General features: G+C 38.6%; 1 protein-coding gene across 1 annotated transcript; it reads left to right on the forward strand.

The window, feature by feature from the left end:
* The first annotated feature begins 20,919 nt into the window (after window positions 1-20,919).
* ABCB5 (ATP binding cassette subfamily B member 5) lies at window positions 20,920-55,174 on the forward strand. The gene is made up of 29 exons (XM_066566181.1): window positions 20,920-20,984; window positions 21,691-21,781; window positions 22,800-22,887; window positions 23,025-23,073; window positions 23,908-24,052; window positions 24,488-24,554; window positions 24,772-24,963; window positions 26,119-26,290; window positions 27,249-27,373; window positions 29,706-29,880; window positions 30,174-30,287; window positions 31,156-31,266; window positions 33,622-33,747; window positions 34,987-35,190; window positions 36,389-36,559; window positions 38,961-39,122; window positions 39,592-39,825; window positions 41,821-41,967; window positions 42,497-42,601; window positions 43,437-43,514; window positions 44,030-44,113; window positions 45,996-46,199; window positions 46,897-46,997; window positions 48,288-48,428; window positions 48,919-49,075; window positions 51,341-51,538; window positions 52,455-52,661; window positions 53,604-53,750; window positions 54,279-55,174. Exons 2-29 carry the CDS (start codon window positions 21,733-21,735, stop codon window positions 54,474-54,476), a joined length of 3,951 nt encoding a protein of 1,316 aa, XP_066422278.1. The 5' UTR covers window positions 20,920-20,984; window positions 21,691-21,732; the 3' UTR covers window positions 54,477-55,174.
* The last annotated feature ends 16,915 nt before the right edge of the window (window positions 55,175-72,089 follow it).

Genomic DNA, 72,089 nt, shown 5'->3' on the forward strand with positions numbered 1-72,089 from the left:
TTTACTTTAAAACTTTTCAGTAATATGTTGATCAGAACCCAAACAGCAGTTACTACCTGCTTTCAGTACTGATACAGTGTCTTGGAGATGCTACAGTTCTCCAACCTCTTTCTAGTATTCCTGTTCTTCTAGAAATATTTCTGTTGCTGTGATTGCTGATTAATGTTATTATAATATAATATAATATAATATAATATAATATAATATAATATAATATAATATAATATAATATAATATAATATAATATAATATAAATATGAAGAGACTAGCTTCAGGATAGTCCTAGGTTGTAACAGGTTCTCTACCCTTAATCATGGGAAATTATGCCCATGCTTAAATATACATATATATACATGGGAGATGTAGGATCTGGGCAAGATGTAAATGCTATAGAATAGGGGATGGTAATGTGAGTGAGCAGAATGTGGTTTGGAGAGGCTTGTCAGGAAGACTAAATTTGGGAATACCATTCCTAAACCAGAACTATTCCATACAGCTTTTATGGGAAGGGTTTATGGAAATACCACTGTTCTGTTTGGGCATGACTCACCACAAGATCCCCACACTCAAATGAGTAATATGGGGGCAGAGCTGCTATGGTCATCCAGGAAGAGGATCTGCCCCAGGTGTGGGGCAGATGTGTGCCAGCACATGCAGCTGTGTGAGCCAGCGGAGAGGAGAGACCCTGCATCCTACAAACTGTGTCACACCACATACAGAATGCCAAGGCTCTGTCAAGGCAGTGGCAGAGCAGTTTGAAAACTAGGCCTTTTTGTGTAGGTATGCTTAAAGACACCAGAGTGCTTTACCTTGGATTGGCACAAAACACTGAGTGTCATACAATTATGCAATGAGAAGATGAAGATTTTCTGATGAGATCTTTGGAATAGAAACGGAAACAGGGCACAAAGGAGCAAAGTTAACACAAATTTTATCACATCTGTTTTAGCACACCTCACTGTAGGAATTCCTGAGTGAATTCCTTAATTTTCACCAAGAATCAAGTGAATTTAAAATAAATGTTTTGAATAAAGGTATACATGCATTTTTGGACAAATGTTTTGAAAAAGATAAAGTATGGAATGAAAGACAGACATTGCCATCACACAGCTATGCAGTCCCCTCTCTTGCAATTCGCTTACAAATCGTAGGGAGCTTCCCTGCCCAGATTGATATTTCACCCTGATGCTGTAAATTCTAACTGGCTTCAGTAAATTTTCTAGACCTGACCATCATAATGTCAGTGCAGAGCAAAGCTTGATGTTAGAGCAGTATTATGGGCTCAGTTTGTCTGTGGTCTCTGGGACCTGCAGCCATGTCACTAGCAAATAATGCATGTGCAGAAACAGGGTGAACAAAACCTTGCTCCCTGTAAATTTTGACTGTGCAAGTTCTGAGGAATTTTAAACTCAAAATTCCTTTTGTAAAATAAAATAGGCATAGAACCCTTCCTGGATTTTTCTGAGGTAAAACCAAAGACTTGGGAACTTGTGGTGACTTAATTGGTTATTCATTTACTTTTCTATTATCTTTTAATGTGTGGTGTTAATTTCTTTTTAAAAACTAGAGCAAAGGTTTTTGCTGAGTGTTTGTTGACAGGATCTGGGAACCAGCAGCATCAGACTGAATGCTGCTCCTTCCAATTTTCTTTTGCTGGGAACAATGGAGTTGTGTTACTAAATTTTCTTTACTTCTATTAAAGAGGCACAAAGATGCTCTGACCAAAATGCAGACTTTTCATGTTAGATGCAATTTGTGAAGCCATATAAAATAAATCTGTTAACATAGGGTAGGAAAAGGAAATGATTAATTTTAGGGAGAGAAAATAAGGGAATTAGGGCAAGACAGCAATGGAGTTGTGAGAGGCAAGGCCCAGGAACAAGCACTTGGCTGAGGGCAGCTGTGGGGATGTGGCTTTGCTGGCAGTGAGCAGATATGTGCCTGCTTCAGGATGGATTAAATGCTGAGAGCAAGCAGATGTGCAACTTATCCTCATACCATTTATACTTCTTGCAGATATTTCCACAGCTGAAGGTAGGTTGTTCTGTAGCAGGACTGGAAGTAATGCTCTGCAAGCTCTCCTTCCCTGCTGTCACTGAATTTATGAGCACTAAAGGAAAATCCAGGCATTCATACCAGTCAGTACATTTTGCTGTGTCTCAGAATGCACTTGAGGTACCAGAGACAATGTTTAAAATGTGTCTGCTCCCAAGTGCAAGGTGACATTTTAAAATGTTCACCACCCAGATGCCATCAGTTAATAGGCACTTGGGAAAAAACCCAAAACACAACAATCTGTTTTCAATAAGAGTCCTTCTTACACACCAGGTGCCTTATTCAGCAATTAATTGACTCTCAGCCTTGCTCTCCAGAATGAGGGAATAGGTTTTTGATAAGCTATTATAGACTGAATGCCAGTGATGGAACTCCATTCCATTTGAACATCTTTGATCAGAAGCAGGTGTAAGATTTGCTTAAAGCCTACAAATCAGTTTGGTCAGCAGGAAGTTGCATTTTTCCATGCAAGAAAGGATTGTTTTTAGTTTGGAAACCCTCTCCCAGTTCTGGGAGTTGCTCTAGCCATCTCTGCAAATAAGGGGAGTGTGTGAACTGCACCTCACTGCTCCTGCCCAGCACCAGCATCTGCAGCTGTGCCCTGCCAGTAGAGGAAGGCACAGTCCTACAGGCTATCCTATGCTTCCAATGTTTGCATTTGTATTTTAAGTTCAATCAGCAGAGTCCAGAGCAATAATCAGGCTCCAAGATCTCAGTGATCCACAGTAAGGGTCCAAACCTCAGAGAGACAGCACAAGGCTTGCTCCTCTGGCTGTTCAGCTGCACAATTGGCTCTCTAACCAGCTTCATCAAAGAGAACAAGTCCTGTCATGGTTTGGAGGAGCTGGAATACTTTGGGAAAATTCCAGGCTTCAAACACAGGCCACAGATATTTATTCAAGACAGAAGTATAAGTCATCAGGATGAGTGATAAATTTAATTAGGTTTTGTAATCCCATTCATATTTTCAGTTCACTGTTTCTATTTATTGCAATGGGCTGAATGGATATACAACACTAGAAATTCTGATTGAAAATGTATTTGTTTCCTCTACTTTCCCCAATATTTGGACAAGTTTCCCCTCTTAGAACTTTCACCTTTTTTTCCATTTAACTTATCTATTACTTAACAAAAGCTACACTATTTCTGCATACCCTCTGTACTCTTTTTCAGTTAATTACTTTATCAGCTTTTACAGGCCAGAATTCAATCAATATGAAAATCTAGTTACCTCTGGGCTTTACTTAATACTTCATCTGCCCATCTGGAGTTCTTAACTCAACATGGAAAGATAAGGCTTCTATTATGGAAAACCTTCTTTCTCCCCTTGTACTTCTGGGGATCCCCTGCAGACCTGTGAGTTGGTATTAGGCAAACTACTTTGAGCAAATGATAGCTTCTTTATTTAAATACTTTCAAACTGTAATGCCTAATTAAACAGGCTGTGCTTTTTCCCTGTCATTTAGTGCTGATCAGATCAGATAGCATGGAGTAATTATCTCAAGCTAAGCAAGGTATGACAGCCATCAGATATGGATTTTAGTGGTTTGTTTATTTTGTCATTTAATGGACTTTCAGAAGTGCAATAAAAAAACCTATGAAGTGCATATTTGGAACTATTCAAGTAGCACAAAGATGAAGTGAAGCATCCCAAGCATTCTTTGCCTGCAATGGGAAATGCAGAACCTGACAAAAGCACTCATCTGAAAAGGCAGCCCCAAGGGAGCTGCCACTCCGACCACCAGCCATCACCCCAATGCACTGCAGCTCTTCTCTCTGCACACCAGCAGTGCTCCACTCCTCTTTCCTTCAGCTGTAAAGCCCTCCTCTTCCTGGCACTAGCTTTCTAGAGGGTTTCTGGTTTATGTGGTCTGCCTTTTTGAAAACTGCCCCAAAAAAATCATCTACAGAAGTGCCAGTCCAAATATGACAAAGTACTTATGAAATTTTTATGTATGCTCATTACTTAATAGAATACTTTCCACTGTATTATTCCACCTCAGCCTCATTAATTAATCACATAGAGCATGGGATCACTTAATACCTCAACATCTGTCAGCTGGATCACTCTGCAGGTACAAGAAAGTTCAAGTAGGTTCAACAGTTTTTTCTCTGGTGTTGTAGGAGACATTGGGATTTGGCTGAAATGTACTATTCAATGGACTTTAGAATCTTGTATCATTTAAATTGGGAAGGAAGACCTTCTTCTTTTTCTTAGGAATATTCCATATTTTTCTGTTACACTTCAATTATGTTGCCACAAGGAAAAATTTCTCTGAAATACTAATACCAAAATATACCCTGAGCTGTAGTGAAAGCTGGAAAGCACTTGGAGATGGACATCATCAGGTTGAAAACAGTGTCTACACTTCTCCAAAAAAATCTTTCTTCGGAGAGTTAACTCTACTTAGTGATTTAGAAATACTAAAAGCAAAGTTTTTCCAACAGTATTTTGGCTTTTCTACTTGCAGTTCCAGCTGCGTCCTTCAGATTTGAGATAAGCAGATACAAAAAAATAAACTTTGCTAAAAACAGAGCCAACTTGAGCAAACCTCCAAAAATACTGGATACTAAGTTTGGGGTAAGCCCAAACACATTCTTTTGTGTCATCCAGTTCCATTATCTAAAATTTGATTGGTGAATCAGAAGGAACCACTATTTCACTAAAGGTAGCAGCAGTAAATAGATTACTTTCAGGAAAAGCATTATCTGCTTTAACATTTCTGGGCCATTGGTTTTGATTTGTTTGGGGTTGGGCTTTTTCCCATTCCTTGTATATGAATATTTTTAATTAGTTTCCTGAAAATGTGCAGTGTGTCTGCAAGTTCTCTGAATTGGCCATCTTCCCATCACATGACTTACACCATGGAGCCTGTTCTCCACATTTTTTATCTTCTTTCAGGTACTAAACATATAATAAACACAAAGTTAGAGAGCCTTATGATTTTGCAGTGCCAGTGAGGTCTCATGTGATTAACCTGCTGAGTAGAGCATGAAATACTAAGAAACAAATGTTCCACAAGACAGGAACTGCACACAGTAAATTAAGCAAATCATGGCTTAATGCTTTATATGAATGTTTGGTTCTACTTTTTTTTTCCCCTGAGGGCAAATTAATATTTTATTATTTTTGGTTGATATATTGAAACAGATAAATACACTAATACTGATTACTGGTAACAGCTTATGGACAAAAATGAAGTAAACTGCATATGTGGGAAAGAAAAAGGCATACAATCCTGATCTTCTTAGGGTCAACTACATGAGTTTCAAGCTTACCTAAAAAGCTGGGCCATTCTGTTTCATTTACATATTAAGTCCACCTCATTTACTGCAGTAAACTGGATCAGGAGGGGATTGAATTTCTAAGTAGCACTTATGTTCAGATCTGCCACAGTGCATCCAATAACTACTGGTACAAGTTACAGCTAAAGTCACTGTTATCTGTAAGAATTTTACTTTGGAGCATAAGATCCACCTGGGAAAGGATCTTGAAGCATAAGAAAGTTTCTGACCAGCAGGGAAATATTCACCCAAACTTCGTGTGATGTAAAGTCAGCCTTTTGTTAAGTCAATTTGCAAACCTGCTCTGTTTAGGGAAGGATAACAATTTTGGGGAACAGCTTCCTCCACAAAGAAAAACAGATCCTGGAGAATATTTTCACTTCACATTAGACATTTGGTGGAGGAAATTATAGAAAATTCTTTTTTATTTTGTGTTTGAGACTCTGATTTCTTAGACATGGCAGAAAATCAGTAAGACTTGATCATAAAGAAGTAAACAATAATTCTCTTCCTAACAGATAGTAAATTATACAACAAAAAAATAAATTCTGTGGCAGGTGTTTATATCAGAAATTAATTTACAATCTTCATTACACTTCTGCCCAAAAAAGCCACTCATATACTATCACTAAAGCTGGAAATATTCCATATTGTATAGATTTTTTTTTAATGAAACTGGTAGCAACTTTCCAATATCATGCATGACCTTCCTGAAAAAGAACATCATTCTGGTAAGAAAAAACCTCATCCTTATTCATTGGTAGCTTTAGACTTTTTGTTTTGTTTTTGACAAGTTAGACCAATTTGAAATGTTGATCTCCCCAGCTCCCAAAGCATGTCCCTTTGCCTGTTACCTGGCAAGACTATGTCTGTGACAGCTAAAACTTTGGGCTCTGATGAGCACAAATTTAGAAAAGTGCCTAAAAATTCTTGGAAAGAAAACAACTGAGACAATAGAAAAGCATACCCCTATAAATTTCTCATATCCCTCTGTCTCCTTTTGCACCCTTACATGCCCTGTTGTGATGTTACAGACTCCTGCTCACAAGCAGGTACCTGGACTTTCCCTGGGCTGAGTTACCACACAAAAAATCTAATACAATGTGGGGATTGTTCTTGGAGCTCTCTGCCTGCTGACATACATTAACCGGGTACAATAAAAGATCTACTGATCTGTACCCAGCAATGATTGGTTTCTAAATATTGATCTTTTGCACCAGGGCACGTCTTACCTTCTGCACAGCAAAGCAGCTGAGCAGATTGCCTTCTGCCAGTGGTGTTTGCTTGAATTAACTATTTAACAGGAGGAAGAGGTGTGTCCTCCTCATCACGGTGATGTGCATGGCGAGAGGCAGCTTCTCTGTACTGAAAGGTAAGCTGAAATGAACATCTCTCCCTTTCTGTCACCTTGCGTGAACATCAGGGCCAGGTTCCTGGTTCATAACCTTTTATCTCTTTGAAAATATTAAACATAAACCACCCTCTGATAAGCAGTGATAATGCATTTTGTAAAGAAGTTGTAAAACAGATAAGGCAGGTTAGAAACTTGACTTAAATTTTCCCCTCTGGCTCAAGGGAATTTCCTGATCCCTACGTACAAAATCAGTCTGTGGGGGAGAGAACAACAGTAACCAACTTAAAGTGTGAGGGGTACTACAGCTCTTGAATAATTACAAACCATAAGTGAGAAGAAGTAACAGGAAATGGTGTTTTTATTTCAACATTTTCTGACCCATCCAACAAATCAGTAGTGGCTCCTGTGTATTTATAGACTCTTTGGTGAGTGAAGGCATTTTATGTCTCTCTGATTGTGGTTATATTCAGTTATCTGCTTCCCACTGCATGAATCTCTGGTCTATTTTTAAAGTTTTAAGCATCATTTAATCCTGATAACCCTCACATTAAATGGAGACCAGATTTAGTGGCAAAGTTCAAAGTAAAAATTGGTTGAACTGATTACCGATTATTTCTGTTCTATAACATTCACGAGGGCCTTGTGGTGGGAAGGGCATCACATCTCAACATTTCACTTGTCCCATAGAAATTACATTTTTACCACAACGTTTCAGATTTTATTTCCTGGTTTTGTAGCTGAAGCTCAGGGCTAACAGCCTGTCTTGGCTAGGTTTCCTTTACTATGATCAACTTAACTGATCATTTACTCAAATATGCTTCCATGTTTCCCTTTTTTTTTTTTTTTAATGAAAAATAAAGGAGATAAAAGGCCTTGCTGTTCCACTAGGAAGCTGAAATCAAGTCAATGCTGTAATACTGTTCCAAAATATCCTTAGTATCAGATGACAGCCACTATCAAACTCAAGGTATTACTAATTTAGGGATCTTAAGTAACAACTGCTCCAAGAATAAAATTGTTCGTACTGTGAGGTGGTAATGGATGAATCCCAAGCATGACCAAAGATGGGAGGGAAATATCTGGATTTTCCTTTGATGCCCTGGGATTCTTCATTTAGTTCTGCAAGTTCTTACAGAGCCAGGACTGGGATTTTGCTGCCTTTACTCCTGGGCAGCATGCAGAGCAGCGGCAGGGCACAGGTCCTTGGTGACCTTTGGGAGGCACGTGCCAGGGACGAGCATAACTGAGCCTGGCCAGGAGTGCCCAGGAGGGCTGGTGAGGCCAGTGGTGGAGGAAAGCAGGAGTTATTTAAGGTCAAGGAGAGAGGGGAGACAGAACAGCCCTGGGAAGTAGAGCAGGAGGTATCCTGTTTGCCACAGTGCCTTTCTATAGGGTTGTTTATTACCGTGCAGCGCGCAACAGAGGGCACGTCTTTTATAGTGGGAGGTAAACAGGAATGGCCTCAGCACAGCACTTCAAGTTTTTAATTACAATGCCCTTCACTTCTTTATCACGTGCTTCAGCAAGAGCCCTGCCTGTGAATGCTGGCTGAGCAGGCTTGTACATGTGCATGACCCTGCATACTGATAATTCACCAACTTCTTCAGCTGTTTCTCACGATCTTCCCACTGGTGTATCCTTACTGCTTGCATGGTCACCCAGCTAAGACAAAGCTGCAGCTACTGAGGTATTTCTCCTCTCTTTTAAATAAGTCATGCAGGAGAGTAAATAAAAGATAGAAGGTGACATTTTCATAAAATGCAGTTGTAGCTCTTCTGCTTACAGCCCACGCAATGTTTTACAAAATATCTGAGCTTTAAACAGAAGGTGTGTCCTGCTGTGACCTTCCAGATTTGCCAATATTTCCTGACCAGCCTGGCACAGTTCTGCTCTTCCTTAAGAAAGATTGACAGTTTCTTATATACACCATAACAATAAGCAAAACCTGAACAGATATGACTCATATTAATATATAAGTTCTTCTGCAAAACTGAAAGCTTGGCTTTAGCACATCTGCTAAGGCCACAGAAATTATAGCTCCTCATTTATGGGCAAATGCCATTCCCAATTGAAAACTTGTATTTCTGAGCTCTAGCCCACACAGTTCTTCCTCTCAGAAGAAAATAAAGTTTTAGTGGATTTTGTTTTTCATCTGCTGACTGATCTTTAGTACTATGTGCATATCTGACTTTTCTGTCTGTAGAATTTGGGACTTTCACCCTTTGATCACTTCCGTGGATCAGGAAAGGTGTATTTCATAAATATTTAAAAACTTTAAAACTTCAGTAAAAGCTCTCCTTTTTTTTACATAAATAGGTGAAAATTATCTCCCCAAGATCACACAAATTAGAGGTTGAAGATCTAAAAAAGAAAACAAATCACCACTTTCTGGACATAATTTTTATGTCTAAAAATTATTTTCTTAAATATTTAGAGCAAAGTTTTTATTGTTATAAGCCAAGGGGAGTTATATCATTACAGGAATAAGAGATATCACATAAGGAAAGTTTTCTCTGGAGTTCCAGTTTAATTCCCCATATTAATATTCTTGAATCAAGGCTCAATCAACCATTTCAATGTCTGATTTGCCTCTCCTGTGAACCTTCTGGCTTCATAGTGAAAGAACTTTAATTCAGGTTATGCACATAAAAGCAGATGGTTGGTAATAAAATAATAATTCTTAATTTACATGTTCATGTATTCTCAGTACCCAAAGTTTAAAATACTATCTTTTGGAAGCTACTTTGAACCTTTGTTTTGCAATATTTTTAGGAAAGCTTATGGGATGTGGTAATTTGAAGTGCATAAAAAAGAATCTAGCCACTTGGAGAATATTAATTTTTTCATTAAACATTGACTTTTGTAGCTATATAAAAATGCAATTTGCCCACAAACTAATTTTAAATACATTTTGAAAATTTCCCTAAATTCTGCATTTAGTGCAAGGTGTTCTTCTGACCAAAATCCATAGGAAGAGATTCCTTCTTCAAAAAACGACGACTGTCAGGAAATAACCTGAACACTATTTCACATCAGAGAAATATTGAGTTTGTCATCATTTGAGAAACACTTCATGGATTCTCACTCCTACAATTCACCTGTATGGAATTTCAAAGTTACACCATGCTTTATACTGTCTCTGTGATACTTAGAAATAAAGCAAAGAAAAGCAAGATGTACCATTCTCCCTGACTCTATGCAATGAGTAACTCTTTCTTGGCAGTTACAGTGGGCATATTATGCTATATTAGTGTAGATAAAGTTCATGATTTTATTTCTTGTATTAAATCTTCCTTAATGGGTAGGATAAGTCTTGACTGTAATAGTGCAGTCTTTCAATGAGGAAATGTTATTGAAGACACCAAATTTTATCCAAAAACAGTAACATTTCTGGTTTATTATAAAAGAGGTCATCAAAGCAGGCAATTTAATGTATTTTTTTAAAACTGTGGATTTAGATAATCTCTTTTCATGTCTGTAACCATTCTCACAACAAACCACATGGTTTTTCTGCATATAAATACTCAAATCACTAAATACAAGTTCCATAATATTTACCAATGCCACAAATGTTCTTCAATGTTGTTGTTTACTTTAAACTCACATTATTTTCAAAACACATGTTGGCACATAAAATGAAAATCATCAGAAGGAAACCCCCATAGGCACACCTTTTTATAATGGAAGGTTTAACCAAGTCAGATGTTCTTTTTTTCTGAAAGAGTGAGCCTTATACACCGAGTATCAGACAGCAAGAGACACAGTTATCCTAAGCTCAACTTAATTTTTTGCTCTCCAAGAGAATGACAACTAAGACTACTGTGATTCCTCCAAAATAACATTTCAAGGGGATGGTAGAGCAGAATGGATTATGGGCTTGGTTTATTAAACAAAAAAACATGCTTACTGAAAGTTTTGACCATCCTGAACCATCACCTTTCCAAGCTTTCCCCTGGGGAAAAATGTGCTAACACTTGCAAAAACACAGTGATCTTCACTTCCATTCAGCAAGGTACACCTTTCCCACCTTCAGACACGTCACTTCACATGTCTGCTTGTAGAGATGTCCTGCTCCCAGAGCCACACTTGTGACCCACATCCAGCAGAACAGAAATTTAAGTGTTGTGCATCCCACAGAATGCTGAGCTTCTGGTGGATAAGAGCTTCTTGCCCTCACTTGTGATTGTTTTTAGCACTTCAGTAATTTTTTGCTTTGTCTTGTTCCATGGTTGAACTTTTATGTGCTTTTGGAAAGAGAGGGATTATTCCCTGTTGGATTCTGGTTAAGGCTATAATAGGTTATTCTGGGCTCTTTGGCTGGAAAAGACACAATAATAGTTTTCTTGATTAAAAAATGCATAAATCCTTAAGATCTCAGGAGCAATAGCTGGGTTCTGAGCTTATTCATTTTTATTATGTGTATAGCTAGGGCAACATTGCAGAATGTTGTATTCCATGGCATTACAGTACAAATGTCTTAGAGGTGTAAAAGTGATGAATGTTCAGATTGTGTCTTCTTATTGGTAATAGGATAGCATCCAATACAAACATCAAAAAAAAAATCTAATGCTTTTACAGTGTTACTGGCTGAAAGTTCCTTCTGATTGCTCTCTTGGACATATGGTAAGAATTTCCTTGCAATTCATTAAGAGCTTTTCTGCATGACTTTAAAAAGGGATACACAGTGCAGATTGACTTCAGGGATATTTGGTAATGCGTAGTGCGTACTGCTGGGATCTTCTAATTATTTCCATAAGGATCAGTTTGTCAGAATAGTACAACTGGGTCATAGTGAATGACACAGATTATTATAAGGAGGAACAAGAGGAAAAAGCCTTTTTTTTTTTTTTTGGTTTACCTAAACAAATTTGTATCCCTAAATAAATCAAAGCAATATTTGAGTAGCAACCATATTAAAACTGAATTATGCTGTTGCTAATTTGAAAAGGCTAATCATTTCCTGAACCTTTGAGAGCTATTCAGGCATGTTCTTGTGCATACCTTGGATGCATTGAATTCTACTTTAAAGGAAATATCTTTCATCAGACCTTTTTGTAAGCCATGTTAATTAATTTTAATCCAACCAGAAGTTCTTTAGAGTTCTTGCTTGTAGTCTGTTTAGAAAGTGGTACAACAGAAGAAAAGTTTAGTGAGAGCCCAAGCATGACTGTGCAGTGATGCATACAAAAAATGTACGCTTACATAACTAGTTTAATATTGCAAACACATTTAGAGCTAAAAGTTCAGCCCTGCATGAAAACAGCACAGAGTCCTGATCTGGACTTTACATCTCAACAGGAACTTCCTTCACTCTTGGGAGTGTAAATTTTTAAAGATTACACTGGACAAAACATACTCCTAAACCCTATTCACCTGTCAGCTGAAGGACTGGATCAGGAACGTATGGGAAACAGATGTAGTTTTAGATCCCAGTTTGCAGAGCATGCAAATAACCAAGGTCAGTGAATACTGTCACTTCTCAAAGCAGAAGGAGGAAGAAGTAGGAAAGGGAGATTGTAGTGATACCTGAGAGACTACCTACTCAAAAGGAAAGGAAATTCAGAAGATGCCAGCATCATCCTTTTAAGCACCGGAGTTTGACTAAGGCAGCTTTGGGACATGGAGTTGTCAGTCTGCATCTCACCACAATTTACCCATATGACAGACAGGTGTGATACTTTGTTCCTCCCCTCAGCCCTGTCAGTCTTGTTACCTCTGAACCAGAAATCAGTGCCATCCTAGCCAGCATCAAAACTAGCCACCAGACACTGCAGTCTGAAATGCAGGAACCATCAGCTGGCAGGAATCCTTCTGCTTTTTTCTGAAATGCCAAAACATTTTTCCTCAGAAGAGAATGCAGCCAAGTACATGTGAATGGTCTGTCATGGAAAAAACCTAACTACCCCAAGGCAAAACAATATTGTGACCACATAACACAACTTTATGAGCAGAAACTATGACTTCTCTAATCTGAGAGATTTAAGCCAAATGTATAATTAGGGTAATTTATCCTGGTTATCAATTGTACTTTGCATGCAAGTAGTACAAGGCAGATGTTGTCAGAAATTTTCCCCATCTCCTCTGTTCTGTGACAATTTCTTATTACATCTAGGATGCTTTTCCCATTCTTGTCCTCAGGGACCATATACTTTGGAGGTGACTATGAGATGTAAAACTAGGAGATAGCTGAGATTTTCAACACCTGAGGCATGCCAAAAGAAATGGGAACTTTTAAACAAAGGAAAAATGTGGGTTTGAAATGAGGGAAGTGATGATATCAGCTGCTCAGGCAGGTGCTGTGTCTCTCAGAAGAGGGGACAGCTGGGGTGCAGAGCTGGGTGGGGGAGCAGATAGGAAAAATCATGAATTAAGGAAAACTATGCTCCTGAACTTCAGCACCAGCTCAATCTGGAGACAGGCATTCTCTCAGTTAAGACTTATGCATATATATTATTTAAATATGAAGCCCACAGTTATTTGTATTAAGAGTTTCATTTTAGGTAGGGTTAAATGTTTTATGTGTGTCTTTATCACTCTTTTTCTGCCTCTGCATTTTAATTTTCTTTTTCCTGGATTAAATACTATCAGTGGAAGGTCACTCTCTGCTAACATCTTTAAATTTTTTTTTTTTAAATCTTAATTTTTATCATGGCCAATCCTGACAAGGGAAAGATTCAGTGACATGCTCATGACTCATGAAGAGCATGCTAAGAGAGAAGAGATGTTTACACTGATTCCTTTAGATGAAAATTACCACATTCACTGACCCTTGGGAGCATATAAACATTTAATCAGAACATCTTCCAAGAGTAAACACATGGTACATATATGAATAGCGCCCATTTGATTCAGTTATGTTATTTAAATTATATAAATGTACAAAATGCTCTTTTATTGGAGGGTGAGATGGTAAAGTAAAAGAGAGATGTCCTTGCCCTCAAGATTTGGCATTATGTTGAGAAATACAAATATTTAAAAGAAAGTAATTGTCACTTGGTAATTCCCTTTGAGAGTCTGAGACTAAAAAGTGAACTTTCTCTGTGCTGATCACATCCTGCTCAGCACTATGTAGTACATTCAAAATGTTGTTCAGTTCAAAGAGAGAAACTTGGCTGGTGCCATCCCTGTAGTAAAGACATCTGATATTTTCTCCATATTTTTTATTATGGACTGTTGATAATTCACTGTCACCTAACTTTTTGATGTGAGATGGTATAGAGTGCTTGAATAAGACCTTTCAGACCCAGAAAGGTTTCATTTCAGACAGCTTTGTTCATCCTGGGTTTATATTCATGAAACACTATGAAATTGTACCAGTGAAAAAATTGTATCAGTAATTATGTCAACACTGCTGCAAATATATCCATTACCGGTAGAAGAGGTCCATGGACTTCATGGTTTTAACAGCTTTTATCCATTTTGCTCAGAAATGTGGCCTCTGAATGGCCACATTTCTATGGAATACCACTTAGCCTGAGTTTCCTTGGCATCTTGGCTGTGATGTTATAAGGAAAGAAAAAACACAGAAAAACATTTTTGTTGGCCAAAGCTAAGGATATACATTGCATTCCCTAGAATGTATCATGTCTGTGCAGAAATGAAGCCACAAGGACAGTGTTCCAGGATGGCAAAAGATGAAAAGAACAAAAAGTGTTCTATAGAAATAAGCTCTTGGGAATAAAGTCAGAAATAAATATTCCCAAAACCAAACCCCGCTTTTCATCTGAAAGTGAAATAACTGATGCCCTCCAAAAAGAAGACTAAAAATTTGTTTTAATTTCAACGGGCCATGTCAATGACTCTCCCCAGGGTACAGACTGGGCTGTGAAGTCACTGCCATTTGTCCATTTTCCTATCTTTTGCGAGTGATACCTTCACCAAAACTGTTGCCAGCTGTTCCACAGGCTCAGTTAGTTGCTAAACTCATGTCTTTAATTACAATCCAAACTGTTTGTGATAAACTACTTTTATTTTGTTTTGCCCTGCATTATGTTTATCAGCACCACAGAGAAAATGGAGCTGATGAAGATCTCAGAAGACAATTTCATCTTTTCCCAACCTTCAAGGCAAAATAATCTTTACCATTTTTTTCTCATACAAAAAATAGCTTGGCTTTAAAAGAAAAAGAAGCACCAAAAGTAAATAAATCAAAAATCTAGACACCAAGAAGTTCATTAGTTATCTGGCCCAGCACATTTTAATTTTTTTTTCTTATTGTAATTCAGTAACACAGTAGATACTGAAGACACTGGATTATACTGGTTTTGCAACAGCCTTTCATATTTTTCTAGAATTGATTGCATATTTTCCACCATACTAAACCAAATTCCATCTGTCTTTCCTCAAGGGTCATATCTTTCATATGCCTTCAGTTTCACTTTCTTCCTTAATTCCTATCACCCACATCTGTCTTGAAACAACAAAAATTAGACACAGCATTCCAGCTCAGGACTTGACAGTGCTACACAGAGAAAAGACTACTCCATATGTTTCACATGTGACCCTCTGTGCTTTTGAGAATTTCAGTTTTTTCATCCTAGTTTGACAGCATTGGCTTCTATTCAGTTTTCCTTCCAGTACATCTCCCAAATGCTATTTTGTAGAAAAGCTTCCTGTGAAGTCCTTCCCAGCTTCTGCTTATTGATAGATTATTCTTACACAAAAATCTCATGCTTCTGCATGAAATGTTCTCTTATTTGTGTTTCAAGTTCATAACAAGTTTCTATTAATTACCAACTCTTTTTATCCTTTTTTGCATTTAGGCTGCCTATCCGTGAGTAACAATAATCCTATTGAGTAAAAATGATCTTATATTCAAGCTTTCATTTATTCTGTTATTATTCCTTTCTTTTTCACTAAAAATGAACTAATACTACTATTTCTAATGAACTACAGGATATCACCATCTCTTTTCTAGAAATCTCCTTCCTTGATCTCATTCAATTTCTCAGGATTAAATGAAGAAGTGCCCATCTCCAGTTACTTTTTTTGAATCTTGAAAGAAAATTCTGTTCCTGGCACTTTCCAAGAATTGAAGGGGCATTTTTTTACCTCTTGTCTCTGTTGCCCACCTAATACTCCTGGAACTGATAGCTCACTGTTCTGTTTTTCTCCTCATACAGGATGGAAGGCCCTAGAATTAATCACCTGTCTACACAAGGCAGTTCCTCCTCCCTTTCCCTTTCCCTTTCCCTTTCCCTTTCTTTCCTCCCTGTCTTTCTGAAATATGTGTGTGTAACAACACCCAGTCTCCTCAATTATCTCCATAGATCTTTACCAACTTAAGTCACCATTTCTATAATGTATGAAATTTTCTTGCTCAGAGCATACAAAATTTGCATACAAATTTTTCAACAGAATGACTGCCTTCTTTGCTTGATATGATCTTACTACTTATCTCACTCTATTACTTGGAAGGAAAAAAGAGTAAAAAAATCTCTATTTTATAAACAGCAACGAATCACACTGGCTTGAATTTCTTTTTAAGGCAAGAGGAATTATAGTAATCCTACCAAATTCTGCACACTTATCACTTAAGTGTCACCTAAAAGAGATCTACAAACTTCACAGGCGAGAATAAAATGCGTTTCCTTGTTTTTATTCTTTGAGAAAATGTGTACTAGAGAACTTGTAAAACTATTTCAGCATTAATGAATTCTTGCAAGTTGCTCTGTTTAGAAACTGTTATAAATAAATAGCTATCTTTGATGTTAATGTTTAGTTAAAAGAATCAGATGTGTTCCTGCTCCCCAGTTTCTGGGAAACCACAAATAATAGTTTTGCTTGGTTACAGCATTAGGACTTCTGGATAACATAGTTCAGTTATTTTCAGTAAAGTTCAAGTGTTGGAACATATTTCTTTATCTGATTTTTCATTCTTCCAACATTCACCTCTACCCAGAGCTTCTCCTTTTACTGCATCAAATCGCCAATAGCTCTGCAGTTGCCAATGTGGCAGCAGAATAACTGCAACATTGTTTCACTTTGGAGAATTACAACATTTCACTTGCTGCTCCCTTAATTAAAACACTCCATTTATGCCCACCAAAATCCAGTCTCCTAATTCCAAGCACTGTGCCATGACTACAGCTACTCCCAGTGATTACTAATAGTTTTACTGTAGAGCTTCAGTGCAATACAAATGTCACTGTACTGCTGTGGATATGTGGGAGGGGATTATAACAAATAATCCCCAAACCCTACAATAACAATTTTCCATTTTTAGTCTGATTGCCAAAAAATAAATAAGAAACCAGGACTTTCTTATCTTAAAGTGATTCTGTCAAGTACTTTCTGGCTGAATCTCAGGTCGCATAAACAAAAGTCACAAAGCAACAAAAACCAAAGTGCAGCGCAGTCTTTTATAGGTCCTGCCTTTAAATTACAAATATGAAGGTAATGAGCTGTAATTACGGTAGAGGTTTCTGAGTGCAGAGAGATGTCTTGCTGGTGTTCTTCTCATCTGTTGGAGAAATCACAAAGTGGTTAGGAGCTCCAATACCTGTATAATACAATACACCTTCTTTGTACTTGACTGTCATTTTGAGGAAATGTTTCAGTAAAGTTGCGTGTCATTTGGTTTTGCACACCCCGTGTTGCATTCTTTTCAGGGTTAATGGTTTTCTTGGGGAAACAAGTCTTGATTTTCAGCTTGTGTAACAGGGTGTTTCTGGTAGGGTGTTTGGTTTGCTTGTTTTTAAAGATGTGCTTATGGATAATAGTTTTTTTAAGTAGATACATTTTCTAGTCTGTTATGGATTGTGTTAATTGATTATATTTAATTGTGTTTAATGTTGCTCTTCCTGTCAGTGACAGTGGTTGGACAGATGAAACAAATACATGGAGACATAGGTGTATATTGGCTATTTGGGATAGAATATTTCTCGGATGCATATATTATTTTCCAAAGATAGAAGATATTTTTGGATAAAGGAAGAATAGTATTTCTTCTCCAAATTGCATTATGATATTTTTATCATAATGTGTTCATCTCAAAATTACAAAGGCAAAATTGTAAACTGGATTTTTTTGTGTTGCTCCTCTCCCTTCTATTGATGGGAGTCTTCTCTGTTTTACATGTGCATTTTAGTCCAGAATGTTTGCTTCTGCAAGGAAATCAGAATACGCTGGTTTATTTTTAACTTAAGCGTAGAGTGGTTAGCTGTAGCTAGACTACAAGCTCATGTTTCTCAGTAGGTTTGATGGGGAATATTTTTCCAGGAGACCATTTCTTATTCATTCTTTTCTAATTTTCTATTTAATCTCTGTTTATAGCTTGGGTGGGATTCTTCGCCCTTTGAAGATGCTCATTAACTTGCATAGAGCATATCATCCCTTCCAAGAGAAGAAATGGGGAGAGGAGGAAGAGAGAAGGAAAAAAATTCCTGCTCAAGACCCTGTGATTCTTTTTTCTGCATGATCAGTTCTTTGCTCTTCTCCCACACCCTTTTTGGACCAACTTTTCTATGCAGGGGAACTCAGGCTCTTTCTTGCCAGGCTTGTGGAGTACAGAGCAATGGATCTGAATTGTGATTGTAACAACTTTGTTTTTACTGTGTGTGAATAACTAATAATGAAGCTTTGAAAAGTGAAAGCGTCTGTGTTTTGGAGGTATTAAACATTCCCTAGCTGCCAGTGATGCTGAACACCATCTGTGAGTATTGCATAGCTCTGAAATAGAGTCCTAGTGACTTTTTTGGGTTCATGCTACCTCCATTCATCTACTTTGCTAATATGTACTCTCAATCCCACACCAGGAGTTTGCTTTCCAGGTGGGATGTCCCTTTCATCAAAAATTTTATATGCAAAGATAGTTTCTTCTGAAAATAATAGTTTATAAGTGGTTTAAATAAAAATTTGAGATGTGGTAAGGAGATGTTCTCACTCTCGTTGAGGTAAGTAACAAGAAAACTTATTACCTTTGGTGAAGGAAATACTCCATAAAATTGTGAAGCCTGAGGCTGGGACAGGAAAGTAATTTCACCTTGGTGTTTCTGTCTCTTCCAAAAATCTGTAAACTCATCTTCTTTATGGCAGCAGAAGCCAAAGGCCTTCTTAATTTTTTGAAGCAGAGAACAGATGTGTATGTGCGTAATGTAGGCTTAACACTGAGCCACAGGATCACAGAACCGTTTAGGTTTGAAAAGACCTAAAGACCTCTAAGATCATTGAGTCAGACTGCTAACCCAGCAGTGTCAAATCCACCACTAAACCATGTTCCTAAGTGCCACAGCTGCACATGTCTTAAATGCCTTCAGGGATGGTGACAAAACAACTTCCCTGGGCTGCCTATTCCAGTGCTTGACAACACTGGTGACGATATTTTTTCATAATATCCAAACGAAACCTCCTCTGGCACAACTGAAGGCCACTTCCTCATCCTGTCACTTATTTGGGAAAAGAGGCAGATGCACACTTTGCCACAATCTCCTTTCAGGTAGTTGTAGAGAAAGACAAGGCTCCCCTGCACTTCCTTTTCTCCAGGCTAATATAAATTACATATATATATGCAAGTAATATAAAATATAAGTAATATAAATCCTAGGTAATGCTAATGAGATAAAAGTACAGAAACAGTCATAGGTCTGACATGCAGGAGTTTGACTCTACCTGAACATACAGGGTTCCAGTGAGCAGGAGACAATAATTCCCAATAACACATTTTCTTCTGAGGTTCTTTCAGAGCTTCATGACCAATGAATGTAACACAAACATAATCTGAATACTTAGTGGGAGGTGGCCAAGAGAAACTTAAATTGGGCCAAGCCTTGATCTTGTTGCTTGAGAAAAATTTCAGCTGAGTAACTAGTTTAAATATCTGGGAGTCTTCTCTGGGATACCGGCATTTGGTGGATGGAAGAACAAGTAGGAGTTTATATACCATAATCCCTAGAGGCCTTACTGAAAGCAAATTATATCGATTATAATATGTACCAGTGGGGAAGCTGAAAAACTGTTATTTTTTAAGCTTGTGCAGAAAACCTGATTTCTTTACCTGATTTCTTCAGAAGGGAGAAAAAAAAAGACATCAACAAAGCCAACCACCACCCTCTCAACTAGCTCAAACCAAGTCTTATTTCTGAAAAAAAAAAACCAAAAAAACACACAAATTGTTGGGAACAGGTGAGAACCAAATAAGCAAAACACATTGCTTAGTTTCTCTAAAAACAATTTTGAATTTAGCTGGTTTCAGTTGTCATGTCATTTAGAAGTGGAACAGAAAAGCCTTTATTTAATAACAATTCTTAGTTGAAATTCACCAGCATATCTTCAGTCTTATTTGAAATTCTCCAAGTGCAGTGATGCAATTTCACAAATTTGACAAGACCTTGCAGATAACTTTCCCAAATCTGAATGTTTCCCTGGACAAGCAGCTCTCCAAATACCCCTTCATCTCTGCTTAGCAACTGAGTATTCTAGATTTAAATTCATCTAGTTTTAGTAATGGTGAGACTCTGTGTCCAGTTCCTGGTTTCTCAGCATAAGAGAGACATGGAGCTTCTGGAGCAGGTCCAGTGTAAGGCAATGAGGATGATGAGAGTTCTGGGGCACCTCACTTATGAGGAAAGGCTGAAGGAGCTGGTCCTGTTTAGCTTGAGAGGGATCTCATGACTGCCTGTGAGTATCTGGTGCCAAGAGGACAGAGCATCTCTTCTCAGTGATGCCAGGCAATAGGGTAAAGGGCAACAAGCAGAAAGTTGAACACAGAAAGTTCCACCTCAACATGTGGAAGAACTTCTGCATTGTGCAGGTGATCAAGCACTCCAACAGGTTTCCCAGAGAGGCTGTGGAGTCCTCCTTCACTGGCAATATTCAAAATATGTCTGTACCTATTAATCCTACCTTATGTCCTCTAGATGACCACTAGAGCAGGGAGGTTGGGCCAGACGACATCCAGTGGTCCCCTTCTAAGTTTAACTATTCTGTAAGAGTCAGGACAGAAGCAGTGCTGCGGCAAGGGGCTGATGGGCTCTCCCTGCGCGCTCTGCAGGTTCGCACACCCTCGGGCGGCTTCTGAAAGGCGACAGAGGGCAGGAGCCGGCCGGCATCCCTCTGCAGGCCCCTCATCCTGGGCGGCTCTGCCCGGCTGCGGCACTGACCTTCATCTATGTGCACGGCGAGCCGAGAGCAGCTCTGCCCGGCCGCGGCGCCGACCTCCATCCGCAACCCGAGCCGCGGGCGGGCGGGCGGGCGGTGCCGCCGCTATAAAGCCCGGGACGGGCGCTGCGGACCCGCCCTGCGGGGACCGCGCCGTCGGGGCCGCAGCCACCTACGCGGGCGGGCTGTGAAGGTGAGCTGAAATAACGAGAGGGGAAAAGCACAGTCAGAAAGCGAACAGGTGTTTGTTGTCGGTTTGGGGTTTTGGCTTTTTTTTCTTTTTTTTTCCCACTTTATCTGAGATTGATTAAGCATTTTCTTATCAATGTTGTTTTAGGCTTCATCAGATTCATGTGCAGCTTCTTGCTAGGGATTTTGTTGTTGTTGTTGTTCTTTTTTTTGTTTTCTTTTTAACCGGTATATTTGATAGATTAGGAAGGGAAGCCTGGGGGAAACTAAGAGCATCAGTTCTTTACTGCCTCTAAATGCATCCTAGCATAACATGGCATAACAAGTACGTGTCTTATCATTGTACTTGTGACCATGTTATGGCTGTTCGTTTAGTTCTAAATAAACATAAGGTAATGAGGGAAATCATCTATTCTGAAATAGATTGTTTACAGTAATTTTTAAGTTGGTAATTTCAGGATTTATCATAAAAGACTACTAAAACAGGCTACTGACCTAAGTTGCTTAGTAATACTGTGCACTGTTCTTAATATCTCACTACTAGTACTTATTTTTTCATGCTGTTACCTTTTTTTTCTTATTCTAGTCTTTCTATTTAGGTAGAATCATGTTTAGACCAAAACGTGATGAGTAATGGAAAAATCCACAGATATGAAGTCTTTAAATATTTACTAAATCAAAGTGTTTTGTTGGGGGGGGGCTTATTGCAGGTTCTAATGTGACTCTCTCATAAGCACACAATAAAAAGAACAATGAAGGACTATTCTGCAAATTCCACAGAAGAAAACCTCTCCGATCCTGGTAAGAAGGAACACCACATGAGGGTTTGAAGAATATGCTCCACAGATTTGAATCTAAAGAATGTTGTAAAGCTCTCCTGATTGCCATAGTGATTTTGTAGGTGATGAGTTCCCTATGAATGAGTGAATTGAAGCCACACCTATAAAATATTTTTTGTTTGAATCATTCCATCAAGTTCAACAAAATCGATTTGCATTTGTAAAACTATTCAGGAGAGTCCTAGCCTGGGCATGAAAATTCTCCTGAGGTAAGCTGGAAGAACGTTATTGCTTTCAAATTGTTGTCTCAAACAGCCATTATAGGCCAACTAACCATAAAACAATAGGTAAAAATTCTATTCATTGTGAGTCAACAGTGAAAGCTAAGATAAACGTAAATTGGGAGTGGCTGGTATGGGGAGACCTTGTCTCTTTTTGTTTTACAGGTGGCTCCCCACTGTGGTTACTCATCTGTTTCTTTACATATGTTTTTATGTCTTATTTGATGCATTTAGAACTATAAGCTTCCTGGGTAGGATTATGCTTTCATCTAACTTTCTGGAGCTCCCAGCCAGCACAAAGGAAGTGGGACATGTAACAACTACTGCAATCGAATAGTGAAGATGTTTATTAGAGTCAAGGACATGATTCTTTAGTTAACTGCCACCTATTCTGTGTTACCTACAGCAATTATAACCTTCACTATAAGCAATTTTGTGAGGACTTCTAATTTGCATTGAGTTGTGCAGGTATTTGAAGGAAGAATTAACTTTCTTTTTCTTTTAGTCTTTGATAATCTGTCTAGATAAATACATTGCAATTATAAAAATGTTGTTTCCATCTCAGAAATGGACATGGAAGCTTTTTCTAGGAATAAAGATGAACTGAAGAGAAAGAACCTGGTGAATTTTTCTTGAAACTTCCTCCCAAGAGCATGAGAAAAAACTAGTATTTAAATGCAAAAGAATCAGCAGTGAAAGACACAAGAAGGTAGTATGATAGATAGATTAGTATGCTAAGAAAGCCTTTTTATTTCACAGAATCTGGATACAAGGGGTGTGATGATCCTTCTTTCCAGCATGAAGAACATGTAGAACAAATTGACCGGTCAAAGCCCAAGAAGGAAATGTAGGTATTTTTTTAGCTTAAAGTTACCTGGGGTGTATGTCCACATGTCAGAAGTGCAGGGGAAGGAGGAAAAGAGCTTAATATAGGTTTGCTAAAAAATTCCCTCATCTTAATTAGTCTTTTGTACTTTACTCTAGGAAGGAAGATGAGAAGCCAGAGAAACGAATGGTTGGCATTCTTGAGTTGGTTAGTGTCCTGTCTAATGATCTGCTTTATACTTTCTTTTCTTTATTTGACATTGTGAGTTTTTTATGAATGACAATTCATAGGCAACCAAAAATTGGAGAAGAAGCTTGAGGACTACTGATTCTACACCTGCTCTCTGAAAACCAGTGATAATGGTTTTGTAGCAGTTTTCTGTAAGACAGCTATTCCCAAACAAAATAGCTCTTGCATGTGGACTTGATTACTCTGAAACAAGAAAAGTTTTATTCTTCTGTGTTTGATTTCATATATGTTTACACTTTATGAGATGGTCAGGGCAGTCAGGAATAAAATGCTCTGATTTCAGATTAACCACATCCTGGGATATCTATAGCAGTTTAAATTCACACCCTTCCTTAAACAAAACAAAGCTTCAGGGGTAGGCAAGTCTTAAGGTACAATCTATCTCTGCTAAAAACATTTTCTACTGGTAGGTATAAGCCAGGTGCTGGTCAATAACTCACTTTTGTTTACATAGTAGAGGCATTATCTTAGTAAATATGTAACTCAATGGAACACAAAATACAATATATTCTACAAAGGTCATCATCACTTGCAAGCATGTAGTTTTTTCCCAGACAAAGAATCTGTGTCCTGCCAGTGTTCTCTTAGCAGCCTGGGTACTAATTTAAAGATGTGTTGCACTACTACAAAATCCTTATGTACTGAGTTTACTTTCAACTGGAGTGCTGCTCCTTAGAATATGTGGATGGAGCATGTTCTGCAAGTCTGCTGTACTGTAGCAAATGCATGAACTGTCAGGTGTAATGTCACTTTTCTCTCTCTTTTTTTTTTTTCTTTCTAATGCTTACATAGTTTCGTTATGCTGATGGGGTGGATGTCCTGTTGATGATAGTTGGTTTGGTTGCAGCGGCTGCAAATGGTACTGGAATGCCACTTATGATCATTATCTTTGGAGAGATGACAAACAGCTTTGTGCTAAGTGGCGTGCAATCCAATGGTAAAAAGTTTAAATTAAATTTCTCTACATATTGGCTGTGCTTTGCTACTGAGTCTAAGATTCTTCTTTCCCCCCAGACTATACACTGACTCTACATATCTAAGGAAGCATATTATGAGCAACACTCATCCTGCTGGAAATAACCCAGGCATTTCAATCCATCTTTAATGACTACACCAGGACAAAACCAAAGCATTGAATGTGCACTTTATGAATGTACTTTGACTTTGTTAAGATAGAAGGGAGTACAAGTTATCACTAATTGCTTAAAAATAAATGTGTATTTGCCAAATAATTTTGTATTTAAGTTTGTATTGCAAGACTCCACTCCAAAATATAAAACATACCCAAACTTGATGACCCCATATTGTCATGAATCAGTTCCTCTATATAGCACTTCCACAAATATTCCTGCTTTTTATTTCCTTTTCACAGATACTTCAGAAAACAATTCCAGCTGCCCATCAGATCCAGGTGTGGATATAGAAGGTGAAATGACAAAGTAAGAGTCTGTAGTTATCCTGTATATAATGTATTAGAGGGTTTTCTTTTACTGTGTTATCTGTTTGAGAAGAAGGCATGTTTGCCTTCCCAATAATGCACCACAAGCTCCAGTATTTACTTTGGTGTGATTAATGAAGACTAGTTGCTGCTCTGTGTGTCTAACTTCTCTCATGAGCTACCGTGGGATCACATGGGCTTTTATTCCCTTATCCCAGGTTTGCTTACTACTACGTGGGAATTGGCTTTGCTGTGTTGATCCTGAGCATCGTCCAAGTGTGGACATTTTTGGTTACTGCTACAAGGCAAACTGCAAGGATCCGGCAGAAGTTCTTCTTTGCAGTGCTCCATCAAGAGATGGCTTGGTTTGATACTACCCAGATAGGAGCACTGAACACCAGACTGACAGAGTGAGGGCTCTGTTTTGGTTTTTGCACACGTACACACACCCTCAAGTATGGCACTTAAAAGTAAACTGACGTTTATCTCAGGAGAATATCCTATAGAGAGTTTAAAAAAACAAAAACAAAACAAAAAAAAATCTACCAAACCTAAAGTGTGACATATTACAACTCAAAGTGAGACATTCATTATCCTTTTCAGCTTCATTTGTGTGTTTGTGGTATGTGCAGTGGAACGGGTTTTTCATTAAATGCCTGACACTGGCTTTCTGAAGTCCATGAAGTACATGTTCAGCCACTGCTAAACAAACAGTTCTGCTGTCTCCACCTAGTTTATACACACCAAAAGCTGACACTTAATTGAATGGAAATGAGCCTGGACTTCAGTATCAGTACTTGTACAAGTACGGCTTGTACTTGTATCTCAGGCAGTATTCAACCTAGCCAGTTAAAGTCCTTGGAGTTGTTCCATAAACTTAAATAGATTTAGGGGTGAGGACTGTAATGCCCTTGTGCTATGGGATTATATGTGTAAACGCTACTTTTTTTTTTTTTAATACTTTTTTTTTCTGGATTTTATAGTAGCTTCGCACACAGATCTGTCCTGAAATGTGTGTGAGAAGCTTAAATGAAACCACTCTCAACTCTAACATCTGTGTGTTCTGGGAAGAGAAAATAAGGAAGGAAATTTGTAAGAAAAATTGAGGTTATTCCAAATAATGGTATGATGGAGTGGAGGTAGCTCTTCATCTGAGTCAGTAGCCAAAATTGCAAACATAAAATGCGTCAGAGAGCTGAGCAGAAGAAATCATTTAGAGATGGTCAAGTTGGATGAAGAGGCTGCTTGACTGTTTACTTATATTGCTCCATTTGGATGCCAGATGAGGAAACTAGGTCATTGGTGACCTAGTGATATGGCATAGATACAGTAGAGAATGTTGAGAATACAGAAAATTAATCTTTAAAAACAGGAGGTTTCTGCTGTGTTTTGGCTACAGAAGAGCCTAATGGTACAGTTCAGTAGCTGTGGTCAGAAAATTTCTTTTTCCAGTTAGGAAATGGCAAAGTTCCTGATATGAGGCCACACAGCAAGAAAAGGGGGAGGGAGTCAAAATGAGAGTCACTCTATATTAACAATTTTTTTTTTATTATTGTTATTTAAAGTGACATCAACACCATCCGTGAAGGCATCGGAGACAAGATCAGTATATTTCTGCAGTTTTTTTCCACGTTTGTGTCAGGGCTTATTATAGGATTCATCTACGGGTGGAAGCTGACTCTGGTGGTTATGTCAGTCAGCCCACTTCTTGCTGCATCAGCAGCAGTTTGGTCAACTGTAAGTGTATGGGGATTTTTGAACAAAGAAACCAGAAAAACCTTAAAATTCTTATGCACAGAAAAGGGGCAGAGAATGGGAGAAATCTAATGTGTTTTTTAAGTTGGGAGGTTGGCCCCTCTCTTACTTTGATTTCTACTCTTCCTCCAGCCTTTCTCTGGGTTCCCAAGCACACTCCTGTAAGTTGTGTTCCTTCTGTCTGCATATCCTGTCCTCATGCCATGTTGCATGAGGGTAATCTCCATCAGAGCATCTTTCTGGCACAGCAATTTCCTCATGGCAAGCACTGGGGAAGTCCTCACTTTTCCCGCCTAGTGCAAATACCTTTCAGCCTCTTTCCATCTGCACATGCATGTACCACATCTCTTGCAAATAATTTACCAAGTTTCATGCTATGTACAGAATAAATCTATACAGCTATGCAGATACATACAGCTGCTGAAAACTGAAGTGATATAAATCTGTGAAATGGCTGGAGAGGTTTCCCTTTCAGATAGGAAAACTTTCCCCTTAGGCACTATTGGCCACATTAATGTGTATGGCTTATACTCCTGAATGGCTATTTATATGATTTTATGGGGTTTTCCTACCTGAAGCATTACAAATAAGCTAAGAAAAAGAATGTTAGAGGCTATAATGTGATTTTCTTCTTACTTCAATATCAGCTGGTGTTCTAGAAAGAGCACTCCCTGCTTCACTCTTCCCAGTGTAGTTTGTAGGCTTGGGAGGAAAGTAGATCGGTCAGGAAGCTCACCTGATGTTTGTGTAGCCTTTGATTGTAATGAGGAGACAATGATAAATTGAACTCTATTTGAGGGAAATTCAGGATATGGGGAGGAGCTGACCCCCACATTGCTGAGTCTGGTCTTGTGCACCTTGTGGGATTGTTGTTATTCACCAAGACAGTGTGTATATTCTTTCAGTAGGCTGCAATAACAGCTGTTTTCCAACTTTTCAGCTCCTGGCATCCCTTACTGCTAAAGAGCTCTCTGCTTATGCCAAAGCAGGAGCTGTGGCAGAAGAAATTTTGACAGCAATCAGGACTGTTGTGGCTTTCAATGGACAGCAAAAGGCATTAGAGAAGTAAGTTTTAAAATTAATAACTATATTTAAAATATGGCAAGGACATTTAGTTGTGGATTTGTTTTGTGGGGATTTTTTTTTTGGAGGGGCAGAGGGATGAGATTCTCCTTTGTGTCATTTTGTCTTTCTATAAGTGATCAAATAATCTGAAAACGAAGGTGTGCAAATAGACCTAGTCAGTGAATACAGAGTACTTGGTGTTGTCACTGCAGCAGAGATGAAAATTTCTCCTTTGATTGAGATCTGGAGTTGAACTGCATGTGAAAGTGGTGGGAAGGTTACCTTTACCCATGAGTCAGACGCAGCAAAGCATGCAATAAGTTGCTTATCTTCTAGAGCATTTGTGCTACTGCTCTGGTCTTTGATTCCTGAGCTTATTTTTAAACTACACTGGATAACAGCCTTGGGTAAAAATACATTACTGCCTTTTACAATGATTTGCAGCTTTAATGATTTGCAAACGACATGTGTAGCTGCCCAGTGTTGGCTGTAGTCATACATACAAGGTGAAATGATTGTTGCTGGCCACAGACTTTTTGACATGCATATCAGATGCATATCAACAAGCATAAGCAATAAATTTTTTATATAAACACCAGGCAGCACTGATTCCATGCAGCTGGGAAAGGCAAAGCAGATGACTTGATCCATATGCTCCATGAAACTCTTCTATCTTTTTTAACTCATGTTTGCCTTCGTCTTGTGCAGAATTTTTAAGGTGGTGTCAACCCTAGCTTAGGCTCCTATGGCCTGCTCCTGTATTTGCTTCCAGGGACTGAGCTCTGACTATCTTATAGCCCTGTCTTCTTCTTACTGGAATTTGTTTTTAACATGCAAAAGTATTTGGACTGTTCCTGTTTGCACAGTAAAGGCAAAAAAAGCCCTAGGATGACCCAGATAAGTTGCCCCCTGCCCTTCTCCCCATATTCTGCAATTACCAGTGTCTGAAAATTAAATGACAGGACCTGTCAATATTAATTCAAAATACTTTCTAAAGACAAAATAACTGATACCTGAGTCAAGTAAGGCCTTTCCTTTTTATGATTGACCAGTCAGCCTCTTCTACAGTTCTACTTCCATTTATACTAAAAAGCCCAAACAAACATAGTGGCTCCCCTAGGAATATCTTCTACTAGGGACAAGCTCCTACCAGGGAGTGCATTTTTCAGATAGTGGATTGTGACTCCTACACAGCTCTTGAATGCTGACCTCAGAGTTAGGAAAAGCATCCTTTCACTGCACAGTGCTTCCACTGACAGCAAAAGTTTACTCTTGCAAGGGATCTTCAGTCACCTTCAGTTTCTGGCAGTGGCTTGGCTTTTCCTCAGTATTTGAGTGATCACCTGTATTTATCACACTACTTAAATGAAGTACCCATTTCCCTGGAAGAACTATGATGCTGCTGACTCAAACTTAGGGCCTGGTTTTAAGAGCACAATCAAGTCAAAATATTTCAATATGTTTGACTAAAAAATACAGCACTGGTGGCATCTTAGAAATTTACATGAACAAAATGAATGCAGTTTTTTTTTAAGATTGCTTCCCAGCTGAATGAATGGCATGTTTTCCTATAATGGGGTTGTACTTTATTGAAAATACGTACCAGGAAAAGAGTGCAAGCTACTGACCATGTTGATTATGGGTAGAAAGTTACAGTATTCCTAGGCTGCAGTTTGCATAAAGAGCTTGAGTAAATGAAAGCTATTTGTTGAAAACTATGGAATTAATTTGAACCATCCTTGGAAAAAATAATTCTCTAGTTGAACTTGTTAGTCTCTACACTGATCTTGTGTCCACTGGTTATATATGTTAATCAGTAAACTGACCTAAGGGAAAAATACTTGACATCCCAAAATGGCCAGTAAGAGAACAAGTTCCCATTTGGAGGGAGCTCTCATTTTTCTCCTTCTCTATTGCCTGGGGTTTTTGGAGGATTTTCTTTTTGTTTTGCTTGTTTTAAATGTGGACAACTAACTTTTATCTTTCTGATGAACCCTGCTGCTAAAACCTTTTAAAGGTTTCCTTTCAGGATTAATGGAAACAATGAGTTCAAGAGTGCTATTGCATTTTCCATCATGTCAATATTTTTGGCATATGTCAGAGCAAATTTATTCAAATTAATTATCTCCCTAATAGTCCTCTATAAAAAAAAACACCACACCAAAAAAAACCAAACCAAAACAAAACAAAAAAACCCCACCCTGTATTCTCTTTGAGATTTTAATTGTTTTTCTTACATAAATCCTGTTAATTAAAAACAGGGCACTGGAAAGTATTCACCAGAATGGCATGTGGTACCTGTCAAATTAATGGGTTTTTTACTCACTTTCAGATATGATGCTAACTTAGAGATGGCTAAACGTGTTGGAATGAAAAAATCCATTACCACTAACACATGCCTAGGTCTTTCACAATTTTTTATCTTTGGATCCTATGCCCTTGCATTTTGGTACGGGACCAAGCTCACTGCTGAGGATCCACATTATGACATTGGCCGTGTGTTAATTGTAAGTACAGCAATGCACCTTTGAAAAATGCTCTGTATCTTCAGGGAAAGTTATATAAGTGATGTCTTTGTTTTCTGCCACATGCTTGCTAAATTAGCTCTTAGAGGCTCACTTAGTATAAAACAACTGAATGGTATTCATCTTGCCTAACTTTCAATAAAACAAGTTTGATTGTCTTGGACTCTGTTTGTAAGGTGGGATGAATAACCTAGAGCTGGTGTTTAAGTCTTTCTAGTGCCCATGTAGGCATTAATGTAATCATTAATTGCAATGCTCCTCTCTGTCTCCCACAGGTGTTCTTCTCTGTGCTTGTCGGAGCTTTCTCCCTGGGCCAGGCAGCTCCTAACCTGGAGAGTGTGGCCAATGCACGTGGGGCTGCCTATGAAGTATATAAGATTATCAATAAGGTAAACATCTAACTGTATAGAATAAAAGCCTTTCAACCAACTTAGCTTCCACTTCTTCTCCTTTTTATTTTTTCCCTTGAGAAATGGAACAAAAGCACTCTAAAGCCCCAAATCATCAACTCTATAGATGTTTGCTACAGAAACTCATAATATTTTCATTGATCTAAAAAAACCCAGCCTCTTTGTTACAGTGAAAGCTGGAAAACCTGGCATGTGTGTCTGAGATATCTGGTTGAGGTTTTTCTCTAATATTAGACTTTCAGCACCAGAGGGAAAGTAGTATGGCACTATTCTAATTTTTAAAAATGCATGTATGCACAAATTCAGCTGAGATGGGGTTTACTGGGGAGGGGGAATTGGTGAAGAGGGGATTAGTATCACTATTGAAAGTTATAACAATAATAATCTGTAATGCTGATGTTGCTGTAAAAAAGGTTTTCCATATCATTATCTTGACTTTGCTGTGCTATGCAGCAATTGCATATCTGTGTTTATAAAATATTTTAAAGTAGGAATCAAAAGTTCATGGAGAAATGGCTACATCATTCTTTTTGATATGAGTATAAAACCCTCCTATACAGATTACTGAGGCCCATGTTTTGGTTGCAAGATTATGCATCTAAGTTCTGCAATTATAGATTTTCTGCTATGGATTTTGTTGCTTTTGAAATGCACTATATTTGTCAAGTAAAATTTACAATTTGATGTTCCCCCATATTCAGCATTCTGCAGGTAAAATGCAGCAGTTCTGCAACGATGTACTGCAGTGCAAACCAGCATCTGAGAAAGTAAAGACCAATGCATGTAGCAGAAATAACAGTTCCAAAAGTGAAATAACCACCAATATATTTTACAAACCTCTTTCCAGAAACGGCTCATAGATAGCAGTTCTAAGGAAGGCTACAAGCCAGACAAACTCGTAGGAGAAATTGAATTCAGAAACATCCATTTCAGTTACCCTTCCAGACCTGATGTTAAAGTAAGTGTTCTGTTTCTTATACTGAACTTATTCAACTTGTGTCCATGTTGTTTGGCTAATTTTGTTCTTGAATGCGAAATGCATTCCTCTTTTGGGGGATGTGGCATAATTTTCCCCCCAGTGATGCACAAAGACAAAGCTCTAGATCTACTGTCATTGTGTATCTCATTCTCTTCTGCAGGACAAATCTGATATGTGTTGCCCCTAGTCTGAATTTCTATGAAAAAGAGTTTTGATAAATCAAATAAGATTATTCAAAATCTTTCATTAAGGCTTCTAGACTTTAAGCAGTTAAACCAGAAAATTACTTTTTTCCAGTTTCTTGGCTCTTTGGAGTTACGACATCCTGTGTGAAAAATTATCAGAGAAAGACTTTCAATACATTGATAGTGTATTTTTGTGAACATATCATCCTAAATGCACATTTGGCAGTCAAACATTGTTTTGGGAATATGTTAAAACTGCTGTTCAAGAAACTGTTGTGCCTGCTCTTTGCTAGTTCAGTTTCCATTAGTGACCTGTGTCCATCATGTCATGGTGATTACTTTTGTGGTGACACTCTTGGTTTGACCTCTCTGCTTACAGTATTTGCTTACAATCTTTTAAACACCTTGATGAAAGTGAAAGAGAAAGAACAGCAGCAAATTCCTTTCTTCCTTGGTGAAGAACAAGGTGGAAATAGAGATTTCAAATGTCAACAATTAAAAACTTGACATGCTAATTTAGTGGTGAACATGGGAATGTTTATACCTCTCTGGCTATTTTTTCAGGTGGCTGTTCCCAACTCAGTCATCTGAGGTCTGTCCCATTGTGCATCAAATCTGTTTCCAGGACACTGGGATATCTGGAGGGCAGATTCAGAGCGGGGCCTTCTCCTTAACTGGATTTTGTACAATGCATCTTCTATCCCTCTTGGCTCAGAAATCACAAGGCACAGAGCAGAGTCCTCATCCTTCTTCCTAAAAATCCTATTCAGGCTGCTGAGCTATGTTGTGGGTCAACACACCAAATGGGAGGGAAATAATAAGAAATATTTCTCATCCTTCCCAAATCTGAGTTAACAGCTCTCCCTACTAAGAACATCAATGTTATTTAGTAGAGCCAAAGGAATCAGCAAAGCTGTGTAGAAGTTACCCATAATCTCTCAAGCAGTTGATGCAACACATAATCTTCCCTGTCCCCCTGTCCAGGTTAAACCAAATCAAAGAGATCTAAAGAGTACAGTTTCTATTAGTTTAATCTTGGCAATACCTTGCCTGATGAAAGAGAGTTAGAACTAGCCTAGTGTGTGGTAGTAATTAGTTGCATCTGGAAATGTTGTGGTATCTAGAATAAAGTTCATTCTTGATAATGCAGGCACCAGGATATCAGCTAGCTTCCTGGAGATGTAAAACTGGGTGGATGTAATACAGGGAGAGGAGAGGAATATTGCAACTATTTTAATCTCTCATTGCAAAAACATGTGTAGGCAAACTTATAAATCAGCCTGGTATAAACAAGAAGAGTTCCCATAGCAGCCAAATATTTTGGCAACTACACAGCATTACTTGTAATGACATGGGCATCTTTTGAGGTAAAATATTCTCTAAATGTGAAAATAGCAAAAATTATATCATTAACTGCAGCTACTCTCCACACTGCTGAGGTTGTTAAAAATAAGGAATGGGACTTATTAAGGGCTTCCCAGCAATTACTTTGTCAAAACAGCCATTTATATTTTAAAAATAGAAGAAAGCAGGCTTGGTTTTCAGTGATACCTTTTAGCACCTGAAAATAATTTTCTGTGAGATTCATAATTATTATGCTCTGGAAAATGGAGGACAGCAGGATAATTTAAAACCCCAAGCCTGCTACTAGATCACACAAATTGGAGAAAATTAGCTATGAAGTTCAGAGTAATATGGCTGTGTCTATATTAGTTTGACTGTGCTGGGGAATTTTCCCAGGCAATGGAATGCAATAGTCTATGCAAGGGAACTCTTGAAATGTTTCTTGGCATGAACTTGGCCTGTTCCAATTATCAATCTTAAAAAATTCCCAGGCTTGTTTTGGTAGCCAGAAGGATCTAGGGGCCGTTCCCAAAAGGCAGGTTGCAAGCAGCCATCCTCTTTCAAAGGCTAATACATTTCGCAAGCATAGGTGAAGACTTTTTCCTATCAGTGCTCCAGGATATTCCCAGGTACATTATATTATTGTTGTCAATTATACAATTATATTATTAATGTTACCATACCTTTAAACTATGGCCCTTACTACTGCCTTGATAGAAACAGCTACACTTACCTTGACAGACTGTTCTCTGTTCAAACTTGTTAAACTAAGATATATACCTATTTTTTTTTTATTTATTTGCAGATCCTCAAAGGTCTAAACTTGAAAGTTCAAACTGGGAAGACCATTGCTTTAGTTGGTGCCAGTGGCTGTGGAAAAAGCACTACTGTTCAGTTGCTGCAGAGATTCTATGATCCTGACCAGGGAGAAGTGAGTGTCTGCAAAGGAATTGTAAAAACTCAGAACTATTAGGACATGCATTAATTTCCCATATTGACTGAACCTTGTTTTCTAATTTGACTGAATTACACCATATATCTGTATAGTTCATATTTCCACAATTTACATTTCAAATGAACTATCTTCTCTTGTTAACTTGAGTTCATTATTCTCCTCCTTCTTACAGTACTACATCACAAATAGCAAATGCCACAAGTTTTGGAATAGACTTGCAAAATCTGAATTTAAAGTAATTATCAACTGTTCATTTTTAAAATTCCCTAAACATTTTTAGGCAAAGCATAATCCAACAGAGTCCTGCTGTATTTTGCTTCCTTTTCATTGAATGTAAGCTAAAACCTGGAGAGAGTTTTCCTGTTTTAAATGGTTGATTTCTTGGCCTGTTTTTCACTATCTGCTAACCCACAGAAGTTTCCATCATTAAGCATTGTATGTGTTTTACCACTAAACACTAAATCCAGTTGTTAAATGGTAAATATGTCCCACATGAAATTTCCAAAGGAAAAAAATGAGGTAAATGAAATAATGTATTTTTAAGAAAATTTGATATTTGAAGGATGCTACTTAATAGTTACCACTGCTAGTTGAAAATAGGTAAACATTTCAAATATTAAAAATTGAACTATCAGTATTTAAGGTATCAAGGCATCTGTTTTCAATACAGCTCTTTCTTAAACTTAATTTTCCTGTGGCTGTTCATTCCTGCCCCCATGCCTCATTTTGCTGTGTCAATGCCAACGTTCATAGGACCACACTGCAAATTACCTAGGTTAAAAATAACTTTCCCTTTCCTTTTAGTCAATTTGAACTCTCTTTGATCTGGTGTTATGCACAGCCACAGAGATGATTGTGTAGCCGCAACTATGAGGACATCAAACTGGCATAGGGGCACGAGAATCATGTAAAAAGTGTGCAAGGAAGCTGTGAAATTCTTAAGCCAACTCAGACATGATGGTTATTGGGGGATAACATACAGGGGGGAAAAAGCCCCTGATGTCTTCTCTGTTTATGCCACTCATCATAATTTTCCATCTTGTGCAACAAATGGAAAAACTGCAATTGTAGCTTCTCCCCCAACATAGCTCTCTATTAAAGACTTTTTTTTTTCTTGACCTTGTGGCTGATACTTCATTCAAGTAAGAGTAATTAATTGCTTTATTATGAACAGAGTGCATTTCCTTGATTTCTTTGACATTCTTTTCCTCTCAGATTACCTTAGATGGTCGGGATATTCGGACCCTTAATATAAAGTGGCTACGAGAAAATATTGGCATTGTGAGCCAAGAGCCTGTTTTGTTTGCAACCACAATAGCTGAGAACATTCGCTATGGCAGAGAAGACATTTCTGATGCTGAAATTGAGCAAGCAGCCAAGGAAGCCAATGCTTTTGACTTTATATCTAGACTGCCTGATGTAAGTTCCTGAACTCACTTTGAATGTAAGAACGAAAGGTCTGTTTAGGCTGGTGTCCTGTTTCTGAGAGGCAGAGCATGGGAATCAAAGTTATATTACAACTTCTCAAAATATACTTATTGCCTCAAGCAGCTTTCAGTTTATAGAGTTTTTCTACTAGAGATTGTGTATTTGGTTGCTCTCAAAGGACTTGTACTGGAGTCTGGGAAAAAATGTCAGTGCCTTAACTCAGGAGAAAGGAAGCTTCACAGCTGTATTGCCATCCCTACCCATCCCGTGAGGCATAGAAGAGTTGGTTTTTAAAAAGAAGAACCAGATATCCAGAGCCCTTTGTCAGGAGCGGTCTGTACATTCACAGGAAATAGCAGGGAGTGGGTGGAGGTAAATAAATATGACCTGAAGTAAATAATTATGCCCTTTTAGCAGCTACAAAGCTCTTCCTCTGCCTGAGATTCACAGCTTTGAGCCATCTCTTAGCAGTAGGTGCCTTACTCCTTTCAGGAGGAGACTGAGAAGCAAGGTCAAGAATTCTAAACACATCCTCCTAAATGGCTAATATGTCTTTGTCTTTGCTCCTGAAGTTAAAAAACATGGGAAAAGTGCCCACCTGGAATTTGATTTCAAATCCTTTTACTACTTTAGAGAGGTTGGCCCCATCTCCCAAGCATGTGCCATTTCAAACATATCAATCTGTTCCAAGGTTCCTTGTTCTGAGGAAGAGAGATTTGTTCATATTTACTCTTAAATAGCTATGTAATAAAAAAACTAGAGTGGACTTTGAGACTTATGACTTTGCAGTAAGTGATATGGTCAGTAGGAACTAAACCAAAGCTCCAAGGAGGAGGCACACTATTGGTGTGTCCCTATAATTCCAACCCTTTTGGAAAGGTAGGCAATCCTCAGAAAATATAGAGATCCCTTTTACAGGCTTGCTTTGAGAAACCCCAGGGTTTGGAGCACTGAGTGAGCAATAAAGATCTTTAAAGAACCATAAGTTCAAAGTTGGGCAGGCACAATATGTGGGGTAGGAGGGTTTGGCTAAGGGCTGGTTGGATGGACGTCCTTCCATGTTTGCTCTGCCTGTGCTCAAGTCAGCTGGAAGAAGCTACATTTTCCAGAAGATGAGTACTTAGGGTTGCACTGAGAAGTGAGGATTTGAGGTGTCTCACAACTTCTGTTCTGTTGTCCCCTTTATCAGAAATTTAACACCATGGTGGGTGAAAGAGGGGCTCAGCTGAGTGGAGGACAGAAGCAACGAATAGCTATTGCCCGTGCCCTAGCAAGAAATCCCAAGATTCTTCTTCTGGATGAAGCTACATCTGCATTAGATACTCAGAGTGAATCCATAGTGCAAGCAGCTCTGGATAAGGTAGGACTCGCTGAAGCTAGCAGCTGCCATGAAAAAGAGCAACAAGCACTTAAGGAAACTTAATGTACAATTTTCAGTGCAGGCTTCCATCAGAATCAAGAACATTGGAAAATAAAATTTGGATGGATGCTCAATTTCAGTGTTTTAACAAGGAGTTTGAACCATCAAAAATTTATTTGAAAATTGGGTGTGATTTTTAGGGGTTTTGGTTTTGCATTATTAATAATTATGAAGACACTTAGTCATGTGGAACTGTAACTTAGGTCTCCTGCACTCCCTTTCTCAAATCATAATTGTTCATTTGCTGATAAAACATTGATGGCATCTTATCAAGGCATGTTATGAGGACAGAATGGCCTTTTCCAGGTGGATTACTAGAAAAGTATATGTTATTGGTATCCCTAGTATTTGTTCTTTATTGGATAGTTGCTTCAAAATTTTAAGAAAACTCTTGAAATTTAGCTATTTTTATTTTTTTCCTGCTTTTAGCAGCCCCACAGCTCTAGGGTGGGTGCTGCTGCAGAGCAGAGCTGTCAGATCTTGTACCCATGTCTCTGACCAGCACACGATACCTTCCTCACAGCCCACCTTCTTCATCTGTTTCCATCAACATACAGTAGAACCCATAGGCTTTGATTGAAAAGGAACTTCATGGTTTGGCTTGAATATTTTTTCTTTTGTCTAATATTTATTTTAATATATTTTTTTAAATTAGGTGAAAAATCCCGCCTTTCATTTCAGTAGTTATGCAGAGAAAGACAAATTACCATTACGGCTCAAGGGAAACACAGAATTTGTCATCTTCACTTGCTAGTGAGTTTAAATCTGAGGTAGAGTGCAGCTCTTTGTTATAGTCTTGTAATTCTGGTGATTAATATTGAGGTAACATGTAGAATGCAAAAATAATATTAATATTATCTTTCTTCTGCATGCTTTGGTTTTGTTTTTTGTTTGTTTGGGTTTTTTTTAATTTTGTAACCAAGTACTTAGCTTTTCCAGAAGCTTAATGTTTCATTGAGTGCATAACAGAGGGAGGTCACTCAATTAATTGAACTCTTTCTCATCCTTCTTCATATTCTCAGAACACACCAAAATGAGCCCTGAATCATGACTTAGTCATGTTTTCACAGCATTTTCATGTCCATCAGTGTAGTCCCCTAATGAGATTTCCAAATTTCATTTCAACATCCCTGAGCGGAAAAAGTGGTGCTACTATTGTTCATTATTTTTACAGCTGAGGAGCAGAGATGCTAACCTCATGAACGCTCACAGTTTCAAGGCATTCATGTGCAGCTCCTTGTAGCCAGCTGTTTTTAGATAACTTTGCACCCTATAAAGCGTTTTGCTAGTTCTGATCACAGCTCCCAGCTGTTGTGGTGAGGCTTTGTGTGCTAGGCCAGAGGCATAAAAACCACACTGTGGCAAACTTCCTGGGAGTGACTTGCATCAGGTCCATGAGAATGGCGGGTGTAGGGGGAAGAATTCAAACCTCCATGGTAGCAGTCCTCTACTGCAGATGGCCTCATTATCTTCATGCCCCTGTGCCTGTATGATGTACAACTTCTGTAGTAAGAAACTTCCAGCAGGTTCCAGGTTCACAGAACATACTTGTTGCATGAGGTTCCTTTGGACCTCTCCTCCTGCCAAGCTGCCATCTGCTCCAGGCATTAGGGTGGAGGGAAGCCAGCCTCTCCAGCAGTCACAAGGTGTCCTGTGCTCATTTGCTGCATGGGAGCTGTGTGTGCCTTTGGTCTGTGTGAGGATGCTGGAGAGGGGTGGAACATGTAACCTGCTGACTGAGAATTCAGCAGCTATTCCTGCCAAATACCAGTAGGATTACTGTCAAATAAGTTTGTTTCGGAAGGGAGTGGCTCAAACCCATTTTTGATGTAAATTTGCTCCTCTGTGCTTTCCTGCTAAGTCTTGTCAGAAATTATGCTGATGTTGTACTTCCAAACATTTGCAGGGACAGAGAAAATATCTGCTCTTTACATATTTGTTATCCTAGTTTTTTTTTTCAGAAAGTTCTAACAATTCTTACAGCATTTCCCCATCATGCTTACGTGCACATGGAAACACTTTGTGAGTAACTTTAGCTCAAACAGTTCAAATATTATAAAAGTCAAATAATAAATGAATTTTAATTATGGTCTTTAATACTTGTTGCCTGTCTAAAAGACTAATGTGGCTTTCTCTATCTAAATTAGTCAAATGAAACTGTCCTTGAACTGCTAAACAAGGACACGAAGCCAGGAAAAAATAACGATCTTTGCTTTTAAAAGAAAGAAAAGTATTTTTAAAGTTTCAATTTACTATATATTACAGGTGACTAAAATAACTTTATTTCTGTGCTATTTTCTTGCACAACTTAACTGTAACTGGGTTTTGTGTGTTTGTGTAGGCTCGGGCTGGACGTACCACCATTGTGATTGCTCACAGACTGTCTACCATCAGGACTGCTGACACTATCGCTGGATTTGAGAAAGGTGTCGTGGTTGAGCAAGGGACACACAGTGAACTGATGCTGCAGAAAGGAGTCTACTATTCCCTTGTAATGCAGCAGGTAAAGGCAAATTTATTTACTTTCTTTCTCCATTTCACAACGTTGTCAAATGGTTGGTGGAGTTATTTTCTCTCTAGTTCCTGCATGTTATCCAGCTGGCAGCTGCTCAGTTATTCTAGTCTGGGCACCGACACAGGCTTGGAATTCTTGGAGGTTTTACCCATAAGTGTTTCATATTTATGTAATCCACTATGACAGAAACATAAGTGAGTTTAAGGCACAGACTACATCATTATGCATAACCATAGAGGTGTTAGGTTCCAGGTGGATTCCATAGATGGCTTTAAAGGAAAAGAGGGGGACAAAATCAGAATCAAATAGTCTACTGCTCTGCAATTGCAGACTGAAATATATGTGGCCTATAGACAACTACAGTTACACAATTGAAACAGCAGTATTCAGGAGAAAAAAAAAAGTGTTTCTTTCTAGTCAAAATGCCTTGTAAATGTATATCCTGAATTCTCACTAGGGTTGTACCAGTGATGTTCAAGATGATGGCACATCAGAAGATAGTGAAGGCTCAGGAGCTGAGGAATATGAGGAAAACATAAATCCTGTGGAAGAGTTGACTCTTCAAAATCATTTTGAAATCTCTGTGATACCAGAGAAAGGCAGCATACGAAGAAGATCCAGCCGATATAAGAGCAAGAGGAATTCATCTAAAAATCCCTTTGGAAAAAAGAAGAAACAAAAGGAGGTGGAGGTTGGTATTAGAACTTCAGTTTAGAATTTTAATTATAAGATGTAAGCCTAAACAAAAGCCACGTAACTTGGATTACATTTAGATAGTTGTCTTTTATGCAACCTCTACTCAGGCACTATTGCAGTCAGTACTCACCAGACTGAGCATAATTTGTCTCAACAAAGATCTTCATTTTAATGCTACTGAGTTAATGTGGAACTTGAAAAAAACTGCTATTGGTTTGTACATTTCTTTGTACAATTTAAGAGAATTATTTCAGTGGTACAGATTTTTTTTAAATTCTTTATTTTAATTCTATCTAATTGAAACTAGTTATGTGATTTTATTTGCAAGATTCTTTACTCCCTGGTACTTACTGTTGCAAATATTGCTGGATAATATAATCCCTGGAGTGTGCGTGCCCAAATTGAAGGCACTTTCGAGTATCATACTACATTTATGTCAAGCAAAAAAAACAAAAAACAATTGAACCCCTGACATTTTGAAGAGCATTTCCATTAAAAGAGATGTTAATCTTTCTGGTTTAGTATATGCTTCAGTTTTGCAGGGTTTTTACAGATAAAACAACTTGATTGACATAATCAATAAAAGTCATGTCAGAAGTTTGTAGGGTTATGTAGGGTTAAGAAAAAGTCATGTAGGGCTAAGAAAAATTATTTTATTTCAAAGTTGAATAAAACTTGCTCATAGCATCAAAAAGAGCAGATTTCTAGTGCATTCTGGAACACACTTTAGATGAGCAGCTCAACAGAAACTTGATTTTGTTTTCTAGTTTGTAGTACTTTTTTCATGAAACACATTGGAAGAGTGATTTGCTATATTAAGGTTGCTTGCATTTTTTTGTTTAGTTTTTGAGGGTTTTTGCCTGATTTCAAGACCTTTGAAGTGAAGAACTAAAATATAAATTGTGAAGTAAAACCATTAATTCTTCTAAGTCTGTGGAAGTTAGGATCTCATCTGTAATAAATATTTAATAATTATGAAATCCTTAGTATGATTTTATCTGTAGATTTTTCTCCTCTCTAAAATTCATCTTCCAGATAATGAATATTTCAAATAGCAAGAACTAGCTGGACCCATTCCCATTATCATATAAAATGTCATATAACTTCAAAAGATACTTTTTGGTTGTATATTAATACTGCTTAAGACCTTAGAGGAAGTAGTGGGTGTTCATGCTCAAGAACACAATATTCATCACATGCAGAAAAAATGAAGTCAAACATCTAGCAGTTGTAATAATTGCAGAAAAAAATCAGCCCACTTTTATAATTGAGATTTAGCTACCTTCATTCAGCATCTAAAAAGCAGGATAAAGTAACCAGGGAGCAAGAGCAAATTGCTTATAATCCTGACTAATATTTTGCCTCATTTCTGATGCTTTCATTATTTACTTTTCCAGAAATATCCCTTTGGAGGTGTAAGCACTTAAATAAAGTGGTAAAGCAAGACAGAGCATTTTTTGTGCCTTGAAAGCACAAATAGGCTAACTGACTCTCACAAATGCCTCGTTCCTGGCTTTGGTAATGATACATTGGATATAGTTTGCCAAAGAGTGAAAATGACCTCTCTACCCAATTGCTCTATTGCCAGCCCACTAGCATTTAGCTGAACTGGAGGGGTCTCTTCTGTCCTCTGAACTGTGAGATGTTCAGTTCTTTATAATGATTGAAATATTAATTGCCATTCATGGTGACCAGTCCTATCTGGCTTTCAGTGAACTGTCCTGGCCCCCTCCCCTAAATGACTTAGCCTTTTGTTAAGTTTTTTGCCTACACATTTTTACAGTGCAGTTCATGTTCTAGGACACGAAACAGCAAAGCAGCAAATCTCCAGCATGTTTGCTTGATCTGAGTGCACAGAGAGTGCTTTCAGCATTTTACCAAAACAGTTCACTGCTCAAGGCCTAATGAAGAATTAGGCCTTGAGACCCACTGTCTGAAGAATTTTATGTTCTCTGACTTTCCAAGGAAAACTTACAACTTTTTCCTGTAGGAAGAAAATCTCCCTGCTGTGCCATACTTAAAAATCTTGGCTCTGAACAAACCTGAGTGGTTCTATGTACTGCTGGGAGTGATTGCTGCTGCTGTCATAGGTGCAGTTCATCCTGCATTTGCTGTTATATTTGGAAAAATCATTGGGGTAAGTTTTTTTGGTTTTTGAGTTTTTTTGTTGGTTTTTTTTTTTGTTTTGTTTATTTCTTTGGAGTTTTTTGGGGGGGAGTTGTTTTTGTTTTGTTTTGTTTTTTTTATTTTGTTTGGGTGGGGTTTTTTTTGCAACTGGAAGTTGCAGTCCTGAGCTTTCTTCATGATCAATCACTCACTTCTTTCCATGTAAGTCTCTGAGTGGGATTAACTTCTATAAATACATCCATTGAAAAATGTTGAAGGGACTCTCTAGAAGCAGAGGATGATGGAACTGCACCTGACTAGTGGAGGAAAGGAGGAGCATTGATGGATCTGGGAGAACAAATTAATGCAATGTAGGTTAAACAGAAAGTTGGACTATTTGCTGGGTCCTCAAAAGAAAGTTTACTGCAGACTGATTTTAGAATCCAGGATACTTGCTAAAAGAAATTAAAATAGGCAGACAAGCTTCTTGAGGTGAAGGCTGGCTTATGTAAAGGATGCTTGTCTATGTACTCATTTTTGTGGGTTTTTTCTTTTCATAGGCTTTTCAAGAAAGAGATCCAGAAAAAAGGAGTAAAAACACTGTATTACTTTCTTTAATATTTCTTTTGCTGGGAGTGATTATCTTAGCAGCGTACATAATCCAAGTAAGTGTCACTACACTGAAATCTTAGAAGCTCTGACCTTTCCAGCAGGCTGCAGGTATAACTTGCATTAACACAATCTGAGAAGTAAAAAGCCAATCATAGTTTACAAAAATATGCACAAGTGCCAGGGTCTTCCTGAGATACATAGCTTTAATGTTTACCTAAAGACATGGGTCTGTATTTGCTCTTGGTTTAAATAATCCACTGAAGGAAATGTTAATTCAACATGATTGAAATCAAAGTTGAGGGTCTGGCCTTAAAAGTCAAAGTTAATACTGATATTTCTCACTGACTAGTCTATAGGCTCTTGCCAAAGTAAGTATAAAACAGAGTCACTCTTTCCATTGCAGACAGTGCTTTTCAAACCATAAAGTAAATTCCATAATTTCCTGCACTCTTAAAGCTTGCAGAAAGCACCGCATGCTCTCTGATGTCCACATCATAAAAATCCATCGGAATGACTGCTGTGAGTGAATGTTTCTGGTCACAGTCAGGATAGGGAAGCCAATCACTAGACAGGTTGATTTATATTGTAGTGTTGCTGTCTGTGTGTGCAAGATTGACCACAAAAGTTTAATCTCCCTTTGCTTGGGTGGTTGTGATTCAAGTGTGTAATATATAGATGCCTTCCTTGCTATGTTGCTTCCTTCCTGTGAGAAAATCAAGTTTCAGGTTCAGGAATGTGAATGATGCTTTTCCCAGGACATATATATTCACAGGGGGTTGTATGTGTGATGGCTTTTGTTGAGCTTCTTGGTGTGATTACTTTTGTTGAGCAGATTAATAAACAGTTACAGCATCAGATGAGAAAATGTGACTGGTTTACCTCCCCCAGGGATTCATGTTTGGGAAGTCTGGAGAAACCCTAACAATGAGACTGCGCTCTTTGTCCTTCAGAGCATTACTTCAGCAGGTATGAATTAGGCAGTTAGGATAAAATGGAGAGGAGGGAAATGGGTGTGGACAAGAACCTGTGTGTTTGTAGAAACATCTGAAAGGGACCAGTAAATTGGTGATTGGAAGAAAAAAGAACCCTACCATAGCCTTTGCAAATAAAAAAAAATCTTCCTTTCCTTTCTGTATGTACAAATCCTTGTGGGTCCCTTCCAACTCAGGATATTCTATGATTCTGTAGCTGATGGGAGAGGTAATTTGTAAAAGAATAGTTAACCTCTTCAGGACCAAGGAATGTCTAAATAAATGGGGGCTATAATAAAAGTTTCTAAATAGGCATGTCCAGGAAAACATCATAGCCAAGAACACCTTGATTACAAACAATTAGATGTCCACAAAATAATAATATTTTTTAAGCTTTTTCTTTTCATTTATTTGGAAATTCTGACTACACAGAGAGAATATTCAGTTAGACATCCTGTTTTGTACTTTCAGGTAATTTTTTGAAACAAAAATCAATATCTTTTCTTGCAGGAGATTGGATGGTATGATGACCAGAAAAATGCTGTTGGTGTTCTACTAACTCGTCTTGCTACAGATGCTTCCCAAGTTAAAGGCGTATGTTGATTCTTTTACGTGTATTTTTCAAATATCTTTTTTCTTACAAATATTAATTGCAATTGGCAAGGAAATCCAAGATTATTTCAGAAAACAAAGTAGGAAATCTACTCCACAGACTGGTAGATGCCTTTACATAGCATGCTACAGAAACATTGGAAATGGTTTCTCAGCTGATAATTTACAACTATCAAAAATCCAGCTGATGTTCATGTACCTTTCATGTACCTCCCTGCAAGGCTTTAAGATAAATTTATAACTGTAGAGCATTTCTCTGTGCAAAGTGAAATCTTCATATTTGCTTGCACCACAGCCACTGGACCCTAGGTTTTTACACCATCTTATGAGTGTCCCCCGAATGCCACAAAGAGGTTGCATTTGCGGAGGATACAAACCCTTACTCACCTGAAGGTGAGTGAAGAGAATTCTTCTTCCCATTGCCACAAAATGTGCTTCACAAACAGTAAGAAATAGACCAGCACAATTTAAAAGTGCCACGGAGGGCAATGGCCAAGGAGGGGAACTACTCAAGAAGCTGATATAAGAGAGGTAGCCACTGGACACTGGTGAAAGAATATGGCAAATTCTGCACAGTTCCTTCAACTTCTCATCGCACCCACAGAACCTGACAATCTGCCAAACATTTCTGTTCCTTTCTGTCTCTTTGTGGAGAAAAGCAAATCACTGCAGGACTTGTGGGGGAAGGTTTACTAATGTATTTTTTCCCCTTCATATTTGTACATCACTAATCCTTTAATCCCTATATTTTCCAGTCTTCATAGGTTTTTGTTTCTCTCCAGCCCTCCTTCATTATGGGCTTGCAAGGATGAAATAGTCTTTGACAAAATTTAGTCATCTTTACCTTTTAAAGTTTGTTTGCTTCAGTGGGAATGAAGTCTATCATCCTGTCAGGGCAGTAAAAAGAAGGGGTGCACACAGCTCCCTAACTACAAAAAACAACTAAGGCATGAATAGATCTCCAGAGCTATAATGATGCCTGGAGTACCAGACATCTTTATGCCCAACCCCTAGAACATATGGCAACAATTCACCTTGGCATTGGTTTAATTGTTAATATTTTAAATTTATGGAACAAGAAAAGTCTTTTCAGGGCAGGAAACCCTTTGGCAAAAGAAAGAAGACTATTTGCTTCCCACCCAAGAGGCTTTGTTTTTACCACCACGCCAAGGTCTGGAAGATGAACTATTTCCACAGGACTATTTGCGGAAGTTCTTTCTGTAGATCAGAGCCCACCCTGATGCTGGATGCTAATCAACTCTCATTTAGAAAATTTTTTGGTGAAAAGGTTATATAGGCCGGGAGGAGGTGAAAATTCTTCAGTCAGAGTTAGTTTTTCCTACTCATTATCCCACTGAGATAAAACATTTCTGCAGAGTTGCCAAATTCAGATTTCTTTTCTCTAAGAACACAACCTCAAGTGCAGCAATGTAAGAAGCTGAAGATGAATATTTTTCACCACTGTTATTGTGGAGGGTCTCAGTGGCTGGCTGCTGTTAGAACCAAGCCACTCTCACCTACTGCCGGACATCGAACTGCCAACTCGCCCTACTCTCACAGTGGTCACAATTTTCTCTAACTTGGGTAGAGTGTGAAGTCCCAGATACATTTCATTAAACAACTGTCATGTCCATCTCTCTAGACTACATTAATACCTCTTGAAGGCCTGAATGCTGGCAGGTGTGAGGAATCTCTAGGAATGGTTACAGAAGTTGGTGCATAATGCCCACACATGTGATTGCACATGGCTTCATTTTCCAGCCAAACCTTTGGCCTTGATTACAGCAATTTGAAGTTGTAATTTAAGCAACAAAATTTAAAAATCTTATTACATATATTTGGGGGGTTTCTGGGGTTTTCTTAGGCAACTGGAAGCCGACTTGCACTGATGACTATGACTGTCTTTACCCTTGTGACTGCCATCATTATTGCATTTGCATACGGCTGGCAGCTAACTTTGCTTATCCTGGCCTGCATTCCTTTTATTGTTGGTGCAAATGCTGTGAGTGCCAGCTCTATGTCTGGTCATGCTGCAGAAGACCAAAAAGCTTTGGAAGAGGCTGGAAGAGTAAGTTCTTCAGTTTTAACTACAGAGTTCTGTGTGAGATCACTTTTAAGAACAACACTGTAGTTATACTATAGCTGACTCAATTGTCCAAGATAAATGAAGGGTGTTGAGAGGAATATTTATATATCTTCAAGAAAAGCAAAATGCAGATAACACAAACCACCTGCAAATTAGAATATAGAAATGCATTTGAAAGCCTCCATAGAGGATTTCTGGACAGGGGCAGCTGCAGCAGAAGCAGTCCCAGCACTGGTGCCTAGGGTGAGCAACATGGCTCTGCACTGCTCTGCTGCAGCCAGAAGTGTTGCAGCATTGATACCTTCCTATTCTGTAATAAAGGCAAGCCATTAATGTGCTCAAGAGTTTCAGGGTACTGCCTTCACTCACCTGATAGTGCTCTTCTAAGAGACAGAAGTAGTCCATGCAAAAGAGCAAGCTGTGTTCAGATTACTAGTGCTTGTCCCCATTTTATTAGATTTGGTTTAATTCATGAGGGCCACAACCCATGGTAAGGAAAGACACTGCTGATGAATACTTTCATTGCTTAGGACTTTCCTTCATCTTCATCATTACTCTTAAACAAGCACATTCTGATCTAAAATAATAAATGCTAGAAAAGAAATCAAGTGTTCAGAAGATATCTTGCAGATTGCAGTTGTAAGTGATTACCTCTTATTTTTTTAATCTCTTTGTTTAGATTTCAACAGAATCCGTTGAAAACATAAGAACTGTAGCTTCACTAACCAAGGAAGAAGCATTTTATGAAAGATATGCTGCTTGTTTGAATCATACATATAGGTGGGGTTTTTTTCTTTACAGTGCACTTTAGTCTTTCAGATTTACTGTAAATACCTTTCTTGGAACCTAGCTAATACCCAAAAGACTGGAAAGAATATCAATAGTTGTTCATATAGCTTTGGAATTTGTATAATCTCTATATTTTAATATACATTATTAAGTGTAGAGTGAAAAAAACATTTGCAGGATTTGTCTTTTATTATGCTAACACTTTAGAAGCTCCATTCTCTGCATATGTGTTACAGAACATTGTGTTTGCTTACAATATAGGATATAGTTCATTCCATGTCAGTGTATTGCACTGATGCTACTTAACTTAGGAACTGACAGTTCAACCACACCCTTTATAGCATAAACAAATTTTATTCCCCTCATATGACTTTGAAACCTTGGAAAGAACTTCATACATTTCCCTTATTTGATCCACTACATCCCACTGGCTTTTCTCTGCTGAAATGCATTTGAATCACTACAGTTGCCAGATGTTTCTAGCTCCATTTTAATTAAATAAAATAGCCCAAAATCTAAATTGTTTCTAATGTAAAAGAAGGAATTGAAAGTGATGTATTGCACAATCTGTCCTCAACCAAAATAGTGTTAAAATTCAATGTCTGGTGAACTGCTAAGAGCCCATATTTGGGCAGGGTGCTTGTTTGGACTGTCAAAGGTCTGATTTACAGCTCAAACTAGAAAGGAGATTTCCTCTTCCTCTGAGAGCATCCTAAACAATGAGGATAAAGAGTTCACCAGATTCTTATTTGGTGTGTGTTCAATTAGCTACACAAAATGAAACCCTTCCAGAGGGATAGATTGAGAAATAGTGGCATAGTCTGAATTCTAGTGGGGATACCCAGCAATGTGTCTGTGCTCTGCTCAGATGGGATGAGCTGGTGGAAGCCTGCAAGCATCTCTCAGGCCAGGCTTAAGCCTGATTGTTTTCTTAATAAAATGGGTCATATGGGGTAGTTATTAACTTATTTCATTTTAACTAACTGCTCTAGTGACCTGTCCTGCTATCAAAGCAAAGGAAGGGTATTCAATTTAACATGACTGAGGATCAAGGTTTTCATTGCTTTCTGTCCTAAGGGTGGTTCTATGTCCTGAAGCCAGGGGCTCCTCGGGTCTGGCAAGGATTATTTGTGAGTGTGTGTGTTGTGGGCTGATTTGTTGTGGTTTTGGGGGTGAGCTGGATTGCTTGAAGACTTTATTCCAGAAGTCTGGCTGTCCCCCAGCCAGTGTCTGTTGTTTTTCTTTTACAAGTAATTTATGAAAAGTCTCTTCTTTTATCAGAAAATCTCTGAGAAAAGCTCCTTTCTATGGATTTACCTATGGAATAGCTCAATGTTCAGAGTACTTTATTAATGCAGCCGTCTTCAGATTTGGAGCATGGCTCATTGCTAATTGTCTGACCAACTTTGAAAATGTCTTTATGTGAGTATACTTTATAAAACATAAAAAAAGATCAAAATTAGTACGCAGTGTAGTGATTTCAATGCATGCAAATTATTTTATCAAATTACAGAGGTAATGGGGCATGGGAATCCAGGAACTCAGTCTGGTTGGAAGTTTCCTTTGGGCATAAGGGCTGTTTTTGGGAAAGGTGCTCCTTTGGGCAGTGAAACAGCAAAAGTGAGCAGCAAGCTCAGCACATCTACTTTGGAGAAGCCTTTGCCCTTTGATGTCCCTTCCAGGCAGAGGGTGTTAAAAAGAAAAGTGATATGATACTGCTGTCCAGCTATAAAGTAGCTATGGGAGCAAGCTGACCTTCCAAGTACTGGATGACATCTTGGGGTATGAGGAACTCCAGAAATATCATAACCCAAAGATGCTGACAAGCTTTATTCTGAAGGTGTGTTTTATGCAGTGGGAAGCAAATGCATTGTTCCACCTGGAAAATCACGCTTTGTCCTTTGCTTTTTAGAGTCTTCTCTTCTGTCATATTTGCAGCTATGAATGTTGGGCAGTCTTCTTCCATGGCACCAGACTATGGCAAAGCTCGAATGTCAGCTCAAAGAATTTTTCAGCTTTTGGACAGAAAACCTCTAATTGACAGTTACAGTGAACAAGGTGAAAAATTGGTAAGGGTTGGTGTTATTTTGCATGGGAGCTTGGCAGGATATTGGAGATCTGTTTCTTTGGGGTTTTGGGTGTATTTTTTTGGAAGGAGTGTTCTTTTTTCACAGGAAAAAATGTTGTAACAAACTAAATTAGTAATTATTGTCAGCAATTGTATTCACAGGTGACACCCTAAGAAATAGGCACCTTTTGTGACACTCTAAGGAAAAGGCACCTTAGGGTGTCACAGAAGGATGCTGAATTAGGATGACCTAATTGTGACCTGAAAGGAGCCTACAAGAAAGATGGAGAGGGACTTGTTACAAGAGCATGCAGTGATGGTACAAGGAGGAATGGCTTCAGACTGAAAGAGAGTAGACTCAGATGAGATACTAGAAATTAATTCTTTCCTGTGAGGATGGGGTGAGTTGCCCAGAGAAGTTGTGGATATCCCATCCCTGGAGGTGTTCAAGGCCAGGCTGGATGGATCTCTGAGCAATCTGGTCCAGTGAAAGGTGTCCCCGCCCATGGCAGGGGGGTTGGAACTAGATGTTCTTTAAGGCCCCATCCAATCCAAACCGTTCTATGGTTCTGTCAAAAGACAGACACTATATAAACATTATTTAGGGACCATATTATTTCTGGGTTTCAGACAAAATTGCATGGCCTTTAAAGTAGTTTTTCTCTAAATTATTAAAAAAATCCTTTTCATTCTACTGACTCAGTGTAAATGGCTTCAGGAAAACACTGATAATGTCACTTCCAATAAAAGTTTTGTTGTCTTTGTAAGAGTTTATAGGAGAAATAAAGTACTAATGCATTTTTCTAATTATTATGTAAATAAGAGAGATTAGTTCCTTTACAGACAGGCACTTTGCCAAAAGCCATCCTATTCTATCTGTGGAAACTTTTACAATTAAAAATGTGCTCTTGTGAAGTCAAAACAAGCTTAATGAATAATTTAGTTTGCTCTAAAGTTGGGGGAGGAAAGACAAGAAACAAAAACCAATAAAAAGTAAAAATCAGAAAACACTAAAAAATTCCCCAATGAGCCTTGCTTCTAAACCAAAATTGTCATTAAGGAGCCTGACCTCAGCACTTGTCAAATTTCTGCATGTAATGCTTTCAATTTACTTGTTCTGGAAGGATTACAATGGCATATCCAGGTTCATCTGAATTTAAAATTAACTTCCCATGCAGGTTTAGAAGGTAGCTCCTACTCAGGAAGCCATAATCCAGTTTTCTAAAACTTCAAGCTTATATACAGGATTTTCAACCTTTAAAGTTCTGAGCATGCTTGCATATTTTCTTGAACCAGGGTTCTCTGACACAGACATTGAAAGACTTGGCAGAAGGTCTCTAGTAAAATAAAACTTTAATGAAAACACTTTTATTGTAGACTGGACTTAACTGCCAGTGATGACTATGACTTAGCAAGGAAAATGTTTGAGTCCATCAAATTAGGTTATTACCTGCTGTGAGAGCATCGTGTTAGTGGTGCTGCTGGCATGTACAGGGGCTGGCTCATACCCCAAAGAACAGGACAGCCTTGGCATATTCCCCCTTTCTTCCACTTGTGCTTAAATATCAACCTGCCTAGGACGCCTAATTAACTATCACTGCTTTTTTAAACACAGCTTGTCCTTTGTGCTCGTGAATAACCTACTGAAGAATTTAGCTGTGCTATCTTAATCTCTGATTTTGACCTTGTGTTACATTTGTTCAAATTGTGCTACCTGCAGGGTAAGATCAGGAAAGCACAAGAAGAAGTATCTCAATTAAATGTATTAGAAATGAAAAATCTGGATATTTTTCACTTTTCTTAAGAGGATGGTTGAACACTGGAACAGGCTCCCCAGGGAAGCTGTCACAGCACCAAGCCTGACAGAGTCCAAGAACTGTTTGGACAATGCTCTCAGGCACACAGTGTGGTTCTTGGGAATGGTGCCCAGCAGGGCCAGGATTTGGACTCTGATCCTGGAGAGTCCCTTCCACCTCAGCTTATTCTGTGCTTCTGTGATACTGTTTTCAAAGATTAAGTGAAAAATAGACATAAGAGATGCAGAAAACTTCTCCAGAAGGATGTAGTGACTTGAAGATCATCCCGTAACTAGTGATACTATGCTCAGTCCAATATGTCATTTAAAAGAATTTCAAAAGCACTTTTGAAAACACCTTCCCAAACTTTCTTGGATCTCTCACTTTAATAACCAAGTCCTAACAAGTATTGTAATAGTTAATGCTAATAAATGTTAATATGAGCATGTGAACTCTCTACTCCTTTTCAGAGCCATTTTGAAGGCAACATTGAATTCAGAAACGTTCATTTTGTATATCCAACAAGGCCAGAAGTTCAGGTTTTGCAAGGACTTAATGTGAAAGTTAAAAAAGGACAGACTCTGGCATTAGTAGGAAGCAGCGGCTGTGGCAAAAGCACATCCATTCAGCTCTTGGAGAGATTTTATGACCCTGTGGAAGGACAAGTGGTAAGAATAGATTTGTGTGGCTATTAATAGTAATTAGATCTACAGAACTCTTTATCTGCCAAGGTTTCAGAGGCTTTTGACAAGCCTGGCAGTCCCTCTGTTGAGATACCTTTTTTTAGAGGTGTGAGTTAGAGGCTGTGCCTCCAGTGGATCTGTAGATGATCCCAAACCCCTGTCATTGCCTGCCCTGGGCATTTGCCCACATGTAGCAGCAGTAGCATCCGTGCTGGCACAGTGTGCATCCACAGGTCACAGATTTTGCCTGGGAAACGAACAACCAGGTCTGACTGCATTTCCTCCCCAAGGCTCCTCACACCCTGGTCAGACAGGGGCATAACACTAATGTATCTTGCTTGTCAGTGTGTAAGTTTTCTTGCTGAATTGAACTAACACATTAGAGACAGATACATGCTTCAGATAACACAAATGTAATGGATGTCATTGTTTCACCATCAGGAGGTCCCAATGGGCTTTTGGATACAACCCTTGTTAATGGGTATAAAAAGTGGAAAGAAACCTCCTTTGGAGGTTGCAAGATGGAAAGGCCTACAGCTGAGGATATTTATTTTTGTGCTCAGCTTCTTAAGGGGCAAGGGGCAGCATTTCCCATGAGCTTCCTGGTGCTTCTTGTGGTCACTAGGGCTGGAAGGACTGCAAGAATGACCTGTTATCTGCAGGTTGTTTCTGCTTGCTAGCAAATGGAAGCAAAACACAAAATTAAAAACTAATGCAGGAAAACATTTTGTCTATTCTGCTGGTTCATTTTCATTGAGCATGCAAAATATTTACTTGATTACATCTGGTAAAATAACACATAATGGGCTTTGTCTTAGAATTCACGTTTCCTGTTTACAGCAGACATGTGTGGATGAGCTCAGTAGCCAGCTTGGCATCATGTTTCTCTTGCTTTTTCTAGCTCGCAGATGGATTTGATACCAAATCTCTGCATTTACGATGGCTGAGGTCCAGGCTGGGCCTGGTGTCACAGGAGCCCATTTTGTTTGACTGCAGCATTGCTGAAAATATCCAATATGGAGACAACAGTAGGGAGGTTAGTGAGGAGGAAATTGAAGAAGCAGCTAAAGCAGCAAATATTCATGCCTTCATTGAAAAGCTGCCAGAGGTAAGAGATAGTGATGTTCTCTTCACAGTAAGATCATACACTTGGAATGATATAGAGATATCAAGGCAGTGCTCACTTTTGTTCTCCCTAATATAATAGCCTTTATGCTTTTAAATGTCGGTGTGTTTCAAGCTTAAAATCCTTTTTTTTGTTAAAAAAAGCCAATGTTTTCATAATTACAGTGGTATACAACCCACAATATTTGGGGGTTGAGGAGAGGGAAATGAGAGGATGTTCTATGTATAAGTGCTCATAATAATTTTTTTTCTATCTTTTTCTTTTGACAGCAGAAACTCTGCAAGTTACTCTGATAAAGATATTTTATTTTTCTAAAAAAATTAGTAAAATAAAGAACTCTTTCTAACTGAATGGATATGCAGAGAGAGTCTTTCTTAATAAATACAAAGGGGTAGTAAATCAGAACTGAATGGCATGGCATTTGACCTTCATGCCTGACAAGAATTTGGTTCTAACAAGGAAAAATTCTTTGATAGCTTGTTTTCACTATAGTTCTGGGTACCTGAAACTGAGGGAATGATGCTGAAAAATATTTAATTTTCATTACTACTAATAATTTTTGAGATTCTTAATTCACAGGCATTGCAACTTCAAATTCTTTGTGAGTATGTCAGTAAGAATGAAATTGTGAGTTAATCTTATGGACATATGCTCTTTGGATGCCTCACTTCTGGTACTATTCAAGACCTATTCCAGCTTTGAGGGAGTAAATTTTCAGACTGGCTATGAGTATGTGTGGCTGTATAGATAACTGCCTGTACTAGAGATGTTTATAAAGCCTTAACTTTCTTAAAACCACTTTCACTATTTTTTCTTTCAAGATGAAAATGCTTAACTTTTATAACCAGGAAAAAATTTTATTTCTCCAATCTTCCTTCTCTAAAAGTATTCACTGGTGATCTTTTTTGTTTTTTTAATATCCAGAAATATAATACACGCGTGGGTGAGAAAGGGACACAACTTTCTGGAGGTCAAAAACAAAGAATAGCAATTGCCCGTGCTCTGGTTCGTAATCCTGCTGTTCTGCTTCTGGACGAAGCTACCTCTGCTCTTGACACTGAAAGTGAAAAGGTGAATAATGATTGTTATGTGAAATACTTATGCCTATGTACATGGCTAGTTGCTCTCTGTAGAATAAAATTAAAGCAAACGTGCTACAAATGCTCAATTGTGAAACAAGTCAGGTGTATCACAGTAGCTTTTCCACCTGAAAGGTTTGAATTGAACTGTACTAGAAAGATGTTTATATTTGCTGAATAAAAAGTAGAAAAAACCTGAAACTTTAAGTATAAAACTCCACATTGATCTGATACACATCAGTTGTCTTCCTATCAGATGTATTTGATAGGAAATACTGAATTTGTCTTCTAACCCAAGCTGGGAGCCCAAGAACCCACTTCTCCATGTCTGACATTTGTTTGATCAGGCTCCTTGACCTCAGTGAGAAATCCTGTTGAGTTAAGGTTTCCCATGTGCACTGACATGTATATCTGTAGGGCATGTATTCAGGTGATAAGAGAGTGAGAAATCAAAGGTAGTTCCTAGGGCAGGGGAAGGCTTTTCAGGTGCTAACAGTACTGCTGTGTTCTCTGTGGACAGATTGTCCAGAAAGCTCTGGATAACGCCCGGCAAGGTCGGACCTGCATCGTCATTGCTCATCGCCTGTCCACCGTGCAGACAGCCGACATCATCGTGGTGATCCAGAACGGCAGGGTGGTCGAGCAGGGCACCCACAGCCAGCTGCTGGCCAAGGAAGGACACTACTATGCCCTTGTAAATGCACAAGTCTCTAATTAGTACTACTTGCTGAATTGTTGGGGTTTTATTATTTTGTTTTGGTTTTTTTAATAGGAAGACATTAAAATCTCTACAGAGGATTACTGTGGCTGTGCTTGTGCTGACCGAGCAGGAGCTGTGTTGCAGCCTGGTTGCTGTATCCAGTGTAGCCCTTGGCCCACACATCCATGGGGATGAGCAGTGCATGCCCAGTGCTGGGTCACAGAAGGGGCACAGAGGAGTCCTAGGGACTGAATGTGTTGAGCAGTTTGGTGTGTCACATGCTCTGCAGGGTGTCACACCTGGTGTAGTGTCACCCACAGCTCAGGTGGGTACCCTGCTCTCCCCGTCCCCCCAAACCCTGGCCCACAGCAGCTGCCATAGACCAAGGTGATGGCAGAGTATGACAGCAGTTAAGCATCATGGATAAACAAAAAGCTGGTGCTTGTGATTGCTTTTTGGGTTTCTTCATCAGCCAGATGAAGTCATAAAGTCTTCTTTAGTTAAAGATGATTATCACTGAAAACTGAGATTCCAAAAAAAAATTACATTAAAGAGAAAAACGTTGATGCATGGGTTTGGTTTTTTTTCCCCTACTTTATGCCACATTTCTCATATTACTGTGCTTCACACATTTCTTGGATATTCAGTACTCTAATTCAGACAATAATTATAATAGTTACAACTTTTCCATGTCAAAATAAACTGCATAAAAGATACCATTGTTTTGTTTAGTATTTTTCAAATGCTGACCTAACAGAATTTAGTCATTCTTTGTATCCATCAAGATAATTTCAAAAGTTTCGTGGGGAGCAAGGATGGCATCTATTGGAGTGAATTCCTGTCAGCCATGTAAACAGCTTTTCTTTAAAATAAAGAAAAAAGGAAAAGTTGTTTTCAATATAAGTTCCTTTCTTTTTAATAAGCATAGTAGTTAGGGTGATGGTTTAGTAGTGGACCTGATGGTGTTAGGTTAACATTTGGACTTGATAATTTAAAGAGTCTTTGCCATTCTAAATGAGTTTGTTATTCTATGAATAATTTCAAAGATTTTTTTAAGTGTTGGCAAAGCTTGTTTATACATGTGCTGTAATAATTTTTTAGTCCTCTGGTATATTCCTCTGGGTGCTGTAAGACATCCTTTAACTGTTGAAGAATATGTACTATGTAGTCAGAGTGACTCAGCAGCTGGGGTTTTTTGGCTGGTTAAACCCAATTGCAGCATTTCAATTTTCCAAGGCTTTGCACGAGGCTTTGGGTTAGGATTTATAGCCTGGAGCAACCTGCAGTACTTTATAATTTCCAGATTGTAGCAGACAAACTTACAGTAATTACCATCTCCTTTGCTCATTTCAATTATTTTCCGGTATCAGGATCTGCAAGGGGAATAAAACAGACACAAAAAAAATCCGATCTCAGATTTGCCAAAATAAATACAATTGTTCTCCCTCACAGTTTTTCTCAGAGACTGTTTGAAGAGGAATTTTTACTCATTCAGGCATCCCTCTTGTGTGATCTCTTAATTTTCTTGTGATAAGTACATGTTATGGAACTGCTGCCCTTATTATATTTCCAATTATCTAATGTGGGCTCCAATTAATTCCCTTTTCCCTATTTTGTTTCTGCACTGCAGTTAAAATTACAAGCACTAGATTTTGATTCTCAGTTTTGAAAATAAAAAAGGGAAGTAACTACTACTTTTCTTAGCAGTGGGAAAGGGAATTTTTGCTCAATTCCCTTTCCCATTACCAGTCTCAATTTTTTGGAGCTTTCCAGTTGTGGAGGTTGGAAACAGCTCCCCATTCTGAGGATCTTACCAGACCTCTACCTCTGTAACAGCCAGCCTGATCCTCAGGGATCTGAGGATGCTGAGATGGCCAAAGAGCTGAGGAGGTGTAAACTGCTTTGATAGCTCTTTTGTTCTGCCTCGGGGCTGCCATGAAAGGAGCCCTCTCCCTGGTGCAGGACCAGTGCAGACACCCAGGCCCTTGACACTGTGTGCCTGTCCACTAGCACACAGATTGAGCTGGGTCACTTTACTGACTCCGTGAGATATAAAGAGATAAATGTGTTCAGCTTGTAGGCACTAATAGTAAACTCTATGCTCTGAGTGTTGATTTCAGATCATCCAAGTCACCTTCCTAGCTGGGTATGCCCGTAGAGCTTGCAAACTCATTAAAAGCAGAGCTAAATTAAGAGAGAAATGTACGTCAAAAGCACCTATTTCAGCACCAGGGCCTATATATATTACAGAGATCAAAAGAATAAACCTTGACAGAGGATTTGTTGGCTCCACTAAGTAGACACTCAATTTTTCCTTCAAAAAGCCTTCTGAATGGTTTCTCTGAAGTCTTCACTTTCTTTTCTGGGAAGTCGTATCTTAATAATTCCATAGAAGACTTAGATCAGTGCTGGCATTAAACAGGTTTCTGAGCTAAGTGCTTCTCTTCTAGTCATGAATGAAGCCTTTGGTGTTCCTTGACAAGCACAGGCCAATATGTTCCCTTCACCCCTATCCTTGTGGCAGTCATTTTAGGGATGAAGTCCCCAGTAACATCGGCAGTGACTCACCATATTATGGGCATGTTTGGAGAACACCAACACTTGTGCAGAGTTAGGGGAGACTTTTAATTCTGACACCTGGAATGTAAAGCAGCACAGAGCAAACATTTCAGAAAAAAAAAATGTCAGTATGAACATGTCCTGGTTCTGGCCAGGATAGGGTTAGTTTTTGCAGCAGCAAGGAGGGGGCCTGGCCAGGACCCAAAGGTTATTCTTTACCACCTCATCATCTGGGTGTGGGGCAAACAGAGTTTATTTTGGGAAGAAGGTGTTCTTTCTGGTCAAGTAAGTGTGGTTTTGTTTTAGCAATGCTCCAGCTTGGCCCCCATTTAGGGCTCATCTGCTGCCTGCAACCGTGGGCACTCTGCCCAGGGAGAAACAAACAGCTTACCAAGGGAGACCAACAAGAAAGCTGGAGAGGGACTTTCTACAAGGACATGCAGTGGTAGGCCAAGGCTTTAAACTGAGAAAGTAGATTAAGAACAGATATTAGGAAGAAATTCTTTACTGTGGGGTGGTAAAATGCTGACATGAGCTGCCCAGAGAAGAGTGGATGCCCCATCCCTGGAAGTGTTCAAGGCCAAGGTGGATGAGGCTGTGAACAAAGTGGTCTGTGGAAGGTGTTCCTGCTCATGGTGGGGAGGCTGGGACTGGATGATCTTCCATGTCCCTTCCAACCCAAACCAACCAGTGATTCCATGGAGACCAGAAGAATTACCACAGTTTATCTGGAGATGTGGTTGTGTCTTGCTGAAGCAGGAAATACAGTGGCAGCTTTTCCAAGGTATTTCCAAACTCTTCTGTTTCTTAATGGATTTGGATAATATTAGAGGAATGGGGTCTGGCAATCACTAGAACTGTATCCAAATTGCAATTAACTGGATAAAACAATGGATAAAAGCCTGTGCTTTAGCTCTTTCTGTGTGTCCCTGCTGCTGCATGTAAACAAACCAGACTTCTGTAAAACACATCTTCTCCTTGTCTGAGACATTAAAGTGTTTCTAAGATCATCAATGTAGTAAAGAAGAGAAACAGCTGGGCAACAAGGTCACAAACAGCATCTGTGTAGTTTCTTCTTACAAAATGTACTTGAGGGGCTTATTTTGTTTAGTCCTGATCTTTAGGTAAGTACCTAAGTAAATGACTGGTAATTTTAGATGCAAAGGTAGAAGAATCCAGTTGCCTTGTTATCATTTATCACCTTCCAGCTGCCCTATATATAAGCTTCACCACATGTTGCCCATCACCCTGACATTTTCCAGGGTTATGGTTCTCCCTGACTGCTCTCTTCCAGTTACCTGGGCTGCTTTTCCTCCTCAACCACCTTGCCTAGCACACACAACAGATGCTGCACCATGTGCAAAACACAGACAGAGATTGAGAGGGGAAGTGTCCAAAACAATAGCAAAGCTAAAGAATTACTTTCTAAAATTAACAAAAATTTCTCAGCAGAAAACTAGTCACTGCATTCAGTAAATTAATCACTTACATTGGATTGCTTTCATCTGCCTCTGTGCTGTGCTTTGTTATCCAGAGTGCAGACAGCTCCCACCTATCTGAAACTCAAGCAATTAGTTCATTTTAGCATTTTACTGCCTACCTGGTTCATCAGCAGTTAAGTCCAGGAACTATTTTCTGAAGTGTATCTTTCCATTTGGAAATAATATTTTTTTTTGCCCTTAGGGAAGCTCACACATCCGCTGGAGTTATCCCCAGCCTGCTCAGTGACATCAGTATTACAAGCTCCAAAGCAAACTTGCTGAGCCTTCCTGTATTTCTCCTGACGATGCCAGTCTTTACTGAATGCTTTCACAGAAAGATGTTTTAAAGTCATGTTTGCTCAACAAATAGATTTTGTGGACAATATACTTTTCATTGCACTGTTCTTTCCATAGGAGTAACATTATCATTTCTTTCTAATCGTTATGATCAGAATGTGGTTTTACTGCCCTCTCTCTCCTATGTTATCCAAAGGAACCACCTTGCAGTCAATCACCACTGGAAGAGTCCCTTTTGTTACGGTCCTTGAAGTCTGAAAGAATGACTATATGAATATGGTTATTTTTGTGGAAATAATTGTACAAGTTCACCCCAAGGAGAAAAGGATATCCTCAGTATTTGATCCACTGTGAGCAGCATTCATGGAGAATGCACATGTTCTTCTACCAAGAGGGTAACAAGGGGGAAGAGACATGGCTGTGGGGCACTTACCATTTAACTGCAGACATCTGGGTCTGAAGCAATCAATCAGATTGCCTTTAAAGTCCTCTAAGACATGATTCTTCTGTTTCCAAATGTCTGCCTGAACAGACAGTGAACTACATCAGGGAAGTGCCTATTTCTTACCATAGATTGAAAAGAAGAGTATCAGTTTTTAGTCAGAGTATGCATTTACATGTGACAGTGTTCACAAGGGTTCTTGGATGAGGGGAGAGACGAGGATCTGACTCCATGTTTCAGAAGGCTTGATTTATTATTTTATGATATACATTACATTAAAACTACACTAAAAGAATAGAAGAAAAAGTTTCATCAGAAGGCTAGCTAAGAATAGAATAGGAAGGAATCACAACAAAGGTTTGTGGCTCGGCGCTCTGTCCGAGCCAGCTGGGCTGTGATTGGCCATTAATTACAAACATCCAACACACAATCTGGGCCAATCACAGATCCACCTGTTGCATTCCACAGCAGCAGATAATCAATGTTTACATTTTGTTCTTGAGGCCTCTCAGCTTCTCAGGAGGAAAAATCCTAAGGAAAGGATTTTTCATAAAAGATGTCTGAGACATTTACATTTCCATCAGGTGAAGGGAGTTCAACTCCAAATCTTTTATCTCTCTAAAAGGGATGGCTAGGTTAGTTTATCACTCCCACAAATAATTCTCAGAGATCCTTACCTGGGATCTCCAGGCCTCTCCGGATAGGCACTGGGGAGCCCAGTCTTGCAGAAAAGTGCTTTGAGGAAGAGGAAGGGTCTATGCAGTAAACAAGGCCAAGTTTTCTTCATCTAGATATTAGGGGTGCAAGAAGCTTTGGAGTGAAGGAAGAACATTCAGGAACCAGGAAATATTTGTCCAGAATGTGTAAAAATGGAAAGGAAACATAGAGGTTGCAGAATAACCCAAACCAGCTTTTAACTGTGACTGAATTAGGAGAATCTGCATTTTTTTCCCTCTTGGTTGGCATGTGGAAAATTTAAACAAGGAGTTAAAATTTTCAGGAATTAAAATAGTTGATGTCTCCATCTACATATAATGCCTTTTATGAAATCACACTAAAAATTATGAGTTCCTATTTTCACATCTGTTACTCATATGAACATATCCCTGACAATGCAGTGTGTGTGTTTCTTCAAACTCAACCAAAAAATTATCACTTTATACAGCACTAATATGTTTGGTTATATACTCACTATATGTGTTTACTACAAATGAAGTGTATATCAACAACATTGAATATGTAAACAAAATTATAATGGGTGACTTTTATTATTCCAGAGCAATATGAGGAGATATCTGTAATTTGGTTTTCTTTTCAGTATTCAGTAATGTAGTTTTAGTTGGAATAAATTTAGTTTTAGTTGGAATAAATACACAGTGATAGTGTATTTTGATAAATTTGTCTGCACCCACCACCATCATTTAATCTTTGGATCTATCACTTCATAATTGTTTTTAACAAATAAACACAGTTATGAATATGCTTTTTCTAACAGGAAGATGTCTAATCTGCCCCATTTATAAAAAAGAGGAAAGCTGAAATTTTTCAAATATATGCAAGAGCATACTTAAATGGTTATATAGTTCTATATATATGAAATATATATTACTGTATACTTATATACATTGTAGATTGCTTTATGATAAGAAGTTTGAAAATTATCCAGGAAAAAATTCAAATTAATCATGGGAAAATTCCATTTGCTGTCAGCATTTTAGTTCAATTTTGCAGAGTCAAAACTATCTTTTTCTCCTGCAAATCTCTCTCATCAAGCTTTGATGATGCAATTTCTCTTTTCAGCTTAGTCAGACTCTTGAGTTCTCCCTTGACTCACATACTGCACTTGCCCACATGATGCCAGTGACTCACACGTATTTATTCAATTTTTCAGTAGATGAAACATTATTAGTTTTATGTCTAGGCCTTTTAGCTGTGCCTCATGAGAAAGCAATTAAACCCCTTGAACTTGAAAAGCCCAGACAGCTCAGACTATGAAAGCAGCAGAGGGTCTGTCCAGCTGCCCCTGGCTTTCATGAGAGACAGTGTTATGTAAAAACTACACAACTCAAAGCAGCTTATCTGAAAATATTTACAGCAAAATTAAACCTTTCCTCATCTCTCTGCTTTGCCAGAGGCTTCCTTTCTTCCAGAAAGCATAACTTTCCTGTGAAGGCTTCATATTTCATTCTTCCCCATCCATCCTACAGTTACACATCATTCTTGAACAACTGGGGAACAGAAATGCCCTGCTGCTGTTCAGGACTCCACTCAATGTAAGAAAATGCTCAGCACAGAAGAAGCCTAGAAGTGCTGCCCACCATGGCCAACACCCTCACACTGAATGTCCTTAAAAACTGTGTCAAGCCAATGGCAGCACAGTTTATCCCACCCTGGTCATCATCACACAGTGCTGCCCAGCACCAGTGAAGAAATGTGTTGTGTAGTCATATTTAAAATGCATTACATTAAAGTTCAGCTTTTGCTGTGGCTTCTTTTGCTTGTTTTCATCTTGAAGGGGAGAATAGTTCACATAAAACTGCCTTTTATCCTCTTTCATTTTAAGTACACTCAATCATAATGCCACTAGGAGTGGCATATTTGCATAAGCATCCACAGGTCTTTATAATAGACTTGTGCTAACACTAGTCATATCTTGTCTGAATCTCAGATTTTTAATAAAAAAACCACAAAGGACAGGAACAGACATTGATTTTTTAATGTTGGCTATAAAATGTTGTGTTCTTTGATTAAAAGTGATTTGTAAAGAGCAGAACATTGCTAAAAATGACCTACTGCATTACATACATAGGCGTTTGGGGTTTTTTTAATACCAGTAGCTCTATTTGTTTTCCCCAAAATCTGATGGGATTTTCTTCATCTCCACTATTTATTCTCAGACTGCCCCAGGTTTTAGTCAGTGCTTCAGTGGCAAAAGTTGCCACACAGGAAGAAACTAAGGTATCCTGTTAGCTCCATCCTTTACTAAGACTAGCACGGCCCCATTTAGTTAAACATTACTTGAAATAATGTTTCTCTGAAAACAGAGGCACACAAAAAGTGACCTGCTCTGTTTTATCTACTGTGCAGGGAGATAAAGTTGTCCTGATCAACTGTTAGAACTGGAAATGTCTGGGAACTTCCAGTACTGAGAGGCAGTTACTGCATGTAAACCTTGAGTGATGGCAAGTCAGAGTCAGATGGGACTTTACTGTAATTGTTACCATATTTATTATTTGGACAATTGCCTATAAAATGTACCAGCCTTGTTCTGATGAAGCAAGGAAAATCCTCTCCCAAATGAGATCAATCTAACAAAAAATAAAACAGGAAAAAACCCCAAACCTTAAATACTTGAAGGGCATGGATAGGTAAATACACACAAACAGCAGTGTCTTCAAATCTTTCTCAGGACTCTGCACTATTTTAACCTTTAAAAAAAACTTGGCAACTATTCAAGGTTGAATTGAATGATAGTCAGATGTGGGTGTTTTCTGGAAATATTTCATGAGGCTTGAGGCGTAAATTATGTTCTACAAGGACATTACCCATCCATCTTTCCCGTGGCCTTCCTTCTTTCAGCTCATCACATTCTCTTGTCCTATCTTGCTTCAGAATAAATGGCAAGCATGTCAAGAGAGGGGGAGGAATTTCCCCAGGTTGTTTGTGAAATGACTGGCACCATCCAGCTTCAGCCCTGCCAGAATACTTTCAGGCACGAGAAACACAATAATAACCCTCAGTGTGCCTCTCCCAGTGCTCACCACACAAAAACTGGTTTTGTCATGATGAGGGTCTCTGTGTCTCTCTGAACCTGCCCAGCACAGCCACCACCTGCACTGTCCCAGGGAACCCTTGCAGTGCTGCTCTTTCCCCACCCTTCTCCCATGGGAGACTGCTGGGGTCCAGGGCTGCTGGCAGTGCCTGTGTGGACCATCTGAGCAAGCCTTGCCCCCTGGTCTGGAGAAGGAAAGTTATCACCTATATTTTCATCCTGATTTAATTTGATTTTCTGATTTTAACACTTTTACTATTAAAAAAACAACACCCAATTTCCTCTTATTGATGAAGTGCCACCTTTCTTCCTTCCTTAACACCGGTCCAAGAACTCTCAGGGCCTTTTAATGCTTCAGCAGATAGTCAAATATTTCAAAGTTGCCATAAATCCATGTTTTTACCCAAAATAGGTCTTGAGCTACATTTTAATGAGAAATTGTCTGGATCCTCAATGCAGGATATATCTGAGATTCCTGAAGAAGAACAGCATTAACAGAGCAAGGTGATGATAGTCAGACTGCACGTCCTGGTTTTGTTATTGAGATGAGAAAGGTTTCAAGGCAGCTTAAGTTTAAGGAATTCTGGCTTCTGACGTAAGTTTAGTAGCTCATACGCTCCAACAATTAAATTCCAACAATTTATCAGAAAGGTCTTTTTAACTTGGACAGAGAAAAGGATAATTGGATATAATAGCCCTGACTTAAATTTTCATCTGTTTTTTTTCCTTTTTATCTTTGAGTATATCTCTTGCGAGTTGCATGACATACAATATGACTGGGGAGAGGAAAGAAAAGGAAAACAAACAAAAAATTCAGGAGAGCAAAACCTCTCACCCATTGGGCATTTTTGTGTAATTTACAAGGCAACTTCCTCAGGTCAGAGTCTCATCTTCGGGGATTTTCAACTTCCCCACTCTTGAGGAGAGCAGAGGCTATTGCACATGAGCACACACTGACCCCCCACAGAGAACTGAACTGTCAGATTAGAGATTGCTTTCCTTCCCTCCAAGTTCCCAGGAAGGTATGCAGTGCACAGAGCAGTGTTTGTATTACTGCTGAAGGGAAGGATTTCAGCCAAAAGAAATTGCCAGCCCTGGCTTTTTAATGAACCATGTGCTGACAAGCCTGGTTGTGAACTGTTACAGATGTGCACTGGACAGTCTAATGAGACACAGGAAATTCAGGAGGCCAAAAAATCTCAGCATTTTCTGCTGTGGGTGTAGTATCAAAACTGCTTGTGCTCTACCTGGCATTGCCAAGCAAGGGGTGCACCAGCTGTCCTTAATCAAAACATTTCCATTTGGGGTAAAGGCACTGATGTGTGTTGATTGCCATAAGGGGGAATAAAAGGAGGGCTGAGTCACTCGTCAAGAATGAGAGCACAGGCAGGACAGGATCCTGCAGTGGCACATTAATTATAGTAACATTTTCTGTGATTCCCCTGCTACATAACCACGGATGCAGGAGCATGAGTGCGGGCTGCAGTGGAAAAGGAATTGGCCAGGATGAGTTATGTGGCAAGTCAGGGAAAACAAACCCCTGGTGAGAGAACAAAAACCCCTGAAAATTTCTCCTTCCTGCATAGTGGAGTCTCCCACTGATGTGTCCAGTGAGGAAGAGGCACCTTTTCCCAGTGCTTCAGCAGAGGAGTGCTCTGGTATTTCTCTTAGAGCATGAGTAAGACCCAGGGGTTGCCAAGAATACATGCCAAGTCCTGCTCTCAGTTACGTGTGCCCACAACAACTCAGCCCATGAGCAGCATCAACTGAGCCATCAGAGCAGCTGTGGGCTGCTCTGTGCAGCTCTGCAGCTCCTCCATTTCACCTCTGTTCTCTCTCTGAAGTCTGATTAGCAACAGGATTGCAGATGGTATTGCTAATTGTCTGGCCTGCAAATTTAATCAGATCAATGAAAGAAGTCTGCTTTTACTGTTATTTGACAGATCAAACTTATTTATAACTATCTAACTGATGAAGAACTGGCCAGCAGATGCCCCAGCTCACTTGCTCTTTGTCATATGGACAGGCTTAGATGCAAAACAAAAAAAACATAGACAAGAGCCCACGAAACAAAACAGGACACATACACAGATCTTTCCCAGTAGAGCTAGCACTTGCCATAACTGTAAAGCTACATAAGATATGTAACACTGACATCTGTTGGCAAACAAACTGTGTACTGATCTCTGCTTGTTTATTCTGTGGCAATAATTTTAGCTGCATTAGCAGCGCCCTGAGTGCATGGCCCACGCTGTTGCAGTAGCAACTCCAGGGCACAGCCCCACAAAACTGGCAGAGCTGCCCTGTAAACAGCCTCTGGGATAACTTGCCAGTAGGACAATGAAAAATTCACTCTAGACTGTGAATGGCCTTTTCCCTTTGCACAATATGAACTGCAGAGTCCATGTTTCTGCAATCCCCACTCACAGTGGGCCCCCTCTTTTTTAGCTTTTTTTTTTTTTTAAGACATTTCTACTTGTGTAAACATTCACTTGTAGCAACAACATTGTCTTGTAACATGCTGTATTCTGGGGAATTCTGGAGAATGCTGTACTCTGGGGAAAGACTTCACTTCAAGAATCTCTTCTCTCTTGGAAACCCAGTGCTTCTCCAAGGGCCAGGAAGTTACAAATGAGACGGCTAGTAAAACTATTCCCACTAGATGTAAAATCTTTGAGGTTACATGTAAGTTCCACCACAGGGTACTGCAATGTTTTTCAACCTTCTGATTTCCCACCCCAAGAGGTAATTATTAGCTTGTGAATTTTGAAAGTTCTGGGTTGGAGTTTTAAGATCACTTGACTTGCCATGCCCATATGTTCAAAAAACAAAATTTGCACCACAGTAGTAACTTTCCTGAGGAATAATCCCAGGAAGTTTTGCAGTCAGATCCTGTGCTACATCTGTTTCTCAATAAGCCTGTTCACTGAGAGGAGAAATGAGATTTAGTCAAGGCAATAGTTAGCACATGAGCACTGGAGACTTTATCTGCTGCTCCTGGCCTGGCTGTGGACAATAAGCAGGTAGTTTTATTTCTTGCTTATCATTGTAGTCTCAAGTCTTCTTCTTTAGGGTGGCATGCTTTGAGTGTTTGGAGGTTTGCTTCTACATGAAGCTGCCTGCTTCCTGAGACACCAAAGTAATGGTTTTAGCTGAATATGTAGTTTAATAGATATTAGCTCCTGGTTATCTTTCCTCTTTTTTCCCATAATTATATCTTCACTGAGTAATTCAATGCCAGAAGATAAACTGAGTTCCTGGAATAAAGTGTGCTTTAGTATTTTAGGAGTATTGAGTCAGTTTAAATCTTCTATTCTGCTAGGGTTTTAGGGTTTTTAAGGCTTCCTTCAGTGACATTATTTTCTGATTATCTCATTTGCAAGGAATTCACCCACTACCATGTGGGTCTGAAGAGATGTTGGGAAAACTTAAAGGATTATATACTTTAATCAAGAAACATTGGTTTGCTTTGCTTATGTCAGCAGAGAAACCTGGGAAAAGAAGAGAAGAGATCCTATAAAACTGATTTTCCATTTTACATATTTCTGGTAATAAAGTGTTGTCAAGTTTTATTGTATGAATGAGTTTTAGGTTTCTCACCTCCAAGCCAGCTGTCTGTAAAGAAACCTAAGCTGATTAAGACTGCACATCATGAACTTCATGAAATCTTCTCTATCAAAAGCAGAGAAGGCAAGCACAGTGAGGGGACTAGATTTCCATTGATGTTTTCTCAGGAGAAGCAATAGCTGATGCATTTACTGCTAATGACTAATAAAATGGAGCCCAAGCAGAGAAAAATACTGCCTTTGGAAGAAGAGAGTAGCTTTCCTACATAGCAATGCAAAAAACCCCCCACTAAGCAGTCAGGGCTGTCAGTGGCATCAGAGCTGTCCTGAGTGAAAAGTTGTATGCATGTAGGACATGATAATACCCCCTGGGTGACAAGTTTTTCCCTCTTTCCATGAGTGATGATCCTGCTATGTAGCCACTTGCTAAGGATTCCCTGCAGCCAGAGCCAAAGAAAGGCTAGGAAGAGCAAATTCAGTTTTTCACAAAGCTTCATTCGCTTCTTTTATTTCTTATTAAAATTAAAATATTGATTTTTATCTGAGTGCTTTCTACAGATCTCATAATTGGTTATATTTGTGAATTCAGACATGTGGCTCTTGATCCTGACTGTAACCTGAGTCACTATTTTAGGACCTACAATGACACACACAGATTAGATGATCCACCATTACAAAGCAAAGGGAAGAAGCCAGAGTCATCAAGGTATTTTGTTAATCACCTACATTTCTTTATGAAACGTTCATTAAATTGCAGTACTTTCTTCATCAGTTTTGCAGATAAGCTTGGCTTTTAAAAGTCTCTGCAGCAAAACCAGCAATATCTGGCAGCAAAGACAGTTTGCTAGAGTTCAGAAAAACCCTTCTTGTTTCCTCCTTGGCTTCTTTCTTGCACACATGTCCTTCCTTGATAAAGCTTTCCAGCACAGCATTGCCTGGGGAGCCATCAAGCAAAGCATTCCATCAGCAACATGAGGATTAGGGGGACCAGCCAGTGAAATTAATATTAAAGAAATAGTAACATGGAGACAAGTGTGATGAGAAAAGACCCCATAGAATTAAAGGGTAGTCCAACAGGTTCTCTACTTTGCTCCAAATTTAACTTGGTGGCTTTTCCTGAGGTGTCAAAAACTACTACTCACAGAATCACAGAATTTTCTCTGTTGGAAGGGACCCACAAGGATCATTGAGTTTTAGGTGAATGGCTCATACAGGATCAAACCCATGACATCACCATTACTAGTCAGAGCCTAGGCATGGAAAGTCCTAATCTTTAGTTTTGTCCCTAAAATGAAATCTTGACAGTTACTGATGTGTGTGATGAATTTGGAGAGCTGGAATGGACTCTGGGTACTTGAAGATGGACATTATTGCAAGGAGAGATGGACGTGCAACTTTTTATATTTTTTTTCATTCGTTTGTTTTTTCCAATATGTTCTGCAAAGAATATTGTTTTAGGGGGTTGAAACACAGGGTCCCTCTCAAGCCATGCTTACACGTGTGTCTTGCTGAGAGGAAGAAAAATTGTAGGAGAAATGTCCTAAATAATAAATCTTCTCCAAAATGTATCATATCTATCCTTTATCCAAGTATAGCAACTTTCCTAATTCTGGAAAAAAAGGGCTTGTCATTTAAAAATAATTGTATTGTTTCAGAAAACATCTTCCTGCTCCAGGCTCCAAGCTGTCTTCAGGCGTGTTCCTTCCATCGTTTCAAATTAAATATGTTAAAATATGAAGCTTGTTTTTGTGGTGTATGGTCATGAACTTTTTATTCATTTTTGTCAGCATGGGAATGTTTACTTCCAACAGAATTTTCTTGTAAATTCACTAACCCAGAAAATAAAAAAAGAAAAAAAAAAAGAAAAAAATAGAGAAAAAAAAGAAAAAAAAACCAAAGAAAAAAAAGAAAAGTAAAAAGTTTTAATCCAAAAAAGTAAAAATCTGAGAAGATATCCCACTGAATTTATGTTTTAGCCAATTATTCATTATATACTCAGGTTCAAATGCTTCACCAAGAAACGCAGGTAAGATACTAAAAAGAAAACCCTTGCAATACATCAATTGAAGACTTGGCAGAATTGCTCTAGGAGTCAAGAGTATTCATCTTGGTGAAGGGACAAGAAAGGTCTGTGTGGGATCTGTTCAGAAAAGAAATATAATTTGCTGGTATTTCAAAGGAAAAGTGCAAAAAGACAACAATGCTCATTAGTCAAAAGAAAGCCTGTAAGCACAACATGAAAAAATAGATCACAGTTCTTAAGTTATACTCTAAAATCAAAGATTTAATTAACTCATGAAGAAAATGCCATATACTGACCCAAATCTCTGTACTCCTGGAGAAACAAATGTATATATATCTTCAGACAGAAGAAAATATTAATTTTATAGCACATACAGGGTGCATGAATATATACCATATGCAATGATGCATTTAGTTCATTTAATAATTACATGTCCTAAAAGTATATCATAAAAATGTGGTAGTATTTATTTCATTGCAAAATAGAAGTGTGTAAGTAGGTTAAAGTAATTCACAGAATTTTGATAGAATCATTAAGGTTGGAAAAGACTTTTAAGATCATCAGGCCTAACTGTCAATCTAGAGCCACTGCCATGTTCACCATTAAACTATGTCCTCAAGTGCCGTATCCATACATTTTTGAGCACTTCAGGATGGTGACTCCACCACTTCAAATAGAAACATTTTTCAGAAGAGTGTATTTATAACCATAGCTCTTTGTAAATCAGGTTGTGTTCTCTACGCCTCATGTGAATTGCATCATTTATTATGTTATATTTATATATGTGTATTTATGAATTAGCAGTCCTAGAGGTGCTCAAATACCAGATAAAGGCACCAGTGAAATAATAATTTCTGGTCTGAGCATCTGTTTTATATCCAAGAGTAGTGGTATGAATCACTAGCCTTAAACAGGAACTTCATATGCTATAATATATTGAATTCAAAGGATTTACAGATTTTATTTTGTCATATCTTATGAATGCTGCTGGTGGTGGCCAGTCTTTATTCTACACCAGTAAAAAGGGGTTTTTTTTCTGGATTTACAAGTCATACTCATCATTGGCCTAACATAGAAAATTTGTACAAAAAATCCTTCTACATATTGGAAGGTTCTCTTTGCTTAACCTGGTGATTTAAAATTCAATTTTTTGCTGATGTGGGAAATGTTCATTAAATTAAAATACTGGTCATCAATTTGAATATAAATTGCACTTTCCCTTGATTTGTCTAACACATATTATTTATTCAGTAAAATAAATTTAGGATTGCCTAAACTGTTCGCATAAGCCTAGAATATGACTCAGTCATTTTTAATCAGTTTCTTCACATCCAAAAAAAGTTGTGATGTCTGTTTTCTGCCAAGTAAAGCATGTGATGTACCTCTGCTGTACCCAGAATGTCCCAAACTGGCTGCCTCTGGGCAGAATCACAGATGTCATTTCCTTTCCGGAACAGAGATTATCCAAGCTGAGCCCACAGGCTCCCTGACCATGGTCATTTCCATTTCCATGCTGTCTGACCCCTTTGTGATTCTGCCTTTCCCACACACATGACATCATCAGTTTCCTGGGAAGCTGAGACAAGGTAATAACTTTGTAGTTACCTAATGCCTACATTATGCAGTCGTGGTGGAGGCAATTATACACAATGGCCTTGCTTCTCCTTTCATTTTCTCTCTCTGTGTCTTGAGAACTACTTGATATTTGATTTAATTTTTTGCAGAATCCTCATCTGCTTGATTTGACATTATTCTAGCTTCATTTTTATGATCCTGACATCCAAAATATACCTACATTTGATGATAAATATATTTTCCCCTTTCCCCAGCTTCTTTTTTCACTTGTAGTCTTTTTTTGAGATGAGTATTTGACCTAAGGCAGTTTAACTCTTGTTAGTTTTTGCTTCTTCTGAATACAACAACCTTTCAAATTCAGTCTCTGAGCTCTATATCCCAATTGACTTTGCTTGATATTCAATCTACCTGAATAAAAATTTATAATAAACTTTTTCAGTTAGCATATTTATGATCCTGATAACAGGTGAACTAAATGGAGGAATAGTATAGGACAGTTGGAAAATGAATCCATCTGTCTTTCAGTTTTAAAAACACATCCCATCTATTGCTAACTTTGTGTTGCCAATCATCCTAAAATTAATTCAAGAAAACTTTTTCAGGACTACAGTCTTTTCTGTCTTGGTATGGATCTGTAGTACTTCAGTGGTGAAGTTCATGGATTAGGTATCATCATATATTTTAAAAGTATCTTCAACCACATTTTATCCTCTGTCTTGGAGATTCCATCCCATGTTCATTTCCCTGCAGTAGAATTGGAAGCAAGAGATGTGCCAGTTTTTCTTACTCTGCAGTGCTTGTCATTTTTTATACTGACACACTTACCCCTGCCAGTTCTTCACCCTTACACCTCTGACAGCTCTTTTCAGCTCACAGGTGAGTCAGCTGGGGGCAACACCTGGCCTCCTAGCACAACTAGCTTAAACATACTTGAAACAATGCTGTGGAGTGGTGTAATGGTTTAATTTGATTCTAGAGGTAAAATACAGAGGTATGAAAATGCAGATCTGGAAGTGCAAACGGTCTCAAGAGGTTGTTTTCAAGGAATCCTTCAGCCCTCAAATTTAAATTGTCACAGGACAGCCTCAGGAGTTCTTAGGGACCCTCAACTTCTGTCAGCAGCAAAGGCTCAGGGTGCCAAAGAAGCCATCTTTGTGAGTGCCCTCTTGTCCACCACATGCAAAGCCAGCAGCTTGGCTGGAGGACTTTGATTTAAATGGGTTTTCTTGACATAGATGGCACAACAGGCTGTATCTGCCAGAGAAGCTGGTCTTTCTCTATGTTTTTCTTATCAGTCCCTAAGACTTTACTTTCATAATATTTTGCACCAGCTCTTTCAACACATCTTTTGCTATGATTTTTTGCTTGTAAAATAAAAGGCAACAGTATTATTTCTCCCTTTATATGCAGTCTGAATAAATCCATTTTTCCAAGTTAATGTTTGCTTTGATAAACTGAAGGCGGTGCGCCTGCAGCTACCACAACACAGTAAAGAAATAACCCAAGTTTAAAATAGACTAATGCAAAATAATGTCCCAAGGCAAAGACCAGGAAATTGGTTACAGTTGAACTAATATTTCTCTTGAAATGATCTGTAGCTGCTATTTTTTACACAGCTCCTGCTCATCCCTGGGCAATTCCGGATGCCTTTGGAAAACCCTCTCAAACTTCATGCTGTGCTGCCTATATATGGTGTAATTCCTCATGTTTGCAACCCTTTGGTAGAGAAGAAATGTGTGCCTTTATATTTGAGGGCTGTAGAAAGTGTCTATTGTACGAGATGACTCATTCATAGTATTTCCCCTTTGAGTGAAGAATAAAGGAAGTGCATGACAAAACTGGGAACTTCCATTCAGACTTGTAAACTCTTCTCTCCTGGATGTTTCAAATAGATAAACTGAGGGAACATTACACAA

This window comes from Molothrus aeneus, chromosome 1, assembly GCF_037042795.1.
Source record: "Molothrus aeneus isolate 106 chromosome 1, BPBGC_Maene_1.0, whole genome shotgun sequence".
NCBI classification, from domain to species: Eukaryota; Metazoa; Chordata; class Aves; order Passeriformes; family Icteridae; genus Molothrus; species Molothrus aeneus.

Coding starts and splice junctions, on each gene's coding strand:
- ABCB5 (XM_066566181.1), top strand. CDS start 21,733: ATGAAGGACTATTCTGCAAATTCCACAGAAGAAAACCTCTCCGATCCT. Junction 24,053..24,487: donor AAGTGGCGTGCAATCCAATG/GTAAAAAGTTTA, acceptor TCCTTTTCACAG/ATACTTCAGAAAACAATTCC. Junction 24,964..26,118: donor CTGAACACCAGACTGACAGA/GTGAGGGCTCTG, acceptor TGTTATTTAAAG/TGACATCAACACCATCCGTG.